The 72,089-nt window shown below is 39.6% G+C and overlaps 2 protein-coding genes across 2 annotated transcripts; both read right to left on the bottom strand.

Annotated features, from left to right (window-relative positions):
* Positions 1-37,276: 37,276 nt before the first annotated feature.
* Positions 37,277-38,209, bottom strand: LOC145998292 (uncharacterized). Its single transcript, XM_083134695.1, has one exon. It carries the CDS (start codon positions 38,207-38,209, stop codon positions 37,277-37,279), a length of 933 nt encoding a protein of 310 aa, XP_082990821.1.
* A 5,922-nt stretch (positions 38,210-44,131) lies between these two features.
* On the bottom strand, positions 44,132-50,226 carry LOC145998291 (uncharacterized). The gene is made up of 2 exons (XM_083134694.1): positions 48,537-50,226; positions 44,132-46,371 (listed from the first exon to the last, which is right to left on the bottom strand). The coding sequence occupies exons 1-2, from the start codon at positions 50,224-50,226 to the stop codon at positions 44,132-44,134; spliced, it is 3,930 nt and encodes a 1,309-aa protein (XP_082990820.1).
* Positions 50,227-72,089: the final 21,863 nt, after the last annotated feature.

Raw genomic sequence — 72,089 nt, 5'->3', positions numbered from 1 at the left:
GTTCATCTGGAGCTTCTCTTTGTTTATCTTCCGGTGACGTAGCTGCACAATTCACAGTCAACGACGAAGCAAGACAACAATAAGCATTTTCTGCTTGCATCCGGCAATTGAAGTTCGAAATAACTTATATCAGACCCGAGTATTTCTGGAGTTTCCTGTTTGGTGTTTTATAACTCAGGATGAAGTCTATGTGTTTATCTGCTTCTTGGTAAGTTTTGTTTCGTACTCTCGTGTGTTATGTTAAAACTATGGCTGAGCCTATACCACTCTGAAGCGATACCGATGCCGATACTCTTATCGATTTCCACCGATACCTAAATTTGAAAATTGTTCAAAATTATGATCAACGTTGGTGTGTACACACGAAATCGAATGAAACGCCCCCCCTTACGGTTATGCAACCTGGAATTTTATATCATCTAGTTTCGCCTGGTAGAGTAGTTCCCGAGAAGAACAGTGTTTCCAAACCTATAACCGTAGTGTTTCCAACCCCGTATTGGATTGGATTGATTTAGTGTTTTAAGTCCACTTTATGCACAGTAAGGCTAATCGGGACTGGACCTACAGTTTAAAGTGGGATCCGAACCACTTTGTGCCTCCACCGGGACCCCTTGATTACAAGGCGACGACGCTACCACTGCGCCATCCAAGCCTGTATTGCTTCGTAGAAGACGAAACCTTCACGTAAACTTCTTCATTCGTGATTTACATTTGGTTTACAGACTCACATTACAGGATACTCTTTTCCTGTATTGCATGTTTTCTGGAGAATTTATTTTTCCTTCTGTGGAGAAAATTCTGTTATTATTTTTCATCTTATTTTTCGCAGCTTCTCTACCATTTATTGGCTAATCGCAACAATGAGGATGAATGATGACTCGATGAAATTGATAAAAGGACAGTCATAAAGGAACCATGGGGAGCTAGATTCATATTTTTATTATTACTAATATCTTTCTCTTTTTTTACTTTACTTTTGGCTAGTCGCAACGATGAGGATTAGTGTATGATAACATTCATGAAGGAACACTCATAAACAATCATACCCAGGTCGGGACTCGAACCCGGGAATTTCGGCAGCGAGATCAAAAGCCGACGGCTTACCACGCTCGGGCACAGCGGCGGCCAATTATTATTAGTGATATTGTCTCAAGTAGTGTATTTTTCCACCATATTCTTTCACACAATCATGAAACGGATGAAAATTAAAATGTTAAAATACCTGCCTACGTTTTTTTTTTAGCTTGCAATATAAAGCCCTACTGCACGAAGCCAAATTGTGGGAATACGAAACAGAACCCTGGGCCTCCCCCATGGCGCAGTGGTAGCGTCATTGCCTTGTAATTAAGGGGTCCCGGGTTCGATAACCGGTGGAGGCACAAGTGGTTCGGATCCCACTTTAAACTGTAGGTCCAGTCCCGATTAGCCTTACTGTGCATAAAGTGGACTTAAAACACCAACTCAACCAACTCAACCAACCAACCAACGAAACAGAACCAAGTTAACATATCTTGACCGTGGAAAGTGTTAATACAAAATCTAGAAAAGAGCCAGTTAACAGTTGCCTGATTGCTTTCCATTTGTTGTATGGCAAGAATTGTCTGAAATGTGTGTGTAGTGGCAGACAAAAGAGAATACAAAGATCGAATAGAGAGGCAACACTGTCATTGTTCTGCACTGCACAGACCACGCGTCTCGTCGAGTGGGCGGGGCACTGTGGGTGCGAGCGAGCTGCTGTTGCTTCTGCAAAAAGAACACTCACAAACAACTGAATAACGCTCCGCTTAAAATCTAGTCAATCGAGAAAGGATTTGTTGAGGAAGTGAATTGAAATATAAACGCCAGAATTTGGTCTAAGCCTATAATGGTTACTAGCAATAAGAGCTGATCAATTTTTACATGTGGAATTCCGTAATGAAAGAGGCAACAGGCCGCACTCCACACCTTTAGTCTGGTAACACTAATAAATCATCTCATTATATGCGTTCGGTTATGCTGATAGTCATGTTTAATATATTACCTTCAAACATAAACAATATCATGGACTCACTCAGAGGCAGAATTCAATTTTACGCTTTACTTTCCTGAAGATATTGTAGCAATATAATCATTCCGCTCTATTTTCGTATTCTCAATTGAACTCGCACTATTTTTTCCAGAAGTTGAGCCCCCCTCCCTCCCACCTTAAAAATTCTTGGGTGAGAGGCTACAAACTATACTAAAACTGAATTACAGACAATACTTTACGACTCAAAGTGACGTGACCTAGAACGTAGTGAAAAATCACTGGTGCAAAATTCAACGTAATGATGATAAAATGAAGGTAGGAAAATGGATGTGCTAGAAAGTTTTACATACATACACACAGTTAGCTCCGTGTAGAAGATATTTCTTCACATTTTTCTCACCTTGGCTTCCTTGAATTCACGAAACTGTAAAGTCATGAACGCGTTAACCCCCTATAATCACGGAGTCCCAGGTTCGATTCCTGGTGGAGACACAACTGCCTAGTGGTTCGGATCCCACTTTCAACTGTAGGTTCCACTTCGGGTAGCCTTTTTGAGCATGAAATGGAATTAATACAAAATTGGAACACGGTAACCCATCACAACACACGCGCAGAGAGCGTTGAACGTAATGACTGACAACTAGACAACTACATCGAACTTTCAGCGAAGCTGAAATAAGGTCTATTTGGCATGCCAAATAGTGTGAATTTTCAGTCTCGTGGTGCCTTCTATACGAAGTGCACGCAATTCAAATGTGAGGGTGAGTCGAGCTATGTTTCATTCAATAAGACTTCACTTCACATTTTGCTCTATAGCTGTCGATTTCGAATGGGCATCTAAGACTGGTTGCTTAGCGGACCGGATTTGGAAAAAGTCACGGACTGTCATAGTTCCAATCACACTACAGACATAGCAAAAATTGTTCGTCTGAAGATGAGAGAAGAGGTGATCTCTTGATATGTCTCGAAATATATAGATATAATATATAGTCAATCAAAAAGAAAAACAATGGATAATGTCCAATTAAGTCGAAACGCTGTTTGAACCGGTGCTCATTCACAGAGCAGAAGAGTTATTTTGACAAAATCCTGTTTCCCTGCTGGCTGCTTCGGGGAGAAGGGCTTTGTAAAGTTGCCGCTTCTTGCCCAAGCGGTAGACCTAATTCGTTGTTTGGCCACGAGTTCCTTCGTAGGTAAACGCGGCAACAGAGGATCACTGCCATAAAGGTGGTTCACGCGCCGGCTGAAAGAGCGACGGGAAATTAAAAAAAACATTGTCACTAACTTCAGACAGACATCTAAACCTTTCCTTAGGTTTCGAAGCTGATCCGAAGGGACAACAAATACCAAAAAAACGACATGAATTAAATGATCGATTGGTCCGTCCTTCTGTTGATGGATGGCAATCCATATTAACAATAATAATCGTAAGCTTATCATTAAAGAGTCAAGAATCAAAGCTAATACGCATCTATTGATCAGAAATTACTAGAGTGTTAAAGTTGTTTTTGTACCTTTTGTTATTTTAAGTCGCTCTTCTGCCACTTTCGGCTAATGAGGATGAGTGACGATTAGATTAAATTGACACCATGATACCAATACTGAAGCCGTGACTCGAACCCGGAAATTTCGTGGTATCGGAAGTGGACCATTTAACGCGCTTGGCCACCAAAGAGAACCTTCTCTGCGGCCAAGCGCGGTTAGTGATGGTCTAACGATCCAGACACCGAATGTTCCGGGTTCGAGTCCCGCCCGGACGTTTGTCAATTTCTTAATCGTCAGAAATCCCTTCACAATCTAAGACATAACACTTTATCAAAACTTCATTCCCCTCCCCTCCACCTCAAATTTAATACTCAATCTTCCCACAAAATTTCCATGCCAATTTTAAACTTCCTGTTGATATTGCTCCCTCCAAAAAAAGCAATCTAAGACGTAATAGTAATACACAAGAGTTGGGATTTTCTGCCCCCCAAAATAATTATCAATCCCACTAATTTCATTAATCGCCCACCATAATTTCCCTATCAATCTAAGGCCTAATATGTAAGAGTTGGATATCGCCCCCCCCCCCCCCCAATATTACTTATTACCCGTAACAATTCCCCTGGCAATCTACAAATTACTATTTGTATAATAGCAATGGCTAATTGATAACGTAATTAAACTTGTTCCCTGTTTACTCAGTCAAATTTCCATCACAGTCTGCGCCATAATGCCCCTCCCCCTGGGCACCACTGATTTAGAACTGTGACAACGTGATAGGTGTAATGTAACTAATAGTTAAGTGTTAGGAATGGGTGCATGTGTGCTGCGCATTTGAATTTCATGTGAATCATATCTGTCAATAATGTGAATATTAATATTATAGAATATAATATAATGGTGCAGGTGTGTGAAAAAGTAACCATGAGCACCAAGGTATCAATAAGAAAGAATTGGAAACATAAGTTGCATATGGAGATGTGTGTAATTAGTTTTGTTCTGGGATGTAGCAAAGAACATCGGTTAAACCGTGCGGGGTTTCAATAATTTTAATATCAAGAAGTGTTCTTTTATGGAGTTATCAAGTAAAATAAATACCTCTAAAATCTCCTATTTTATGTGTGGAGAAGAGCTTGAAAGAATAAATTTTATTAAGGACCTAGGCATTATTATGGATCGTAATATGATGTTTAACAAACATGTGTCATACATGGTAAACAATGCATTTAGATCATTAGGTTTTCTTATAAGAAATACGAGGAATCTAACTAATGTAGACAGTATTTCTCTCTTGTATAATGCATTAGTTAGAAGTAAGCTTGAATATGGTTCTAATGTTTGGTTTACATATTATAAATCCCAGGAGTTGGTAATTCAAAGAATTCAAAAACTATTTTTAAGATATTTGTATTACAAAAAGTATAATGTACCATCATACTATAATAACTTATCATACAATGACCTACTTAATGAGTTTAATTATGAAAGTCTTATTAATAGAAGGGAAATAACACAACAAATATTTCTGTACAAAACAATGACTGGCATCATAGATAACCCTACTTTTCTCCAAAAGATATGTTTCAATGGAAAGAAATGTGGCTTAAGGCTGCGGCAATTGATGTCTTATGATATTCCTAAAACAGAAAGATTCAAGAATTCGCCATTATTTAGAATGTCCTTTGCATACAACAAAATATCTATATTGCAGTCTAATCTTGATTTTAGTATCTCAATCAATGAGTACAAAAAATATTAAGACAAGTGTTTATAACATAAATTATATTGGGTGAAGCGCTTCTAAATTGCTAATTGAGTGTTATTGAGTGTTATATGATTCTATAGTATAGTTTAGTAATTTATATTACATTATATTTGCGTATGTGTTCTACCTGTCTTATGTCTCACTGTATTATATTATGTGTTTCTCTTGTTTATGTATTTCTATTTTTATTTGTATTTTTATTGGCTACCTTCTGTAAAAGGAGAAAATTTCTCTGTTGAAGGAAATAAATAAATAAATAAATAAATACTGTGTCCACCCGCGGTTGGATTCAAGCACTGCATCTAGTCGACGAGGCAAGGATTTCACGAGCAGATGTTTGGTCTTCTCCTTAAACTCTCCCAAACATCAAACACGTGAAAATGTTTTCGATTGGGAGACTTCACTGGCCAATCTACTCTTGAAATTCCTGGGTGCTGATTAAACCAGGTGGTGTTCGCTTTCGATGTATGGACGCAGCTGTTGTCTTGATCGAAAGTCACGTGCGAAACCTCATCTTCAAGGTGTCTCTCTCGCACGCTGGGAAGCGTGTGGTTTTCCAGCACTGCGATGTATTCCTGCGAATTCATTCTCGAGGACACTTCCACCAATCCACTTACTCCAGACGAACTGATCCATCCCCACACCGCCACGGATATCCTGCCACTCTTAGCATGGGTAGAAATGTTCTGGGGGCCGTAGCGAGTGTTGTTGCGCCTCCAAACATAAACCTGACCATTTTCGTCAGACGAAAATACTTTTTTGTCGCTCAAAATTACGTTCTGCCAAAATTCTTGAGGAGCTGGTAAATATTGTAAAGAAAACTGAATAGTGCTTCCTGATGGAAATGCATCATTGCTTCTTTCTTTGCCGCTCGACGGTGCCGAACTGTTGCAGCATGGCACTCCAGTTTCAACTCTTGGCGAATCTTCGTTGTAGCCATGAAGGGATTGCCCTCGCTCATCTCAATGATGCCTGCATCTTCTTCCCTGGTTGCCTTCCTCGGGTCTTCACTTCATTCCTTGGTCCCCTTTTTCCTCGTAACACCGAATCCAACGCCTGACGCATGAATCGTCCACACCAAGGGTCGTAGCAATCTGTAGTGCAGCAGATCCGCCGCACAAGAACATGCGGACTATCTTCTCTCTTGTAAATTCCGAAAGTAAGGCATGATGAAATGATATCGTAAAGGATCATTCGGACCGAAGGGACATGCTGCACGTGGCACATGTCTCTTGAAAACACCTTATCATTGGTGCATGTAGAGTTTCACGCCCATTCCGGTGCAGAAAGTTTCATTTTATTGGTTCCGTTGCAATTGGCATGCTCAAGGAATAGATACGAGTAAAACTGCTGCAGGATCTCGAACGAAGCACCCACCTGGGCCAGAATTAAAGCCAAAGCGTGGTGGCAAAAGGCAACCGTGAAGTTACTGCATCTGAGATTTACGTCAAGCACGGCCTGCGTGGTGTGTGCAAAGAAACTCACGCTTGCTTTAGGAAATAAGGATACTATTGAATCAATGCAATATAAAAGAGTATATACCGTAAAATATACATTATTATTGACTCATGCATTCCCTGAAAAAAATGCATTGTTTTCTCGCATATTTCTGCCCGCAATGAATATAAATGTATAATCTATTAAATTAAGCAGGTGCATGCAGATTTAAAAATATTGATAAGATAATTCAATTGAATTGAATTGAATTGTTGTTTTTTTAAGTCCACTTTGTGCACAGAAAGGCTAATTGGGACTGGACCTACAGTTTATAGTGGGTTCCGAACCACTATGTTCCTCCACCGGGTATCGAACCCGGGCCCCTTGATTAAAGGTGACGACTCTACGATTTCGCTATAGGGGAGGCCCTAGTCCTCTTACGGAGATAATTCGTTCGGAGCAATAGAAATGCCCTATCAAAACAATTGGGGAATATTATTTTCAATGTGGATATTCTTCGGAAAATATGTTTCTAACAACAGTTTAGCTAAATAGTGGGGACTTGGGGTGAGAGAGAGGGACGGAGTTGGAAGAGAGAGAGAGAGAGAGAGGAAAAGCACACAATTTTCTGTTCAGTGCGAACCTTTGGGATTGCTTCTTCCTAGCGCACCAAAAACACAATACGTATAACCCAAATACAACCCAAACCTTCAATGGCAAAATTGTGAGTCAATCACTCAACTGGAATAAAAAGTACGGATTTAAATCTAGGCCAGAAGATAGTTATTGCGCTACCATGTGCCAAAAAAATCCACTTTGCCCGCGAGAATTGTCATGCCTGAGTGATATGTAGTTTACGTTAGTTGTGAGAGTTGCTTCAATTCCATTGCCTGCCAAGTATAATGATAGCGCTGAAAGAATAAAATACAGAAATGTGCATGTTTGGCGAGCTATGAGAAAAGCAGATCCTTGTGTTTTCTTTTCAAAATTTACTAATTTTATGTCAACTTTTACATATAGCCAATGGCGACAGAGGATGAATGATGCTTCAGGGAAATTGATGAAGATTGAAGAAACAACGAAAAAGAAAAACTCATTATCAGAGGCTAGGACCCAAGAACCCTGGCTACGCAGCATGTTATGATATTTAAGTATATCACGGATTGCTGCTAAATCCATTCCTAGATATTTGTAACAGGGAGTCGTAACGTAACGAAATGGAACGGTATTTTCAATTACGGTTTCCGTTACGTTACAACCAGAAACAGAATAACTTTTTTCGTGAACAGAAACGTTACCTCAGGTATATGAACATTACGTTACAGGTGTGCATAACGGTACCGAACCATAACTGATCTGTAAATCAGTAGGTCGTTAGGTGACGCTTTAACGTTACATCCATTGCCGGCAACCAGTAACGTTACAGGGTAAGAAACAAGTTCGTCACGATTGACTAGTAACTTTAGTGTGTGTGAAAAGTGATAGTAACGTTACAATTAACCAGTAACTTAATTGAGGTCACGACTGTAAAAACGTTACACTCTTTGCTTCAAAGCAACAACGTTATTTATAGCTGGTATCATACAGACGTTCAGATGTGCAATAACGTGTCCGATGCCGTGTTCCGGATAGATTAACATAGGTCTCTCGTATAACTGTGCTCGTTACTTTTGTAACGTTACAGTTCTTTCCCTTCACAAAAGTCTGTTTCAAAAAAGTGATACACATATCCGTTACGAATAGCAAATACCGTTATCGAAGGCGTTTTCGAAGAAGCCTCACAATTATGATCGGCAGCATACTAACATTACAGCATTTTGACATTTTGAAAGTCATTAAATTATAATACGTATTTTCGTTTTGGATGTCAGTGAAAAAATGAAATTGTAAAACAAAACGTTTGAAAACATCCGTAAACAAGATTCAGCGTGACAGAAGTTCTGGTTATTGGAATTTACTGATTAACTATGTATTTATCACAAATATATTTATTTTCTGCATACTAAATCACTTTACGTGGATTTGTTCTAATTTTATTATGTATGCAAGATGAATTTTAACATGTGCGTTCACTTTATACGATAGAAAACAAACGTTTGTTGTAAGAAAACGTTTATGTATATCTTTCTCTCTCTCTCTCTCTCTCTCTCTCTCTCTCTCTCTCTCTCTTTCAGTTTACATGTGTTACATCAATTAAAAAATACAGTATGTTTGGCGATGAGAATGATTCATGCTTAGATTAAATTGCTGAAGGACGAAACATAAAGGACCAATCAAGGAATCATCTGTGCTACGCGTTCATCCACGTAAGCGAGAGGCAAGCTTTTTCCTATCGGAAGACGAAAAATAATTATTTGCTGCACGACCTTGATAAGGCGAACTGAACCACAAGGAAAGAAACCTGTGCAGACCCGCAACTCCTGTGCACTGTACTACCTCGTGGAGGGGAGGGGGAGAGTTGACCGTTCTTCCTTATGGGCCGAGCTGAAGAGTAGAAGAGCTGTGCGGGGACTTTTCGTCCAAGGTTTTTTCCCTTGTGTTCGCTCGTAGCAGCAGCAGCACCACGCAAAATCGGAAAATGTGAATCCTCAAACTTTGTACACGTGACCTTCGGTCACGAAGCAGCCGAGTAGACAACGCCCTGGGGCGATATGAAAGGCACTTTTAGCAAGTAGAAACTACGTAGAAACGAAACGTTAGATGGAATTGTTGTACGAAACAAACGAAACCGCGTTTGTGCAACTGGTTTGTGGCTAGACAGGGCCATTGGACTCTCAAGAAGGCAAGAATTGAATGGGAAGTGATTCTCAAAACTAAGCGAATAAAAGGACAGTATATTTTATCATTTACAAGGGCCCTCATCCGCTTACAATTTTGAAAATTACTTTCAGTAATTCTTGTCTTCTTGGACAGGAGGTTCATTAAACTTTTTGGTGTAGAAACAGACAGAGCGCCCACCTACCACGTTTGAAAGAAGAGCATAGGCAGACATGAAAATAATTTTCAAGTACGTAAGGACGACAGTCGACGTGAACATTGAGCAACGTGTGACTGAGAAATACAATCGTAACAAAGGACAGGATTCTTCAAGAAACAGTAATTTCATAAAACTTCCTATCATTAACTCAGTTCATCCTTTTATCCTCTTTTGTTTGTTATACTTTTGTATTATTCTTGTTTTATATAGCTTTTCTGCCACTTGTAGATAATCGCGACGATGAGGATGAATGATGATCATATTAAATCTATGAAGGGATGCTTACAAAAAAAAAAAAACAGCCATGCCCAGGTGTCTACTCGAACTTGGAATGTTTGGTACCGAGTGTATGAGTTGACCACTCAACGACTTCGGTCTTCGAGGCTACGGTTTCAGTTGCAACATGCAGTATAATTACGTTTCAACTACTACTACTTATAAAGCCCCCTTGACACATGAGATACTACAAATAATTTCAGGCATACCCTCGAATTTTGATTGCCTGGCACTTTTTTAAACTAAGTAATGAAGTCACGTTTATATTCATATTAGGCCTACGACTAGCTCGAACTAAAAACGCTTGTGAAATACTGTGTATATGTTATCCTTCTGAAGTGAGAAACTTCATATTCTGCTAAGAAAATATGCATGAAAAATTATATTTGTAGGTACTACTTGAAGAATTCAAATTATTATGATGGAATTTCAACTTACGTATACTCTGCATATAATGTGTTATCGGAGAGGAGTTTTTGTCTCGCAGTCAATTTATTTTTAGTTGAGGAACTCGAGAGTAAGTTGGAAATATTTAATGACCCACGTTGTGGTGTGCTGTTCGATTAATCAGAATTGGAGTGAGAGAAATCTGTAGTTAAGGTCATTCAACACGTCAATTTGTAACTGTGAATGCAAGTTTTCTTTGATTTAGCGGGAAATCAGTTTGCTATTGTTGTAAGTAATAAATTGAAACATATATATTTTCTGCTCGAGTAGGAATCCACAGCCCTTATCCAATCAATCACTTTCTGTGTTTGAAACTTCTGTCTAGGAAAGCTACACACAATTTGCTTTTAATAACAGAAGCTTCAAAATAACCTATCCATTCTTGTCTTGCAAGTAATGTTTGATTTGATTTGTTATATTTAACTTTGGTTTTCTGCCACTTTTGGCTAATTGCGAAGACGAGGATGGGTGATGCAATGACAAAATTGATGAAAGGACATCACGAAGAAAATAATGAAAACAATACACAGGCTGGGATCTGAACTCGGGACCTGTGGTGTCGCATTGTTCATGAAATAAAAACATAACATGTATAGTGGCTCAAATTAGTAATCGAATATGTAGCATTTTGCTGCATTTCTTCACAATATTTCGAAATTAACAACATGTACATAAATATAAACGATAGTGAAATATTTATAGGCATTTATTAAAGCTATATTCCCTGTTACATTTTTTTCTTTTTTAATTTTGGGTGCGTCAGCACTTAGGCTATTTTGCAACCGCCACGTTATACGGGGTCCAGCCCCTTACCATAACAAATAACGTAACTGTAATATCGAATAACTGAAATATTAAAATATTCTGACTTAGGTTAAAAGCTGAGGCTCTAAAGGGGCACTCAGCACACATGACAAAAAACAGAACACACAGAATTATACTGGCCATAGGGTCAGTCGCCAGAGCCTCGTTAGTCTGCAAAGAGCAGTCCAGGGTGTACTACGTGGAATGAAGTTGACGATTGGGTGTACTACGTGGAAGGTCACCCCTTACACCCCTGTTACGGTTTCAAATCTGAGAATAGTTATTTAGGTTTTGGTGTGAAAGAAGAGATCACTTTAATATTCAGACAAATCGTGAAAGCCTTCTGTTTCTGTTAAGCTACGTTTCCATTCAGACAAGTTCCAGACTCATGACGTGCAACATGTGCCGGCGCATGTTGCGCGTCATTTAGTGTACTCGTACTGCTTCCAATTCAAAACTACTTCTTCAAAATACGTCCGCAACAACACTGGAGTGCAGGATCGCAGTGTAGCGTTGTGCAGTGCTTTAGAGTAGTCAGTGTTCCTTCTCTTGTATTGTAATAATTTGGTGGTGATTTAACTTGGGTAAAGATGAACAATAAAGCTATGGCGGGTTTTGTGGTTATGGCAGGCGCGTATCATGAATTTCTAAAAAAAGAGGCGAAAACAACCTAGATGGTGGATTAGAAGTTTTCTAGCAAAAAATTAACTCGTTGATGAGAGACTTACGTCTTCAAAGTGGATACGAAAACTTTGTAAGAATGACTGCAAGTGATTTTGCATTGTTATTAAATCTTGTTGGACCACAGATTGTAGTCGCGTCGTCTGTTTCTACTCTAGTTCGTATGCCCCAGGAACTTGCTGCAGGCTGTTTCCATTGTCCGCCGCGCACGTTGTGCGTCTTAATCGTTTGGGGCAATTTTGTCCCCGGCACTTGCGCCGCGGCATGTTGCAGACAGTTTCCATTTCAACAAATGCTTGGCACATGCAGCGTCGCATGCCGCGTGTCATGTTGCGCGGTGAAATTTGTGGTAATAGAAACGAGACTTTACATAGTTCTTTTATCGGTCAACTACAGTGCGGGGAAGAAACAATTCATGCTATTTCCTAACTACGTCTGTTACCAGTAGCTCCATTGCCCCTGACTGAAGTACGAGAAAAATGGGTAACAAAAACAAAAATACAACATTTGACGAACTGCAGCTATTTATTTTTACCTAACCAAAGGGTGCAGGTACAGGGAAATTAAAAATGTTAAGTACATGTAAGAGTACCGTGGGTGACGCAATAAAACAAAATGAAAAGGAAAATGAGGTATCTCAGAAAATTCAACCAAGAGAAATAGGAGAACGAAATGAACGAGCTTCAGTATGAAAAATAAAGACCCTTTCCTCACCCCCATCCCCTTCCCAAACCAAGGGCTCCGAAAGCAGCTGTGCAACTTGGAGCAGGCACTGGGACTGCTGTACGTTCAGTAGCGTTTGGTCCGAAAGCGAAATTCCTAGAAAAATGCCACAGTTCGTCCGCGACGGTTTAATGAGTTGCATTTCGCCCGAGCCTGGCTGATGATGAGTCATACCTTGACTAACCGGTGGCAGCGGTGGAATTAGTGACTAGGATACCTCAGTTAACAACTTTTAAAACTACATTGCATAGACAGCGGAGTGTAGCGCAGGAGTGCAGACTCAGTCAAATCGTCGAGAGAGGGGTCCCGGGTTCGATACCCGGTGGAGGCACAAGTGGTTCGGATCCCACTTTAAATTGTAGGTCCAGTCCCGATTAGCCTTACTGTGCATAAAGGGGACTTAAAACAACAAATAAAATCGTTGAGAGGAAGTGAACTTGGATCCAGAAATTTTAGTCATGGCAGTCAACACTACTACTTCTAAGCAGCTCCCATAAGTGACTGAGGTTAGAATTAAAGTTTGTCTTGTTTTAAGTTCACTTGTATGCACAGATAGGCTAATTGGGAGTGGGCCTACAGTTTAAAGTGGAATTCGAATCACAGGAATCGAACCCGGCTAGAATGCAAGTGTTTTCTCATACTCACATGGGAAGTTGTTTATGTTATTGTTTCACATAATTTGTAGGTAGTCACACGTGGTCTGAGAAACAGAAGAGTCACACATAGCCTACGCATAATTCTCTCGAGGCAGTTTGTTGCAAGAACTTTGCTTGCAGGCCACGGACAATAACTTTCATGGGTAAAAAAGTGTCCCATCATAAGGTAGAGAGCATCCTGCTTAGAGCAATGTATGCGCTCCAAACGTTGGACGCTGACGCCGATATAACCTGGCTCGCAAGCCGAGAACACTGTTCGAATCTCCACAGGCATATAACAAAAATGCATCATACCCAAATGACACATCTGGCGTAATACCTAACGTGCCAAATTTTGGAAAATAGGGGCTGATAGCGTGTGTGAGAACCAGAGCGACTTAACTCTAATTTATCAAATTAATAGGAGAGGAAATAATGTATTCTTAGGAATATGACTCTTAAACGTGACTCCGCCTTACAGATAAGAATTAGAAGTGGAAAATGTCGATTTTCTCCAAATACTCTTCAGAGGATTTTTTTTTTAACGAAACTGAAAACAGAATTTTTGTAGTTACGTTCCTCTGATTCCCGTAGGACGATAGGTGAAATACATTTCATGAGCGATGTTTCAAAGAAGTTGTGTTAAGATGTCAAACATGTAGCCGACAGCCATGTTGTATGAAGAAAGCATATAGGATAAGCTCCAATCACACTTAATCTAGGCTCACAACAAAGATAGCGGCTGAGTGACCTAGCGTAATGAAAGGTAAAGAAAACAGTCAATCATTGGAAGAAACAATTAGTTTCATGTTTAAGATCATTCTATCAATTAATGCAGTTGCTTATAAAAATAAAAAATGGTCCAAAATGCTTCAAAGTAATTGAAAATATGAGGCATTGCGGATACGAAGGGCGAACTCAACAAAGTGCATTGTGATGGAAATGCGTTTCAAGTTGCCAGGCACAGTGCAAACTCCATAAAATCTTTGAAAATCACGCATGAAACATTCCGATCTACAGTTACCAAGTTTTTGTGGAGCTCGAATTGTGCCTGACAACTTGAAACGCATTTCCCTCACAATGCACTTTGTTGGGTTCGCCCTTCGTATCCGCAGTGCTTCATATCGTCTCTAGGAAAAACCCAGAAAATTAATACGCCCATTCAAATTTAAAACCTTTATTTGCATACTAAATAGAAAGAATTTTCACCAGATACTTGAAATTAGTTTGAGAAAATCTAAAATAAGAGGAATTCCTATCCCTGTTCTCGTGTTGATATTTCCTGGCAAATACTCTGTAAGAGGCTGTCGCGGTATATTGCCGCTCTATACATTGAAGAATCAATGCTTTATACTCCGAAATCGATACTAAAGGTTCATGGACGTCTGCAGGATTTTTTCCAAAGAGGGGCAAGCAAGGTAGTTTTTCCGGGGGGAGGGAGGCAAACAAGGTGCATAACAGTGCTGTCTCCTCAAAAAACATTGCTTTAATTTGAAGTTATCATATTCATCTTATTTGAAAATAAGATCCTTAGGAAAATATTTGGACCTAAAAGGGATGAGGAGATAATTAGAATAATTAAATCAAGAAGACTTAGGTGGGCAGGCCATGTGGCACGAATGGGAGAGGAAAGAGGAGTTTATAGGATTCTTGTTGGGAAACCTGATGGTAAGAGATCTTTAGGAAGGTTAAGACGAAGATGGAGGGACAACGTTGAGATAGACCTAAAGGAAATCGGTAGGGATGGAAAAGAGTATATAGATCTTGCTCAGGATAGGGACAGATGGAAGGCCTGTGTTCTGCAGCCATGAACCTTCGGGTTTAAGAAGGCTAGAGAGTTAGTTAGTTAGCTAGTTATGTTCATGCAATAATTAACATATATTATTGCAGCTGAAATGGAATTGTGTGAGATATATATATAATTTTTGGTTGACTTTCATTTTCCAGGTGGGTCGTGCACCCCCCCCCCCCTTGCCTCTCTTTCGGACTTCCATGCAAAGGTTCTATTTTTATTTCGCGTCTACCACTTTCGGTTAATCGCGATGATAAAGGATGTGATAGGTGATGGAAGTGGTATAAAGACAATGACCCAACCCATCCATATTTTCTAGTCCAGGCTCTAATCCGACATCTCCCGGGTTCGAATCCCGGTTGGGCTTGGTTGTTTGTGAATGTCCATTCATCAATTTCATCATTTCATCACTCATCCCCATCTTCGCAAATTAGCCTAGAGGCACAAAACGCGAAGTAAAATAAACTAAATCAATCAATCTAATCCGACATTAGACTTCGCAGTTTATTACGCTAACCAATTTGCCACGGGATCGGCTTCTTCGTGTTTGTCTGCTTATGAAATGATTAATTAGTTATTCAAACTATATAGGTAGGAAAGCTATATAAAATAACGAAACAGAAAAATAAATCCACTTGACGTCTTGTAGTACTATCATTAACCTACAATTTCATGTTCACAAATCCACACAGAAAACTTCTTGTGGCATTAGTTTTACGGAATGGCCTTGGGGAATAAACATCGCCCATTTCCTGGTTCAGCTCGAAACAATTCAGGTGCCTTATCGAAGCTGCTCTTGAGCACGCAGGGTTTCTAACCTACTTCGCCGTAATTCAGTTGTTGTATCTTGATTAATATGCTGTATTGTAGAGTCAACCGCAGATTAAATAGGAGAAAAAAGATTTTCCCGACGGAAAATAAGTTGGTAATGCTGCAAACACCGAGGCATTCTTGATAAGACGCTTGAGGAGCGTCGAGCAAACTTTCCTGAAAAAGCACAACCCCAGTATCGAAGGTCATGCTACACGTGGATTGGCAACTTTCGGGAGCATGCTGTCTGTCTACACAATTCTACCCAAATACCTCTTTGAAAATGAATCTTCTGTCCGCATTTTATTTTTCAAATGTACTTCTGACATTGTAATCATTTTGCAATTATTTTTATTTGTTCTTATTTTGCTTCGCTTTTATGTGACTTTTATAATTAATCGAAACTATGAAGATGGATGATAATTAGATTAAATTAATGAAGAGACACCTAAAAAAGATATTTACAGACCAGGACTCGAACCCGGAACCTAAAGCGGATAGATTGTGGGGAAAACCGTCAATAACTCCCGCCACGAACTTACTTATAATTTTTGTAATTTCTCACGAGTATATTTTGTTCTGTTCATGCATAATACCTGCTTTCGGAAACTTAATTTATAAGTGACACACTTATAGGGACAAGCCACGTATTGTTTGAATGGAGGGACACATCTCGTTCATATACTACTAGATACAATCATGGACTATACTTGAAATGGCCTCCCCGATGGCGCAGTGGTAGCGTCATCGCCTTGTAATGAAGGGGTCCCGGGTTCGATACCCGGTGGAGGCACAAGTGATTGGGATTTCACTTTAAACTGTAGGTCCAGTCCTGATTAGCCTAACTGTGCATAAAGTGGACTCAAATCAATCAATCATATATGATGGAAGTTAAGAAAAAGATAAAAATTTTAGAAGAGATACTGTGAACAAGTCGAATTGGAGAGAGATTGTATTTTGTCTTTTGTCTTTGTTAAATGTATTTCATGTAGTTTATATAACATGAAGTTATAAGTTAAATAAATGTTGTTTTGTTCGTTAACGTTTGGCCTAATTGAAGATTATTACAATATACTTGAAATGTGACGTGCTAAACACTACTTTCGGAGATCAGTTGGACATGGCAATTTTGATATACAAGTTGCATTTTCTCTACTTAGATTCATTATGTCCAAATTTTATCCTAATAGATAATCTCCCAACAACGCAAAATGTTTTAATTGACTCGAATTCACAATGACTCATATACAGTGTGTTTATAAATGAACGGTGGGGTTTCAAAAATTAATAATACATCTATATATTACCTTGCACGGGCAAAACGTACGCCGTAAGCAGCAGCAACTGTCCAAGTTTATATAACTTTATTTATATTTGTATAAAGATAGAAATCAAGAGGGGGCAATTGCTCCTCTGTGCCTCCTTGCAGGTGCTCTTGACCGTCTGGAAGAAATAGTGCACGACAGACGTGAAAACTAAATCCATCTTCAGTATCCTTTTGTCTTGCTACTCTTAGATTCTGCAACCTTTCTTTCTATAGTTCAATGTTTGCCCCCTAACCCCCTAGAATTGATTTCCGTACAAGTTTGAGAGCTAATCTCCCCTGCACCCTGTGGTTGCGCCACTGCACCTTCTTCCGCCGTTGTTGCTTTGTGAACTTTCATCTGCTTGAAAATACTTAATTTTCTTCAAGAGCATAATATCGTTTAATAACCGGTGATAAGATTCCTCAACCCTAAATTTCTGGATTAAAGTATAATAATATAGGAGCATGGAAATCTGAAAGGGGGCGAGGATGGCCACATCTCCCCTTTAGAAAACGAATGTCAGCTAAAAGTATATATTTCACGCGTATAATTTGATCCCAGTCATAGTAATGTACATTAATTATTATAATGGGAATGCAGGAATGCGATAATTTCGAATTCAAGTGGTGTTTCTTGAGGGGGCAACACTATTATCTGGTTAATATGCCCCATGGAAAAATACCTTGCTTGTCCCTGCGTCGAAAATATCGGCAGACGTCAATGATTAGGGGGTGGGGCATGTGCCCCCCCCCTTTGCACCCCGTGCGCACGTCTATGACTACTCATTTCTACACTAGTTGGAAGCTGTATTCAATTTCGAGCCAAAAATGTAATTTTCAAATCAGGATTGTTAAACGTCCACGAACCCATAAATTCTAATGGGTTCTATTGGGTTCCGCAACAAGACCGGAACCTTCTTTATCGCACAGTTTTAATTCGGTCCAAGTTGCGTATTCTTTCATTTCAATATGGAAACAGTCTTTAAATTGATCCGGAAAGAAGGTCCCTGTGCCGTATTTCAATTGATCCGGAGAAAAGGTTCCTGGAACGAATTGAAATATTTTAAACATAAAAAGGCTCTTTACGGTCCAGATCCATTTATGCTTGCTAATATTCCCTGCTGAACCGGAATTGAATTGATTTAAAATTCCTGATCCTTTATCAACCCTGGTTGAAATTCATTTTTTTACAAACAACCATATTTTTAACGGCTATTACACATTAATCCCATACGATATACTGAAAGGTAAGAGACTTGGGCTATTCCTTTTTCTTCCTTGATGTTAAATAGATTATATTCGTCACGCGCCTATAACGTTACTACCTAACATTTGTGAATTGTTCTTTCCTTGTAACGTTAACATCTAACATACTGAATTTATTTACGTTCCTTATGCAGATGGTATGTACCCAACTGTTTTTCCGTTCCGTTCCGCTACAGTGGTTTACATTTTGTTACATTCCTATGTAACGTTAATTGACCATATTGCCTTTCACCTCATTCCGTTACGGAGGATTGCATTCATTACGTTCCTATGTACCGTTATTTACTACCATGTTGCATTTCGTTACTACGGTCCTTGTAACGCTAGTATATACCATATTGCATTTCGTTACTACGGTCCTTGTAACGGTAGTATATACCATATTGCATATTACGTTATGTTCCAATGTGCTCATTTCGTTCCGTTCCTTTATAACGTTAATATCTACCATAATACATTTTGTTACGTTCCTTGTAACGTCACTCTATAAGATATTGCATTTCGTTACGTTACATGGGTACCAGCAGTTGAACCATACTCTTCCTCATACAAAATGGAACGTACCGTGTAACGCAAATTGGGTACGTTACGACTCCCTGATTTGTAATGAATGAACCCCCGCCCCCGCTACGAGAAAAAGAAAGACTATAGGATGTGAAACATTCACAATGTAATTGCATTGCTTTACATCGCTCTTGGCTGTATTCCAAATGTAGTAAGAGATCAACGATAAGTTAGATTTTTTATTGTGCCAAGGTATAAGTGTATTTGAGCGCAAGGGCTACCTATTTCATCATTTATAAAGAGTTATATTCGTCGTTACACTAGCACCAGGCACAAATGCATCAATTTCTATTTCGGTTATTTTACATCACTCTTCTGCCTCTTGAGTTAATCGCGATAATACGGATGAATTATCAATTTATAAAATTGTGACGGGACAAACTCAGTGATACATTCATGCCTGAGCAGAGTTCAAATCTGGAACATATGACCTCGCTTCGCTAGAAAGGCTGGCAGAAATGTATCGGAAAAGTGTAGGAGCACCAAGAACCGGTTTCACCCAGCACAGACAATGAAATCATTTACAGCGACTCGCTGTGGCAGTGTTGCTCGTCACCCCCTCCCCCTCACTCGCAGATAGCATAGCCTTCTCAGCACCCACATGCTGATGGAAGAGTGGAACCACAAGCAAAACAACCTGCGCAGACCCACGACTCCTGTGCACCGTACTCCCGCGAGGAGGGGCAGGGGAGAGTGGACCATGCTTCTTTATGGCCCGAACTGAAGGGAAGAAGGGAGATCTGCGCGGGTACTTTTCGTCCCAAGGATTTTTTTCGTTGTGGTCGATCTATACTTTTCGTTTCAGGCATATTCCGACTGGAAGGTTTCTGGCATCCCTCCGCCCCCCCCCCCCCCTTCCCACCATGGTTAATAAATGAGATCCTTGCACTTTCAAAACCCTTATCGCAAGAAAAAGCTGGCATCAATTTTACACCACCATACAATAAGATTTACACGGGAAACATTTCCTAACATATTTTCTTGATTCGGACTAAGGGCAAATTAAAAATAGTCAAAGAATTAAATTACTGAAAATATGGAAAAGCGCGATACCGAAATCTGTAATGAGTGCGAAGGGAAAATCGAGAAAAGGAAAAAAAAATAAGTATAAAAGTATTCGAATAACCAGATTAAGAGAGAAAGTTATCACGGCTCGAACAATGCAAATGAAAAAAAAAACGGGAATACGAATTGAAATATACGACAATCGGAAGTAGGCTGAAGGAAGCAAATTTTAATAAACGTGGAAAGAAAACAAAATGAAAGGAGCGCTGGTTCGATTCGTGACGGAAGCTCATATTTGTTGTTCGAATCCCACTCTACACTGTATGTCCAGATGCATTTACACTTAAAACAAACTTCGTGGAACTTTTTCCAAATCAGATGTCGCCAAAAATTTAAAAACAAAAAGAATAACTCTGAAGGAAAAAATCCGAAAGCGTTATTGCAAAATGAAAAAAAAAAATCTTCACATATTCGTTCGGAAGTGGTAAAAGAATAATAAAAAACTCAAGCATAAATGTTAATAACACTTGTTATTATTACCAGAGACATTCTCAAAATAAACTTCTTGTCCGTTAAAATCAAATCAAGAGGAAAGCAAGATCTCCACCCGGTCGCGTGAATCTGTGGCTAGATTCAAGAGTTGGAAACACTACGCTTCTCGAGAGCTGCTATTCCTGGCCAAACTAGATGATATAAAATTCCGGGTTGCATAACCGTAAGGGGGGGGGGCGTTTTATTCGATTTCGAGTGTACCTAAGTATTCGACTCCATGCATGAGTATACCAAGAAATCTCCTTTAAAATATTAAAAAATTTCATCAAAATCTTGATGATTTTTCCTGATTTTCTGTTTTAAGTCCGGTTTATGCACAGTAAAGAATGTTAAAATAGATGTTACGCAATCACAAAATCCAGGTTTTCGTGCAAAATTAGTGCAAAATATGAAGAAAATTTGAACTTTTCATAATTTCCAGAATTATTAGACTCAGGTTCGCGCACCATTCTTGCGGACCACGTGAGACGTGAAAGACCAAGATGCCGGAAATGTATCGGCTGGTATCGGTAAGTAGATTTTAACCGATACTTTCCGATACCGATGTATCGGTATCGATTCAGCACTAGTTAAATCACTGGAAAATTATTTGAATAGCTTCAGAAAATATGAAACATATTTTTGTGAATTTCGATGCTAGTAAATTGGCCATGGAAAATATGACTAGGGGAGCAAAGTGGGGGTAAATATTTGGGAGGGTGGAATTGCATTTAATATGTCCCTAAAGGGCATGCAAAAATACGTATGTGGGCTACAAGAGCTTTATTTATCCACATTTACTTGTTTTCTGGGACGGTGGTAAAGTGACCGATTTGGTCTATCCATGGTTGCGAGGCAGCTCGAATTTTAAGGGACAGTTCCTTATTTAAGGTTCACGCCAGTGCATCTGTTTGGAATATCATAGCAAATTTTCCATTCCATTCGAAAAAGCCGCTATGATATTCCAAAATCTGAAATATTACGTATGCTTGGAATTTCTTTTCTAGGGCATTCTCGTGAATCTTCCCTAGATTTTCTCAATAGTTTCGTGGCTACGTAAACCAATTAAACCATTGATGATATCTAGACAACATTGAAAGCAAACCACAAGAAGATTCACATGAATGTTCTAATGAATTCCAAGCATATGAATTTTTTTCAGATTTTGGAATATCATAGCGATTTTTGGAAAGGAGTGAAAAATCCAAAGATACAGCCGAGCCTTAAGTAATATACTATGTCAGTCGCCCCGTGACAATCTTTTCCGGGACGTCAATTGTCCCGTTTTTAAAAATTACCTTTTCCCCGGCTGTAGCGATGTTTCTGAAAGCCTAAATCAAGTTTCCTATCACCGGTGCTGGTGCATTATGGGACAGATACTAATTCCAGCTCCGCTTTCCTTCTTGTTCCTGACCGTAGCAAGCATGGTGGCTGGGTGATGATGTAAGTTCTGTTCAACATATTTCAAGATGAGTGGTAAATGTAGAGTCTTGTGATGCAACAAGGGCCTCTCCGATGGTAGCGTCGTCGCCTTGTAATCACGGGGTCGCGGGTTCGATACCTGGTGGATTCACATAATGGTTAGGATCCCACTTTAAATTGTGGGCCCAGTCCCGATTAGCCTTGCTGTGCATAAAGTTGACTTAAAACACCAAATCAACCAATATTGTGATACAACAAGCCTAACTGACTGTATATCTCAGAAGCCATCGTTGAGCAAAAAGATTTTCATCTGTGGTTGAAGTGTAGTGTAATAAATATAAAGCAGGTTACAAATACTGCAACAATGGTACATGGCAGTCGCAGCGGTGTAGTATAGCATGCTCGAGGAATGTAGCACAATAATAACATCACATATCAAATGCGAAGGTGAGCAGAAATGTCTATTATGGCTATTTTTGCAATTTCGTCCCTTATTTTCAGATTATGATTGCGAATTTCTTCCTTATTTTCCAAATATGATTGGAATTTTGTCCCTTATTTTGCGATTTCGTCATGTATTTCAAATTATGATTGCGATGTTGTCCCTTATTTTCATCTTCACCACCTGGCAACGCTGAGTGTTGCCACTGCTTGCTATAGATGTCTAAAAATTTTAGCCTCCAAGAAAGTTTAAACTGTGAACACTCTACTCGTCCATTTATTAAATCCTTGGACTCTTTTCTAGAGTTTATGCCTAGCTTCTCTTGAATTCAATTATTATATCAATTTTATTTAAGGATTCGTCCAGTTTTCCTTTGGAGATTCGTATGACACGTGCAGAGACGCAGTTGCTAACCCGAAGGGAGATCCTGTCTGCTACAACGGAGGAAAAACTTTTGAAAACCTTAAAACTCTCGAAGAGTTGTAGAGAGACAGGTAAGACATTTCAAAACATTGTCTTGTAATAATTTTCATTTCTGAAAGATATATGATTTAAATAACCACAGAGAAAGTACATATTAAAGTGGAAATAAAAATAAGGATAAGAAAAATATTCTACATTACGCTAGAACCATGTTCTGATACGTTTCCTGAGTATTACCTGAATTCAAACACAACACAACAACGTTCGAAAAGGGAAGTTGATAAGAAAACCGTCATTTCCGTTAATTCGTTTCGTCTAGGGTTTGATGAAATATCACAATAGAATAGAATAGAATGGTCTTTATTTAAGCAGGCGTGTTTCGGCCTCATGGGCCGTTCTTACAACCAACCCTTGTCAAGTACAACCAACCCTTGTCAATTACAACCAACCCTTGTCAATGCTATCCCTCATTAACAATTATTCGTCTTCTGCCTATTTATCAACATCTGGCCGTCCCCGATGGAGCAGTGGTAGCATCGTCGCCTTGTAATCAAGGAGTCCCGGGTTCTATACCTGGTGGAGGCACATAGTGGTTCGGATCCCACTCTAAACTGTAGGTCCACTCCCGATTAGCCTTACTGTGCATAAAGTGGATTTAAAATACCAAATCAATCAATCAAGTTAATATGCATACACCTTAGACTCTCAATATGTTACATGCTGTGGCCAATTCAGCACTAATTTCGAATTCCGTATGTACTATACACCGTAGGGGCAATTGCAAGGAATCAACACTATATTAAATTTATATTTGACAACTGTCAATACAACTTTTAACAACAGCAAAAATGAGAAATCAAATACAGAAGGGAGAATATTAGGCATGTGTACAGTACTTCAGAAAGAAGTGTGTGACTTAATATAGTAGCCTACTCGTATAGCACAATCTGCTCGCGACACGTTTTGACAAATAATGACTACGGTGCATTAAAATTTGACTTTTTTTTCGAAATCGATTAATAGCAAAATTACGTTGTCTTTCTTGCTCAAAAAGACCTATCTACACACCTAGATATCTTGTCTCTTAGGTTCGCCTCAACGGCTTGGGACTTTTTGGAATACGCAATTCCACAATTCCACTTTAAAGCGATTCGTAGGCGATTTCTCGAGCATGGTTGTGGAGGAAAACCGGCACGTAAAAAAAATGATATTATTTTCGAAACATCTCCAGCTGTAATGCATTTGCAACTTGAGAGCGAGTCATAACTCTCCAACCCTCCAATCAACAAGCGATACGCTGATGTCATCTCAAATCCGCACCTATTGCTAATCCTCCTACTTGCGTTGTACACTGTTGGTAGACTCGCTAGCTGGACTTATGACGTCAGCTATAAATCTCCATGTGTCTTGGAGTTGGTTCACTCAAATTGCACGTGTTCTCATCTCAAATTCTCGAAAATAAGTGCCAATTTAAGCAAAAACTGTATTTTGCACTCTCCGCAATTCAAATTTTGCCAAACTCTAGTGTCTAGGAATATCCAGGCACCTTGTGCTCAGAGCAGGAATACTCTCAATGAGAAAATGCCTCTCTTTGTCGCGTATCACAGAACTGAAGGGAGATTTCAGAACGAAGCGACATGTGGCAGGCAACTAGCGACAAGAGGGTGTCCACACCGAAGAGACAAGCGATAAGTGACACGGGTCCCTTCAGTCTACAAGCAAACATTTGCCGCGCATGTCCGAGCAACATGCAAGCGACATGCGACACATGTCGCTTCGATTCGAAAGGTTGCACTCATTAATGAGAGTTCGCTACGTGTCGCTTGTCGCCTGCAGTGTGTCGCTTCAGTCTGGCTTCCTAAGAGCGCTCTCTTTGAGTCATCTTCGTTGTTTTGAGTTATGTTAGGTTATGTTTTGAGTTTGCGAGTAGAGATGACCGGGGTTGGTCGTGACTGTTCCGTGGAAACTATTGGTGATGTTCGTTTGTTGTTGACAGTGGTGGTTCATTAGCGCATGCATTTCTTCTCTATTGTTTGCCAGTTGTGTGCATCTCCCAGAGAAGAGTTGATGGGTGTTTTTCTTCTTCTCTGGTTTTAACCTAATTTTTGTGGTAAATATTATTTCTCCTCTACAGTTTTCAATATAGCCATAAAGAGAGCAGTAATATATCCTAAGAATTCTATTATTTATAGTCAGTATGTGAGAGGTTTCGATTCAAGTACAATTAAACTTGAAGTTGAGATTGAAGGGTTAGAAGTGAAGAAGTACATATAGGACTGGTTGTGACAATAGTATAAGGGGTAGGTTGTGACAAGTGTTAGAAGTGAAAAAGTATATATGGCGGGTTTGATATGACGAAAGTAAGGGATAGGTTGTGAGAAGGGTTAGAAGTAAAAAAGTACATATGGGGCTAATTAACACGAAAATAAGGGGTAGGTTGTGACAAGGGTTAGAAGCGAAAAAGTACATATGGGGCTAGTTGTGACAAAAGTAATGAGTATGTTGTGACAGCTGTCAAACTACAGATATTTATGTGAAAACGGAAAAGTACTAAAAATGGCCAAAGTTCAGATAATGATGATGATTGTTTTTGATTTGTGTGTACGGAACCATTTTCCAGTTCTAAATATCGAAAGAAGTGGGTCCAGTGCCTTTAGTGTATACAGTGGTTACGTGATGTTTGTTCTGAGGGAAAACCTGTTTATATCCGTCAAAATTGTGACTCGGATGATGATACATAAAGCATGTTGAATTTCGCAATTCATTATCTCATTGTATTATTATGATGTTAACGATTATTACATTTTTATATTAATCTACACCCACACCATATTTTTCCTCACGTGGCGTTAGAGATATCACTTAATTAATAATTAAAAAATTACATGGCGAGGCAACTTTCTTATCCTAACGGTGTAATTAATGATGCATCTAAGCATTAAAATTATTTTTATTACTGCACAGTGATGATACACAATTTGTCTATACTATGTAATTCAGAAGTGCTAGATACTGTTACAACTTGCCCCCGGTTTGTCACAACCAACTCCACACCGGGGCATGTTGTGACAAAACACTTCTCCTTTTCTTTTTGCAAATACTGTCCTTATGCTGTAACTTGAACAAATCTTAAAAGAAATGTTGGCAATAGCTAAATGTATACACTTGCATTTAAGACGAAAAAAATTGAAAATATAGAAAATATTAAGCAAAAGAAAAAAATATCCAAATTTTGCCACAACGAACCCCGGTCTCCTCTAGTGTTTAGTTGTTTGTGATATATTATTTCCTTTTAAAATATTTACACTTTACACTTCATACGTTCAGTCTATACTAGACCCTCTTAGATAGACGTTACTCAAATCAAATTTCACTGGTATAAGAAACGATAAAAAAAGAAAATTATTGCAAAAAGGGGGGACTTTATACGTAAAAGAAACACATAAATACAATTACACCACAAAACTTGAAAATCTTGATATCGCTAATCATGCATGCACTGACAGATAATAAAAACAATACATGCCAATTTGCATACATACTTTCATTCACGTTCAATCTTCGAAAGTTTTTGTACTTTAAGGTCACTTCAACTTGACTCACGTGTAAGCCAATCGGGGTAACAAATGCAGTGGAATCTCAACTACGGGAAAATGCCTTCATGAAAATCGAACCCGGTACCCATTGACTACAAAGTAGTAACATTAAACACCTCGTTATCGACAGTATAATAATTTATTTTATAAAGAATGAACTAATGAGCCTGTCTCTTTCGTAAACGCATACATGTCTTCATCTCTCTGTGCCGTGTCTAGAATAAGATGTAAATATGACGTCGATAACACAGACTCCTATGTTATACATATGTATAAACCTATAGTAGAGCATTGGAACATGCAATAAAAAACTTTGAAATAGAAATATCTTAAAGATAGGCAATGATTGTATGCACGATAAATATACTTTTACAACAGTTGGATGGCTGCGAAAACTGGCGGGTTTAGTCACTGACGTACGCAATGGGGGTTCTAATCCCTCCAGAAATTTTGACAAAATTCAAAATTTTCAAAATAACTATGGAAAAATCAAATACTTTAATGTAAATCTCCAATAAAATAACCCCGATTACCATTCTTGTCTTTTGAACAAATTTTTGGTTGGTTGTGAATGTTTGATTATTTCATCAGTCATCGTAAAAGCGCTAAGCGCTAAGTAAAATAAACTAAAACCATCAATCAATCAATTTTGAACAACTTTTAAAACGAAGGTTGAAAATAAAATATTTTGTAGTGTATCCCTCCCGCCCCTATCCAGAACCCAGCCACGTGAACGTGATACCCACGTTTAAAATTCCAACCCCCTCCTAAAGAAATCCTGCATATGTTATTGCACATGATTTCTCCAGTCAACCCTTTACAATTTATGCAAGAACTATTTATTTAAAAATGTAATTTCCTCATTTCAGAAGAAAAGAACATAACAGAAGGAGTTTGCGAAAGCAGTCCAGACTTCGATCCCTGTCTAGTAAAGAATTTAATTTACAAAGAGGTATGCGGCAGTGACAATGGCACCTACAACAATACATGGCACGTACAATGTTTCGAAATCAAGAATGGAATTAGTAAGTTGGCCCTTTCTATTAATTTTCTGTACAACCTTGTATGTTTAGTTCATTTTCTTGCAAGTAGTAGATAAAAGGAACACTTTTTCTTTGTGTGTGAAATATTTTGAAAAATATTATTCAACAAACAGCACACAAGAATATATTCACACGAAGACTCAAGAACATCCACTAGATGGCAATCAAGGCATGGATAATGTAGAGTCCCTGCATGTATGACTGTGGCAGGGCGGGGCCTCCTAAATACTACGGGCCTATACCTGCGATGCTAAAAAGGCTGATGACGTCAAAAGATTGGTCCTATGTTTTGGTAAAATATATAGGCAAGATTTGAATGAACTAGTATTCCGAAAAAGAATCCCTGTAAGTTTATTTATTATCGAGTAAAAATAATAATTATCAACGCAAATTTAAAATGATTATATTGAGCTATGACCACGGTAACTTGTGAAGCCAAATATTCACCAGATTTCTCGAATAGAAAAAAAAATATTATTCAAATTACACACGCGAATTGTGCTTAAAAGCTTATTTAATACGAAATTCCAATCTTATAAACACTTTCCTCTTCCCGTTGGTGAAATTTTAGAAAATTTGCTTGCATTCTGAACTCGGACTCGTAACTTGTTATTACAGAGCAATTGAATATATTTGAACATTTAGAATGCTTTACGAATTGAGAGTAAGCTTGAAATGTAGAATAAAAATTTATTGGGAGTAAGGTTCAAATGTAGGATAAAATTTTATCTATATCATTTTTTGCCTTAATTTGAAAAATAAAAGATTATCCAGAACGGAAAAAGTTATATATTAATTTTATCAATATTATTTATGTACTTTCTAATGCTACCTACGTAAAATTTGAAATGTATTTGGAAGTTATAGCAAGATTATGAATTAATACGAAAAAATAATTCTGAATAAATACAAAAGAAAGATTCTGTCAAACTAAATATTAAATATTAAGCTTTTATAGTGCGTTGTGTTAAATATTGTAAATGCATAATACAGGACTAATCGTCTGATGTCACTGAAGCTGGTGTGAGGCCCGTAGTATCTCGGAGGCCAAGGGCAGGGACACTAACGTAATGCTTCTACGTTCGTTGTTGTTGTTTTTTTAAATTCAAAAAATCAAATTCAAGTTTTTACTAAGATAAAAAAGTATATTTCACTTCTTGTCAACCAAAATACTTATGTGTGGAATTCCAATTATTTCTTTGAAATTATAAAGTCTTAAAATTCAGCCTAACAAGTTTTTACAATAATAAATGATAATTCATCAAATTTCACTTTTGCTCAACTCCACCAAAAGCTAAAACCAAAAGAAAACAAAACATACATCATAATCTACATGGTAACAAGTTTTATAACATGTATATTCTGCAGGTAAGTCACTATTCTCTGACGTCACCAGAAATAGGTTGAAACATGGAACAAACAAAAATAGGGATTACAAGTTACAGTGATTACAAAATAACAATTAATAATTTTACAACCGGAAATGACGTGCCCTCAGGGGATTGTTGAAGTAAGAAGGAAGTTTATGCTATCTATAATACAGAGCATTGTAAAAGAGTAAATATATTCAATTGGACCTTGGATATAATTTCCTTTGGCAAGCGAAGGAAATTCTTTCCTTGATCATTGCACAAGTAGCAACACTTAATCCCATCCCTAAGATGTAAAATGCTGCCTTGACGTGGTGCAAAGAGAGGCTATGCACCTCTTCATCCACACCAGATGAAGTAGATGTTGAAGTAGATATATATATTTTTTGACACCACCTTTCAACTAAGCCTGATTCAATCAGATTTCGAATTATTACATAGAAATGTTCAAAGAATGGCGAATCTTTTGAAACAACCGTAGAAGCCATCAAGAGCCCGATCTGTTCTTTTGTAAAGTGCATAAGAGGTAAACCACCTACAGATTTATGTTCCTAGATTGCATTTCGTGCGAAGCGTAAATTAATAAAAGTCACTCCATTCTTCTTATATGCTACAGACTGTACAATTTCCTCCACGCTATGAGCTTCTTTATGATACTTAGAGTAAATAGTTTGTATTCTAGAGTCTTCAAATGACTTTAAAAGATTTATGAAAAGAGGATTTCCAACTAGTGGCAAACCAGAGCTAACTATGTCATCAAGTGAATCCATGTCTGCATAATATCCTGGAATTAACATATAACGTGTTAAGGAGCTCTGATATAAGGTGCTCGTCATCAAGAAAAATGCAACAGATAGGAGATATATGGCTCTTCTAGGTCTAAGCGAGGGGTCCTTGAAAATTGAATTTTGTAATGAGAGCGAAATTATATAGAAGAAACTCGTGCTGAAGTTAGGAATGGCATTTATGTTAGTAAGAAAAAGAACGAAACGTTCAGAAAACAAGATGAAGATGAACGTTGCAGAAACTGATAGCCACAAGTACAGATTGAAAGGAAGGAAAATGCACAACCACTGAGGAAGTTGCTCTGCTTTAGGAACCAAGAACACAAAGTAATCATAATAAAATATAGGTAGAAAAGCAACATCCAAAATAATTTCAGGGCCGAGAATAACAAGTAGAGGAGATATGTCTGAATAAGACTCTATTACCTCACCTACTGTGCCACCCCATGTACCATTAGGATACTTTATGTTTACATATCTGGTTGCATTCTTCTGCCCAACTACAGGAGTAAAATTCATCTTTTCACAAAAAGTTGCAAAAATATTGAAGTACGTATACTTGTTTATATTTCCATCACTTTGGAATAAGCGTGGAAAATTACTTATTCGTAGTAGGTACCCGTTAACATTCTTCGTTCTTTGCTTCAAGGATGCAGAGTGTTCTATATTTGTACTTGAAATTATTTCCAGTGACTCTTGTGTTTCCTTCACTGCTTTTTCCTCGGTGAATGGATTGTACGAAAACATCACAGTACATGCAGTTGGCCTTTTCTCTGTACAATTTTGTCTTTTAACCAGTATTTCCACATCGAGTATCTTTTCTTTCCACATCATATCGAATATTGTCATTAGGTGTGTTTGATTTAGGGTTTCGCTTTTAATAATTATGAACTTTCCTCTAGTATTCCAATGTAGTAATTGTTTCGCTTCTACAACAATGTAGGAAATTAACTCAACATTGTCTGTGGTAATGAGATAACAGACGCTCTTGGCAGTAATACAAGAATTATTGTTGTTAGCAGTATGTAGCACTCCAAACTTCACATTATTTATTCTAATGGGTAAAAGGTCTCTCACTGTGTCTTCAACATTTTCAAAGATGTCGTGTGGACTTTCTGAATGTACTATGATGGAAACGTGTTTGTTAGTTTTCATTCGGTTCGTGCATAGATGGGCAGCATGTAAACCAGCTGAGTAGATTTCAGAGATTTCAGACGACCCAATCAGGTGCCCAGGTGAAAGGCATAGGCAGTAGATGGGTACAAGAAGTACCACAAACCACTGGTGAATGAAGAATTTCATTGAGCGTTTTGTGTTCCAATGAAGTCCTTGCCTGCTTGGAAGCAGATATTTAATTCTGAAAAAGAATTAGATATATTTAGATATGTACTGTACCTACCAAAACTGGATAATTTTACTTCGTATTTAAGATATAAAAGGCAAATATAAATTAATTTGAGAAACTATTAATCTCATTAGTTACATAGCCTGGCGTTAAGATTTTGGTTAAGAAGCAGTAGCTATGAAGCATTTGTTGTTCAATAAGTGATGAAGAAGGTATCTCTGCTCTCAAACATCTGAAGTTAGATTTTGCAAATTTCTTCAGTAGTGAACCAGAATTTGCCTGCGAACAATCGTCAATTAACACTGTAGATATTTTTAAACATCCCACCCACAACCCAGCTTGTAATCAAATTTGGTGAGAAGTAGAATCATGATCATTATAAAAAGCGAATATGTTCAAATATCACAATACAATTACGAGGGTGGAAAATAAAATATTGAAACATGTGTCGCAAAATCTAAAAAAAAGTTTTCTGCTATGTAAATGTGGATAAAATGTACAAGTACAGGTTGAGTCTAACTTTGTAATATTGGGTGCCCCACTTAAAAGTGGTACGACTCACTGACTGCTTTTCATACTAGTTGAATTGTTTTTTCATATGTAAATACAGCAGAGTTTCAAGACATGTTTCATCATATAATTACATTTTCACATCTTATGTTAGGTTAGGTATACTTACTGTGTAAAACTGTCTGGTTTATAACAAATGCTGAAAGTGCCATCCACCAGCATCCAGGCATCGCTGCGCTCGCAGTACAATGTTCTGAGAAACACGTCGTAATTCTTCAGGAGAGATGTTATTTATCTAGTTTGTGATGTTCTCTTTCAGTTGGTCTATCGTATGAGGGTTATTAGCGTACACTTTTCCTTTCAGAGCTCCCCATAAATAAAAATCACAAGATGTTAAGTCCGGCGATCGCGGAGGCCAAAGGTTTTTGCTGACAAGCCTGTTTTCGGGAAACACTTCACTTATACGGGTCATACTCTGGTTGGAGGTGTGGGCAGTGGCACCATCTTGTTGAAAGACGCCGTGTCTTTTTTCATTTTCTGTTAACTGTGCATAGAACGAGTCAAATATCTGCAGATATCTTTCGCTGTTGATAGTCTCTTCAAAAAAATTGGTCCGATAATGCGTGTTCCCGACACTGCACACCAAACGCCTATCTTCTCTGGGTGAAGAGGTTCCTCATGCACGACGTGTGGGTTATCCTGTGACCAAAATCTACAATTCTGTGAGTTGATGTAACCAGAAAGATGAAACCAAGCTTCATCTGTCATGAAGAAGATCATAGGATCCAAGTAACCATCAGCAATCGAAGATAACATCCAGTTGCAATAAGTAACTCGTTTAGCTTTGTCTGTTTCTTTGAATTCATGCACTACGGTCACACGGAATGGTCGGAAATAGAGCTCTTTTAGTACATGATGGCATGTTGTGCGGGATACACCAACTTGTTGCGATAATCTTCGTATCGATTTCTTGGTGCTTCTCAATATGTTACTGCGAATTCTGTCCATTACCACCGGGGTCTTCACTGTGGGACGCTTCTTCTTCAAAACATTACTAACGGATCCTGTAGTCCTCCATTTGTTATACATCTTTTGAATTGCATTGGTTGTGGGAGGCTTCATACCGACGTATTTCGGCACAAACATTTCTTTAGTCTCTTTAATGGACCCTGTCTTTATGTAAAATTCAACAATATCTATCCGGTGTTCAATTGCAAACTGCACCATTTCTCCGCAAACCTTTGCACAACAATCTCCGCAAACAATCGCTTTGAAACTGTCGAACGCAACTCAACAATTACGTGTGACTTCAAGTAATGCGATATTTCAGTGTAGGCAACTACATTAATCTGATTCCACACATTTATTTGTGAACGCCAGAATGAATGTTAGGCGTACCACTTTTAAGTAGGACACCCAGTATTATCTAAGTGGATAACAAATTGCAGGATCTAAAAACGTCTCTTCAATAAGTCAAATGTTTATACGATTCCCATTCGGTGGAAACCTCCAAAATTTAAAAAAAAGACACTTAACCGTCGAAATACCAAGCAAAACAACATCCACGCAATACCAATGGGGTACATTTTGAACCCCAATGATTTTTTCTTTGTTTCGCGTATAAAAATGACGGTTTTTAAAATAACATACACAGAGTATTTTTATAATGTATTTCCCAAGTTACAGGTATAAATAATATGTAATAAACACCGTCATTTAAATTCATGTTCTATACGTAGCTTTCATGATTTTGAATGATACAATAGAAACAAACTGAGAGAGTATACAACACATTAAATGAAAATGTAGTTGACAAACAAATTTTCTAATGCCCAAAGCACTGCATTTACTTTCATTATTAGAATATAAATGGGGTACATTTTAGACCCCCAGACACAAAAAACTCTTTTTCATACCAAATTTTTCGAGAAAAGTCACCTTTTACTGTTTGTCATTTACATTAAACCAAAAAAATCCCAGTTTCGATACAGCTACAAATATATGCGTGGGGTCCAAAATGTACCTCTTTGATATTCCGAGTAGTGCTTTGTGCACCACGCATTTTATTAAATATTTTACGTTATAATATCACTGAAGATAAAAATAAAATCATTTTATAAAATGTACTATATTCTTAAGACATCAATTGTTATTCTCACATTCCTCTTAGTAGTAATTGTTTTCTAGTGTCGAAGCTACTAGCGTCTGAAATTCAGTTGGAGTTTGAGCGCCAGACCTGAACAGGCATGTTACTAACATGTAAATATTCTGTGAAGTATTTTAGGAATATTAAATGAAATGCATTAAATTATTTGAGATAACCGCTATTTGTTGACAACTCTTGCATAACTAATCTTATTTCACATTGTCAATACGTGTGAACCACCAAACACATACGTGTATATAGTTTCACACTTTCGGGCAAATGTGTGTATGTTTCATGTTCTTTTTGTTAAGTATTTAGTTTATATTATTTTCACCAAGTGCTACTGTACTAACCATTTTCATTGTGGAAAAATTAAATGTCTTTTTTCGGAAACAATAATTAAAATTAATTACCATTTTGTAGCATATTCTTGTTTTTGTATGCATTACCCAGAGCATTTCACCAACTCCTGTTTGTGAAATATTTTTATGTCAGAATCATTAAAAGACAAGCCTTATATTATATATAACCCGTGGCTCCCTTGAGAGGCCAAGACCTAACTACCGACTGCCGGCCTCATTCTCACATGCCTCAGCAGCAGAGGTGAATGATGTGTGGTCAGCACGACGAACCCCCAGTCGTTGTTGTAGGTTTTCATGGCCGGGTTATGATACTCATTCGTAGCTCCCCAATTTCCTCACCATGGTGGGTGGCCACCGGTCCCATACACAGACCGAAATCTCAGGAGAAAAGCTGTTACGGAGACCCGAATCACAGCGCATCCGTTGCCCGAGCCGAAAGCTTGAAGCCTTATGGTGAGGGACAGAAGCTTTGAATTGGTGTTGATTTATCTCGTCTCATAAACTTCTTGTATAAAATTGATTAATACAGTCTGCCTGCAGAAACTCAAGTGCAGGACACAAATGCCCATGTCACTTCGGCCAACACTTAACTGAGGTTGAAGAAGGAAGACCTTACAACATTCTAATGATTAATAAAGTTTCTTTTCTGCTTTATGGTGAGGCCAACAAGGAAAATATTAAATATTTGTATCTATGTAATTTTCATGTGTCTGACAGACCTTTATGTGGCAGGAAGGTTACAGTATGGTGCGGTGTATTCTCGCAAGTCATACCCAGTCTATATGTTTTCCAAGATGAAATTGTTTAGGCATTTGAAGAGCATTCTTTTCAAAACTTATGCTTATCTATCTTAACATGCTCTAACTCTCGAAGATATGTAATATTCTCAATATATACATAGTCTCGTTTCCAGCTGTGTTCTGAATTCCATTTAATATCTCGAATCCTTTCAACCCTTCTCTGTCTAATACGAAGTCAAAATTTCCTCAGCTAAATAGCAGAAATATGATATTAAAATATCCTACTTACACCAAGTTACCTTGTTTACACCGTGTACAATAGTTCGTAGTTCAATATTCTTAGTCAAGTCCTGCCTTATTGTTGTGTTACTATGGGAACTCTGTATTACACACACACACACACACACATGCATTGTGCAATGAGACACGTTCATATTAAATTCATTATGTTTGTCAAATTCTATGTTACAAACAACATATCGTGCAATGAAAACGATCAGGTTACAAAACATTTGACCATTTTTAAAAGGCAAATATGTTTCTATCTTTTAAATAATTAATTTTAGCCTTTTGTAAGAACGTCACGCACCCAAAAGTTTCCTGTACATATTTCGACATTATCCATATCAGGTGCCAGACACACACACGTGTGACTGTCTACTGATATAATGTATTGATCTATAAAATAATTTAAATACTAATCCAAAAAGACAAATAAGGTGGACTCTTCTTAATTCGAATATTTTTCGTGCACCCTTGGAGTTTGAATTAAAAAGAGTATAGTGTATTTCAGTTTGCCCATATCACGACTGGATTACTCACGATGTAGCACATCAGAAAACATCAAAGTTTGGAATGAGATCTCCAATATGATGCTTTGTAAATTCCGTCAGAATTTATAGTTTCGCAGTCAACCTAAACAATATGTACACTAGTGTAAAACAATTGAATGATATCTGAAATATTGACATAAGGCAATAATTTATTGGTCTCAGAACTGATTTGGCAAGGAACCGTATAGTTTGTAGAACGAGCGTTGTTACGAAATTTATTGAAACAAGCTAAAGAAAGCTTATCGATAATTTTGTACTGTCCATCGGTACAGACCGCATTTTCATTTCTTTCAATTCTAAATTTCTTCTGATTGTACAACTTGATTTTCGAGTCGAGTTTCGTGTGACGTCATTGAATGCGATGCCGCCATGTTCGGGTGACTACTTGTAACTGTTATGTTCGCAGAACTTTGTTTTAGTGTAAATTTCACAGCTGTTTGAATTGTGTGTGAGATGTTGTCGGGAACATTGAGCATAATCGAAAACACTGTTTAGCCGTCTGGAAATACTTCTTCATGTGCACAAACTCTTAGCGCAGAAAGTGCCATTTATGGACCGACAGTGATGAGTGAAGAGGTCAGGCAATGGTGCAGAGAGTTTCGCGAAGGGCGTTCAAATGTCCATGACGATGAACGTAGCGGAAGGCCTAGTGTCCTGACGGACGATCTGGTGGAACTCGTTAATGAGAAAGTGCGTTCCAATCGCCGGTTCATAGTACCTGAACTCGCCAAAGAGTTTCCAGAAGTGTATGCGAAAACAGTGCATCGAATTGTGACTGACAACCTGGGGTATCACAAACTGTGTGCGAGGTGGGTACCAAATATGCTGACTGACGCTCACAAAGAGCAAAGAAGGACAGCTGCACGTGATTTTTTGGCCCGCTGGGGGGAGGATGGGGATGACATCTTTTTGCACATAGTGACGGGGGATGAAACGTGGATATCGTATGCCACTGGGGAGTCGAAGCAGCAATGGCGGCATTTTGGTTGTCCTAAAGCGAAGAAATTCTAACAAACACCACCAGTTCACAAAATCCTGGCAACTGTGTTTTGGGACCAAAAGGGTGTGATTTTTTTTGTGGAATTCTTGGAACCAGGACGAACAATTACAACAGAGGTGTATTGCGAAACACTGAATAATCTGCGACGTGCCATCCGAAATCGACGGAGAGGATTGCTACACTCTGGATTTTTTTCTGATCCATGACAACGCCCGCCCACACACAGCTGCTCGTACTGTTGAGACAATTGAAATATTTCGATGGGAACTATTCAATCATCCCCCTTACAGCCCTGTCTGTAGATTCCTTCCAGGTTGCACCATGAAAGAAAACTAGCATCTCTGAGGATGACGCCATATTGAATACCTTACCATAGGGCTGGAACAACGGATACAGCAACAAATTTGCATATCATACATGTCCTTTATTTCATTTGGCATTATACAGTAATTAAATACGTTTGCACACTGAGTAAGATACACAAAAGCCCACATCCGATAGGCTAGCTGAAAAATGTTCTTCCCGCTGCCGCGAGCCGACATGCACCATGCCGCTGTGTTAGTATATCACGCTCCCAGAATTCCGCGTTCTTGCAAGAAGCTCCCAGCGGGAGTAAAATAAAAACAAATGACGAGCGGAAAGCAATACTATACACAATCTTCACATTCTTCCCCCCCTTGGAATGCGCAGCATCCAAACTAAATCATTAAAGTGCAATTGATCTTCCCATCTGGAAGAGGTACAATCTTACTGAGAGCCAGTTCGGTAGACTCCATCCTTGGTGCGAACCACGGCTACACGAACTAAATTGTCTTTCCCTGGAAACACTTCTTCTATAATGCCCATTTTCCAGTATAATGGGGGTAGGTCGTCTTCTTTCAGAAGCACAAGTAGTCCTGGTTGAAGGTTGGGCTGCGTGGTTGTCCACTTCTGACGCTGCTGCATACCATGAAGATAATCTCGGGACCAGTTTCTCCAAATCCTTTGTTGAAACTGTTGAACTCGTTGCCACCTAGAAAGTCTATTTTCCTTGAGTTCAGTTATGTCTGGTTGAGGAAAGGAAGTTCGTGGGCCACCAATAAGAAAGTGCCCTGTAGTGAGGTAATTACATTTTTTATGAGAGTCAGGTAAGGGTGTAAGAGGTCGAGAGTTTAAGCAAGCTTCGATTTGGCACAAAAGAGTTGACAGCTCTTCGTATGTCAGTACAGCATTCTTGGTGACTGTACGAAGATGGTACTTCATGGATTTTATGGCGCTTTCCCAGACACCACCGAATGATGGGCTACGTGGAGGTGAATTTTTCCACTGAAAGTTTTCTTGTGCTGCATACCTTTGAATGTCTTCACTGAATCCTTGCGATTGAAATAGCAATTGAAGTTTCTGAAGTTCATTCTTCGCTCCTTGAAATGTTGTGGCATTATCGGTGATAATGGTGGAACACTTGCCTCGCCTTGCTGTAAAGCGTCCCAATGCTGTTATGAAAGCTTCAGAAGTAAGGTCTGTTACTAGCTCAAGATGTATTGCTCTCGTGGTTAGGCACGTAAAAAGAGCGATGTAGCATTTCTTTGTGATTTTACTCCTGATTGACCCTACTTTGATGACGTATGGTCCGGCATTGTCTATGCCCACATGATTAAATGCCTTGCTAGGTGTAACTCTGATGGATGGGAGCTGTCCCATTAGCTGATGTGCTGCGGATGCCTTCAAACGATAACAAGTTAAACACTGATGAATGATTTGCTTAATAACTTGTCGTATTCTAGGTATCCAGTACCTTTCTCGAATGGATGAGATTAACAATTTGACACGTTCTTTGTAATTATTTACGCGTCGTATTTTTTTTACTTTTAATATTAACTTAATAATACTCAGCGGTGAACGATGAGACTCGGTGAAGTACACAGACTCCGATCAGGTACAGGGATAGCGTTAGGCAAAGACAATATTCACAGCACAGAGAAATAAAACCACATTACTGCAGTATGTATAAACTGAAAGGTTTTATTCTTTATTTATTGCAATTATAATGCAAATACTTGAGACGAAGGCGATGATTTCGCTTTGTCGATGAATTGACTCAATTAAAAGGCATAAACTCAATGCGTGGCTATCGGCAAGCCTATGATCACATAGACCTAGCTTGCGCCCCGAACTACCACACCAAGAGATATGCAATGATAACTGAGCCAATATTTGCTCTTTAGCCTTTTATTTCCAAATTAATCCTTAGGCTAAATTTAATATTTGAATTAGAATGGTTGCAGTATTGTGCATATAGCATATCATCAATGCATGGCTATCGGCGTACCTATGACATATCTTCTACTGGTGACGTCACATAAAAATATGGATCATATCAAATTGGGGTGCTGCGTGCATTAATCGTTCATGCTCTGATGCAATTAGTAGACGAGCGAAGTGACTTTTTGGATGCAAAATGATTTGATGCTTGCTGGTGAATTCCAAGTTGCTATTTTCTAGCCTACCTCCGACACGAAGAATTCCCTGATTATCCAGAAAGGGATGTAAGTCCTTGAGGATACTTTTGTTGGATACTTGCCCTTTGGCAGTGAGATCATAAATCTCTCGATGAAAGAACGAAATTTGTGTCATAACGACGAACGTTTGAGTGGCATCTTCAATGTCAATTGAAGTAAGTGGATCGCATTGTTTGTTACTTGCATTTTTACAATTGCGAATGAATCTTTGACAGAGCGCTACAATCCTTAACACTTTGAAAAATGTAGAAAAATCTGTTATTATTGCCTCTGATTGCAGATGAGACACCAGAGTGGCTACAGGAAGCTTTCGTTGTTCAGGAACATCTTTGTTGTTAAGACTTGTGTCAGATGATGATGATGGCCAGCACGTTTCATTTTCTTGCAACCACGCAGGACCATGAAACCATAGCGAATGATGATGAAGATCTTGAGGTTTAACTCCACGGGAGATTAAATCCGCTGGATTATCCTTGGACGAAACATGTCTGCATTTATAAGTTTGAGTAAATTTTTGAATTTGCGCTACTCTGTTGGATACAAAAGGCTTCCATCTGCTTGCTGGCGATCTGAGCCATGCCAGAACTATTTGTGAATCTGTCCACAAATAAACATTGTCAATATTAAGTCTCAAAATTGGGAGAGTCTTGTTGAGTAATTTGGCCAATAAGACTGAAGTGCACAGTTCCAATCTAGGAAGAGTGGTTTTCTTGATCGGGGCGACCCGTGATTTTGAGCACAGTAAGTGCACTTTGGTGTAACCTTCTTCGTTTGCTGAACGAACATACAAGCAACTGCCATAATTTTTCTCCGATGCATCGGAAAAGCCATGGATTTGTATATTCTTGACACAACCAGGTGTTAGGATGAAACGTGGTATTTGAATTTCACTGATGACTGGTAGCTGAGAATGAAGATGAACCCATTCAACTTGCAGGCTTTCTGGAAGTGGATCATCCCAGTTTATGTTGTGAAGCCACAACTGTTGTAAAAAATACTTATACATTACAGTTACTGGTGAAAGTAGTCCAATTGGATCAAATATCTGGGCAATAAAACTGGCTACTTGAGGGTTGGTTGGTTTGTGTGACATCATGTTAACAGAATTGGCTCCAATGTTAATCATGAAAGTGTCTGCAGAGGGATTCCATGACACTCCTAGAGTTTTAACACCTTCGGTATGAAAATGAATTAGATTTTGAGTCTCTCCCAGTGATTCAGGAATAGCGTTGAGTACTTCAGTGCTGTTGGAGCACCACTTTCGTAAGATGAATCCTCCTCTTTTCAGAAGTTCTGATAGATCTTGATAAAGTTGTAACGCACCTTGCACGCTACTGCTTCCTCCAACGTAATCATCAACATAGAAATCACGCTGCAACACTTGAGATGCGTGTGGGAAGTTAACTGCTTCATCTTCGGCTAACTGCTTCAGACATCTGGTTGCTAAAAATGCACTTGATGCAAGCCCATACGAGACCGTATTCAATTGAAATACTGTTATGAGTTCCTGAGGAGAGTTTCTCCAGAGAATGCATTGCAGTAGCCTGGCATCTGGATGTATGTGTATCATTCTATACATTTTTGCTACATCAGAAACCAATGCCACCTTGTGAGTTCGAAATCTCAGAACAATGGAAAACAAATCTTCCTGTATGGTAGGTCCAACCATTTGTATGCTATTTATTGATTCACCGCTTGTTGATGGCGAACTCCCATCAAAGACAACACGTATTTTCATTGTACTGGAATCCTTGAAAACACAATGATGCGGAATGAAAAATTTTGTGCAGTCATTTGTTTGTACATCATTTAAATTTCCTATGGGCTCCATGTGTCCCAACTGGCAATATTCTTGCATAAATTCTGTATAATCAGCCTTTAATAGGGGTTGACGTTGAAGCCTCGTTTCTAATTGGTGAAATCGAGTTAATGCAGAGTGTGAGGAGTCACCTAACACTGTACGATCCTTAGATAATGGCAGCCTGACCGTATAACTGCAACTTTCATCTCGTGTTACATTTCGCTGAAAATGTTGCTCGCTAGCAATTTCTCCTGGTGATTGCAGTTTCGTATGATCTCCTCTATGATCCAAAACTGTTGGAGTTGCGAGCTGAGAGAATCTTCCTTTCTCGTGAAAAATGACCTAGTAATACTGTTGCTAGAAGATGTTGCTGGAATCTTCCCTGCAATAATCCATCCAAACTCTGTGTCTTGAAGAATGGGGAAATTTCCTGGTTTTGTTCTCTTTTCAGGCTTCATGACGGTAAAGAAAACCTCTGCACCAAGCAGAATCTGTATTTTGCCCGGCGAACAAAAGCTTGGGTCTGCTAAACGAATATCTGTTGGAATGTTCCATTCAGATACATCAAACTTTTCTGAAGGCATTAGTCCTGTAATGGTTGGCAACACTGAGCACGAAATACTTGTCGTAAAATTTGTATTATTAGATCTCAGACCGATCTCTACTGAATGACTCGATTCAGCTGACGAATTGTTGATTCCCTGAATGAGAACTCGATGCTTTACCTTTCTAAGACGATTACTTTGAACAACATCTTCAACAATGAAATTATTCTGACACGCCGCGTCCGAAAGAGCACGACAATTGACCCAATTGCCCGCTATATCTTGTACTTGAACAATTGCCGTAGCAAGTAACACCTGTGACGCGCTTTTCTGCTTAATTGAACAATAAGAAACCTGAGATGTATGATCTGAATGCTGTGAAGAATCGCTTGTATTCTTTACCATCGATGTGTTCACGTGACCCCCAGATGACATTTCACGCTGCTGGTTTACATTGGATGTACCTTCTTCTACATGAAGTAAAGTACTATGCTTCTGTTTACATCGCTTGCACACTCCATATTTACACTGTGCCGAAACGTGATTGTTGCTGCTAAGACAGTTAAAACATACGCGATTTTCACGTAAAAATTTATACTTTTGTGAAATAGAAGCTTTCTTAAAGGCTTCACACTAAAATAAGCGATGTTTGTTTGCTTTACAAAACATGCACAATGAAGAATCTGTTGTTACATATGACTTCGAAGATTGTTGACATTTAGCACTGTACTGTTTGTGCATATTTGTAGATTATTTTGTTGCTACCTTGTTACCTTCACTCGTAACTGGATTAATCCTTTCAAGAGCCTGGCATCTGTGCTCTAGAAAACTAAAGAGCTGATCTAATGTGCTAAATTCAGTATCATTACTTTCTAGTTCAAATGCTCTTCTCGTTGCAGGATCGAGATTTGAAACAAGATGCTGAACTAAATTTTTTCAGTTAACGACGTGTCGTCAACTATCATTTTGAGCGCTGAAATAGAGCTAACTGCAGTGTTTGTAAATGCACGAAGTTCCTGACAATTCTCCTTTACAACTGGATTGATATGTAAAATATCATTTACATGTGAGCCTGCAATCAATCTTTTGTTGTCGTATCGCTCATTGAGTTGCTCCCAAGCAATAGCGTAATTTGCTTCCGTCATTGGCAAATTTTGAATTAGATGTAAGGCCTCGCCTTTCAACGATACACGCAAATACTGAAACTTCTGAACATTTGAAATATCTACATTGTCGTGTAGAGTCCAGCGCAGATATTTCTGCCGTGCGATGCGAAACAACTAAAGAAGCAGTGTTGCTAATGGAGCAGATAGAAAAATCGCTGCAGTGCGCCGATCCACAGCTGTTACGTACAACAATAAAATTAGAGAATTCAGGTCTATCTAACGTTGAGTTTTAAACGTCATGCATTATACCAGGACTAGGATTAATATGTAGAGTGCGATACGCGGTGGTATTGTCCAATGTCCCCGACGCCATGCTCTCGCAAACAATCCTCATACGCCTGGTTACGATGCATCGAAGCCCAACACCTACATTGTCTACTGGGATGTCAACAACTTGTATGGTCATTCCATGTCGCAGTGTCTTCCCATCGGCGGCTACGAATGGATGAACGAAGAGGAACTCTCCTCCGAGGATTTTCTCAACTGGACCGAAAATAACGAATGGGGCTCTTTCTTGGAAGTGGATCTCGATTATCCCGAAACGCTTCACGAGAAACATCACGGATTGGCCCTGGCCCCCACCAAAGAGAAGCCACCTGGAGGATCGGAGCCAAAACTAATACTAAGCGTGGAGAACAAGAGGAATTATGTTCTCCACTACAGACTCCTCCAATTTTACGTGAGTCATGGGTTGCACCTGAAGAAAATACATAGAGGATTGAAGTTTGTACAGAGTAAGTGGCTGGAACCGTACATAGCCGAGAACACACAACGCAGAGCGCAATCAACATCCCCTGCAGACAAGGATCTGTACAAACTATTCAACAACGCCATCTACGCAAGACGATGGAGAACGTGCGCAATTACATCGACGCAACGTTGGTCACGGACGAAAAGAAATTCGAGAAGATTGTCGCGTCCCCCCACTTCAAAAACTTCACCCTTTTCGACGAGAATCTGATATTCGTCGAGAAGAACAAGAAGCAAGTGATGCTCAACAAACCGATTGCCATAGGTGCCACAGTCCTTGAACTCTCTAAATTGCACATGTACCAATCCTACTACGATCAGTTTCAAGCCTTTTATGGAGATAACATTGTGTTCGCGCCCGTCATCCAACAAGAAGACACTTTTCTTGTTTCGGCCGCTGTTTGTAGCATATCCAGGAAGGTATGGTGCTGTAGGTAGACTAATACACATAAATGAAACACTCAATTACATCGACATGATGTATTCGTCGCAAAGTATACATTATTTGCAGCCAACCTGCAATACAACTCTAGTACAGCGTCGCTTCTCTCCTCACACACTCTTCACTCTCTCACTTTCAGTAAGCACTAGTGTTCAGAGAATAACGTGGCGGCCATCTTGGCTCCAAAAGCATAAGGTACGGAACATACCGCCCACCTTGAAATGATTAATTTCAACACTTTACAAAATACACAATATAGAACACAGTTTTGATGAACAAATGTAAATTGAATGCAATTTTCCCAAAATTTCCTACTGAAAATGACAACACAAAACTAAAAAGAAATTGAACAAACTAATGATTGCCTTTTATGCATAAATTTGAAAGTTTAAGTTCTTTCTCATTGGTGTTCAACTTCACTCACTGGTAAAAGGGACAGCTTCACTGCTGGCCTCTTGTAGGTTCCTTCACTGGTTCTCACTGTTGCTGCTCTAACCAATTCATCTTCACCTGGATGAACGTTGATTACTCTGCCAAGTCTCCACTGTTGAGGTGCAAGTAAATCATCTCTGACCACAACCAAGTCATCGGCCTGTAGATTCCGTTGCTCCCTTCTCCACTTAGGACGTTGTTGTAACTGAGAAAGGTAGTCCCTACACCATCTGCGCCAGAAATGCTGTGTCAGCCCTTGCACGAGCTGCCACTTCGACAGTCTGTTCACTTTCATTGTAGCAAAGTCCCTATCTGGAGTAGCTATCAATGCATCTCCTATTAAGAAATGGCCTGGAGTAAGTGCCTGCATGTCGTTGGGATCACTGGATAGAACAGTTAACGGTCTGGAATTCAAACATGTTTCTATTTGTGTTAATACTGTATACAATTCCTCAAAGGTAAGTAGGGCATTCCCCACAACTCTTTTGAGGTGGTATTTAACTGATTTGACACCACTCTCCCACAACCCTCCTGCATGAGGATTACGAGGAACATTAAAATGCCACTGGATGCCTAAGCTGCTTAGAGCACTTGAAATAGTTTCATTGTGCTTTGGTTGTTTTGCCAATCTCATGAATTCCTTTAACTCTCTATTAGCGCCAACAAACGTTGTTCCACAATCACTGTAAATATTACTGGGTTTTCCACGACGAGATACAAATCTCCGAAGTGCAGCCAAAAACGTCTCTGTAGTACCACTGCTCACTATTTCTAAATGAACTGCTTTCGTTGCGAAACAAACAAATAAGGCAATATAACCCTTATAATGCTTACGAGAGCGTCCAACCATTTCCTTCAACAGTATGGGCCCTGCATAATCCACACCACAGTTTATAAATGGACGAGAAGGATTGATCCTAGATTCTGGTAAGCTACCCATTAATTGTTCCCCAGCTTGTGTACAAAAGCGATGACAAGTTACACATTTCTTCACAATGTTACGCACTGTATCTCGCCCTCTCAGTATCCAGAATGTTCGTTGCAATGAGGACAACACTAACTGAGGACCAGCATGAAGATTAAGTAAATGTTCATTTTTAATTAATAAGTGAGTCAATTTGTGCTTTGCAGGTAGCAACATTGGATGTTTATGGTCCACTGTTATTCTTGCTTTGTGTAGCCTCCCTCCAACACGAATGACACCTGCCTCATCAACAAAAGGAGCCAAACACAATAACATGCTTTTTGTTGGCAGAGGAATTTTAGCTTGTAAACAATGTAATTCTGCTTTGAATTCAATTTTCTGAGCTTGTTTTACAAGAGAGGTCGTTGCTGTCACAAGCTCTTTAGTTGTCAATGCTCCTTGCCTTCTCGGATTCACTGACTGACGAGTATTGAATACAAATCGTTGGATCCATGCCATTATTCTCTGCATTTTAGATAAGCTTGAATATCTACTGATCAGATCCTTTTCTACTGTAATGTACATAACTGTAATGGCAATCTTCTTCTCTTCTTTTGTAACTTCTTCCAAAATTTCGTTGCTTGTCTCATGATGATCAAACGTTGCCAATGAAGTTGCTCGTAAGAACTCTGGTCCCGCCCACCATAACTCACACTGAGCTAAGGCTGAAGCACTGATACCTCTTGTAGCAAGATCTGCAGGATTTGATTTTCCCATGATGTGTGACCATTGTTCACGACGAAGACTCTCCTGCACTTCTGCCACTCGATTTGCTACAAATGTTTTCCACCTGCTTGGTGTTGAGGATAACCAAGCAAGCACAATGGTAGAATCAGTCCACACACATGCATCTTCCAATTTGTAGGATAGTGCATTGGAGATTACTACGAGCAATCTTGTCAATAAAACTTCCGCTGATAGTTCTAGCCTTGGTAGAGACATTTGCTTGATTGGAGCCACCTTAGTCTTTGCTCCTACCAACCTCACTTCAACATGACCATCGACATAAACTGAGCGAAGGTACACTACCGCACAGTATGCTTGTTGTGATGCATCAAAGAAACCCACTAATTGACAAGCAATAGCATTTGCAGATACAATAGCACGTTTGATTTGTAATTGTTGCAGTACAGGAAGTTCACTACAAAAATGTAGCCACAGTTCGCATGTTTCCACGGATAATGCCTCATCCCAGCCCAACTTTTCTTTCCACAATTCGTGAATAAGTATTTTTGCTTGTATGACTGTTGGGGATAAGAAACCAAGAGGATCAAACAACTTTGCAATGTCAGATAACAATAGTCTTTTCGTCAATGTGTGACGTTTTGGTGGTAAAGTCACAAGAAAAGTGAAGTGGTCAGCACCAGGATGCCACCTTAGACCTAACGTTTTCACAAGTTCACTGCAATGTATATCTAAAAGCACATTAGTTTCTCTTAACTCTACAGGTACTGCTTCCAACACTTGTGGCTCACTAGAGGACCATTTACGTAACTCAAAACCACCCTTTACTAGCAACTGTATCAATTGTGACTGCAATTCGATAGCTTCTTCCACATTGCTGGCACCAGATACCAAATCGTCAACATAAAAATCATTTAATAACACTGGGGCTGCTAATGGAAATGCATTCGCCCACACCCCCTATACGCCTTCATGGCGTGGTGCTATGCACAGGGGAACACTTTACCTTTTTATTCATTTCATCAATAGCCAATTGCTGAAGACACTTAGTTGCAAGATAAGGTGCACTGGAAGTCCCATACGTCACCGTGAGTAGCCTATAGTCCCTTATCAATTCTTTAGGATTGTCGCGCCACACTATTCGCTGAAAGTCTGTATCTGATGGATGAATCAATATTTGTCTATACATTTTGGAAATGTCTGCACACAAAGGAATTTGATGTTTCCTGAACCTGAGTAGCAATGGAGAGATATCACCTTGCAATTTTGGCCCAACTTGAAGCTTATCGTTGAGACTAATCCCTGTTGAAGTCACTGAACTGGCATCAAAAACTACACGAAGAGGTGTACTGGTGGAATTTGGATTGATTACAGCATGATGCGGTAAATAGAAACTATCACATGGCTTCTTTTTCACTTCACTTGCAGGAACAGGCTCCATATGTCCCAAGTCTAAATATTCATGCATGAATTCTGAGTACTTCTGATGAAAAACAGGAGACCTTGCAAACTTCCGTTCCATTTGCTGTAATCTCGCCATCGCTGTTTCACGAGAGTATCCTAAGGGAGGACTGTCTTCCTTGAATGGAAGGCTCACACTGAACTTATTGTTTTCTCGAACATGAGTCACCGAAAAGTGCTCTTCACATTGTATCTCCTCTACCTCCCAGAACTGGCGAAGTGCACTATCAAGACTACAAGATGCATGAAATGATGCTACTGCCCTTACCTTGGGAAAGTCCACATTGCCACAAAGAATCCAACCAAGAACAGTAGGGGAGACCGGGGTAATTAGAACAGGAAACAGCCTGTAGAAGTTCCACTGTAAATTACTCAGAAAGTTACTGATGGATTTTTTAAAAATTTCTACCAATTAAAAGGACATCTTTTGCATATTTTTTGAAAAAAATAATGACCATACCTGCCTTGCAAATACTTGTCCAAAAAAAAAAAATTGTCATGACACCATAAAATTGTTCCAATTACCCCATTTGGGGTTAATGGAACATAAGTTAGAAATTTCAACTGAATAGCTTTAGATTGCTGTTGGGGTAATACGAACATCATATATAAATGTCCCATTTACCCTGCAAATTTGAACACAATAGCTCTACTTCTTCTGGAGTTATCAATGCTTGTTTAAATAAAATCCCAAGTTAACGTCTTTTTTTCATAAAGTTCAATTTCCCAGCTGTGAAGCAAATATGTGTGAATGAAAATCAGTGTTCTATGATTTATTTGAAAGGTTACAGGCCATTCTACAATGTAGTAAAGAAAAAACTTCTAATAGTTACATGTACAATCTAGTATACCCAAGCGAAATCAAGCAAATTATGCAATGTTCTAATAACCCATTTGCAGAAATTTTTGGGGTAATAAGAACTTTGCTTATAAAAACCAGGCAAATTGCCCATAGACAACCAAACTCACATGAAATGATGTGTGCCCTTATGTTTTATTATAGGGGTGAAGACAATTTTGAAAGGGTTCTTTCATTCACATCCAGTATATGCAGAAGCAGAGAAACACCAAGCATGCGTCACATCATTTTTGCAGGTGTATAATAAATGTCAAATAAAACTTACTTTTGTGTAGTTATTCCAATAACAAATTTTCTGCATGTAGGTTTAGTGTAGGTACATAGATATGAAATGTTATTACACCAGTCTTTTCGTTTTAAATTATTCTACATTAACATGTTCCAATAACCCCATGTTCCAATTACCCCGGTCTCCCCTACGTAGTGCAGTAGGTGTTCCCTTTGGCCCAACACGTTTGCCACTTTGCATAAGGAAAGGAAACAAATCTGCTCCAAGTAAAATGTCCACCGGTTCCATCACATAAAACCTTGGATCTGCCAACTTCAGTCCTTGAATATGTGTCCACTTCCTGAAGTCTGGTAAAGGTTCCCTGGGAATGTTTCCTGTTATTTTAGGTAGTACGATTGCCCTTGTGGTGAATGTTTTCCTTCTGCTACTGGGTTGGAATTGTAGATTCACTACTGCACTGCCTACACCTACACCCGTTGCTGTAATCCCATTCACAGTGACGTCTGCCTTATGCTGACGTAAGCCTAACGTTTGCACACAGCGTGAGGTCACAAAGGAAGTCTCTGAGGCACAGTCCAGGAGCGCACGAACTGGTTGATAAACACCATCTCTTCCCAGCACATACACAACTGCAGTGGATAGCAACACTGGCTTTAGTCCCTTGTCTCCTTCTCCAGCTACATGAGAAGAAACTTCTTGGGGGGAAGTTGTTGTTTCACTTAAGTCATTCTGCTTATAATAGTGTAACAATGTATGATGCTTTTTATTGCAAACGCGGCACGCCCCTGAGTCACATACCGATGCCCTATGATGACTTTGAATGCAATTATAACACAAACCCTTTTCTCTAACAAATTTCATTCTGTCCATTACCGAAAGGCTTTTGAAGTCTTTGCACTTGTATAGCGCATGATGCAGTTTACATTTTTCACAGGTATCATCTGACACTGCATGATACACACCCTTGAACTGGGAGCTATTGTGAGTCGACTGCTTCAATCTCTGAGCACTGAGATTTGAAGCTGATAATGCACGAGAACGCTGATCAAGAAAGTCACTCACCTCCTGAAACGTAGGCAACTCGGTTGTCTTTAATGAAAGTTCCCATTGTTGTCTAGTATCACTGTCCATTTTTTCTGTCACATGAAATACTAGGATAGGATCCCAATGTTCTATGGGAATGTCCATCATTTTCAACACGCGAACACACTCGGTAGTTGTGTCTAACAGGCTACGTAAGGCTGCTGCGGATTCACGTTGCACTTTGGGTTGCCCGACTAAACGCTTGATTGTGTCCATAACAATTTCCCGTTTGTTTTGATAACGCGAATTTAGAATGTTCCACGCCTCTGCATAGTTATCATCAGTCACCGACATGGACTGGATAAGCAATGCAGGTTGCCCCTTTAACGAAGCTTTCAAATACTGTAGCTTTTGCGCACTGGATAACTGTTTGTTTTTGTCCACCGACGCGATAAACAAATCACGGAAAGAAAGCCACTCTTGTAATTGTCCCGTGAACACAGGCAGCGTGAGCTTCGGGAGACGCACTTCACTTGTTCGTGCTTCTGTCGATGACGTCACCGTAGCTTGAGTCTGTTGCTGCTGCAACGAACAAAGCCTGCACATGGTTGCATCCAAACGGTCTTGAATACAACCGATTTCACAGTCATAACTCTCAAAAGTTGCATCATCACACGCACTAGCCAGGTCTAATAATAACTGTTTACAATCGTCAGTTAATTGTTTGGCTTTGTTTACCGATAACGCGATCGTCACATTGTCCAGTAAACCCGCGTTCACTTTATTCTCAAGGCGAGTAACTTCTCGCTTGAGCACAGTCTTTGCTGCCGATATGGCTTCCATGTTTATTGAGTTGCGCACGGATTGTTGTTGTCCAAACTACAATGCACACACGAAACACTTCCTGGCACTACAAAAGGTGCACTGAAATTGGTTACACGTAGCAAACAGTATGTCAATGTATTTATTCACAGTTCACGAATGCACGCTAACACAAAAGTTCAACACAACGAATGCTGATCACAGGCAACATCCGGCACAAGGAGGACCATGTTCGCGCCCGTCATCCAACAAGAAGACACTTTTCTTGTTTCGGCCGCTGTTTGTAGCATATCCAGGAAGGTATGGTGCTGTAGGTAGACTAATACACATAAATGAAACACTCAATTACATTGACATGATGTATTCGTCGCAAAGTATACATTATTTGCAGCCAACCTGCAATACAACTCTAGTACAGCGTTGCTTCTCTCCTCACAGACTCTTCACTCTCTCACTTTCAGTAAGCACTAGTGTTCAGAGAATAACGTGGCGGCCATCTTGGCTCCAAAAGCATAAGGTACGGAACACATTGAAATATGTTACATTGACACGGATAGCTTCGTTTTTCTAATCTAAACACCCAACCTACAACATAATCTGAATTCGATGAAGCATCTTTTTGATTTTAGTAATTTACCATCAGGCCATCACTTGCATTCGACAGAAAATAAAATGACGATTGGAAAATACAAAGATGAAGTTGGCGGGAAGTACATCAGCGAATTTGCGGGCCTTCGTGCCAAAATGTACTGCGTCAAGATTGCAGATAAGAAAGAGATCAGGAAAGCAAAGGGGGTGGGAAAAACAAGCACTGGTAAATTCACCATGGAAGACTACAAAGAATGCCTGTTTCAAGGTAAAAGAAAACTCAGCACCGATCATCGCATTGCGAATACATTACACGAACTGTACACGACGCGCGTAACCAAGGTAGCATTGGATGCCAGAGACAACAAGTTACGTGTTCTTGATTGTCAGATCCACACAAGAGAGTGGGGCCACTGCAATGGAAGCGACAAATGTGACGTGTGTGCACTCCAACCGCATAGCCATGAAGTTCACTGTCTTCTTCCGTCTTGCCTTCTCCAAAAACATAGAGAGGTAAAGAGTAAAGGGCCTCAGGCGATGAAAAAGTGGAAGTCGTTACGCTCGCTCTAACGAGGCTCATTAAATTCAACTCTTACCTTTTTTTTTCTTTCATCATGATCTAATGACATAATTACATGTTCGAGTCTTTTGAATTGCATCGCTGCAGAGAAAACCTTCTCTTTTTTTATTCGATCTACAAGGGCACACCATAGAAATTTTTATTTTAAATAACTACCAAGGACAATGAATCTCTTTGGTTTCCGAAAGCAAACAAACATGGAAACTGTACACCGCACGACAGATCATGAATTTCTACCTTCCATGTTATCTAAACTCAACGGTCTACTGATTATTCACCTTAACAGCATTTGGACGAAATTCGATGAGGACGTGGGCAAGATTTTTTACGTCTTTAACAACAATTTAAATTTCTACGAGATTCCGATCGGCGGAAAATTTCGGATCACCGTGAATCCGGAGAACGCAGGCGAAATCAAAATTTCTACCGCCAAGAACATTTTTCGAATGAAGCACGACAAGATGCTTTCTAACATGGCGTACGATGTTTCAGCAGGCGATTATCTTTACGTTCAACTCCTCGGAGATTACGACAAACTCATTCCTCTCTTCGTAGAATTACGAATCACCTATCCTATTATAAATAACCATAATGCCTAACGACATTTTCGGCCACACCAAGCGTGTAGACCACGCAGAAGAGATTCTCATGCTCGACGTTCGAGTTAAAAAGTTGAGGAGCGATTTTATCGCTTTGCAGGAGACCTTAAAATTGTTTACAATCGGAAATCGCTACGCTACAAACGCAATGTCTCGATCCTATTCTGAAAATCGATTCCGAACTGAAAACGCTCATAAAAAATTATGTTGATGTACCTTCTTACGACAACGTTCAAAATATGCAGTTGAGTGTGGATTCGCTTCAAAATGATTTGACCAAATTACAGCAATTTCAATCGAAAGATTTGGAAAAATTGAAACTCGAAATCGAAGAACGAACTTCCGCAATTGAAAAGAATTTCTCTGAACTTCAAACCGTTGTGAATGATATCGATGTAGAACGCTTGCATGTCGTCGATTCTAAATTACAAGAAGAATTCACCAGCACGTTGGAAGAAATTAAATCGAAGTTACAGACTTTGGAAGATACCATGACAAACCTACCATCGTCAGACGAACAGCAGGTCATCACTAAAAGCGTTGCGAACATAAAAATTCAATTGGAGGCTTATCAAGATTTCGAACACATTCAAACCACCATCGCTACGCTTCAGGCGTCTTTGGAGTTGATCAACGAAGAAATTAAAAATATTCACGTTCAAGCAAGCGCGTTGACGAGTATTCAAGACACGTTAAGCACGGTTCAGCAGAAGATCGAATATTTAGAAAATTTGAACATGGAATCGAACCTTGCTCATTTTCATCATTACAGACGAGTGTGCCTTCGAAGGAAGATTTGGAAAAATTGAAAACGGCAGTGACGGCATTATCCGATTCGAGTGACATCAAAAGTTCATTGAGCGATCTCGAAAGTACGGTGGTCAATCTCCCCACCTCCAAAGAATTACACGCTTTGAAAAGGAACATATCTCGAATGCTGAAACGACTAGAAACGGAAACGGCAAACGTGGAACAGATTCGAGATGAAATTACCTCGCTGGTGTCGACGTTGCCCACTTCGCAGAGCGTCACGGATCTTCACACGCAGTTTACAGAGATGCGAAGCATCGTGAACGATCTTACCGAGAAAAGTTCGAAATTGAATCAAGTTGAGAACCTTCAGAACATTGTCGTCAACATCAGAGATCAAGTTGGAGTGCTGGAATCCACGCAGGAATCGACGCTGGCCTCTTTCGGTGCCAAGTTGCAAGAACTGAACGAAAACTACAAGCAGTTGAACGTGGAAGTGAAAATCAAACCGTCATTTTCTGCCATAACGGATACCATAGTCGAGCATTTGTTGCCCATTGAAAATAAACTTGGACACGTTCACAGTAATCTGCTCAGCGTCGATACTAAAATCGCCAAATTGTTCACCTTGCAAGCCATCGAAATCAACAGCGTACCCAATCAACAGAGAATCTCCACGTTCGTCGGATGTAACAAACTGTACATGTTACATCCTTATCATCCGTATTACAAGTTTCTCCTCGATGGCATGATTCACATAAACGAATTTTCGTACTGGTCTCACGGCAGAAAAGCTAGCGTTCCCACCATGACGTTGATATCGAATCGTGGTGTCCAGAAAGCAGGAAACATTCCTCTGGCACGTTGGAACGAAACGCACAACATATATGAAATACACGAAGACGAAGATCTTACTGTTTTCGACGTGAGTGCCGGTGATAAGCTGATCATTCAAAACTCAAGCGAGGTGCCACCCTCTTTGAATCCCATCACGCTCGTGCTTCTCTTCAAACGTAATCTCTAAAAATGTCTAGGCAGGTCATCGTCGAAGAATTGCATAAACCTGCACGCCGCAACTACGAACGTTTAGCGGTGGTAACCAAGGGCATCGATGACCTCTGGGAAAGTGACCTTGTGGAGATGAGCAGCGGCAATTTAAAAAATGTACATAAATTGAACAAGGGCAACAAGTACCTCCTCACCGTCATAGACACATTTTCGAAATTCGCATGGGCTCTATCTTTGAAAGCCAAAACAGGAGCATGCGTCACGGAAGCATTCAAATTAATTTTTCGCGAAAGCGGCAGACGACCTCGGTTTCTGCACACGGACAACGGGAAGGAATTCTACAATGCCACGTTCAGGAAGTTTATTCGGAAACACAACGTTCAACATTACTCGACCTTCAGTGACGTCAAAGCCAGCATCGTGGAAAGATTCAATCGCACTCTGAAATCGCGCATGTGGTCACGCTTTACGCTTCAGGGAAGCTACAAGTGGGTCACCATTCTTCCGGAACTCGTTATCGACTATAATTATACGGTACACAGAACGATAGGCATGAAGCCAGCTGACGTTACGAAGTCCGACGAGCAGCGTTTAATTTCTACCGTTTACTGCCCAAAGGACACACCCACGACAAAAAGACCTAAATACAAAATTGGAGACCAGGTGAGGATCAGTAAATTGAAGCGAACGTTCGACAAGTGTTTCACACGAAACTGGAGCACGGAACTTTTTACCGTGGTTCGAGTTTTACCCGGGAACCGTCACACGTATATAATAAAGGACAGTGGCGGTGAAATTTTATTGGGGCGCTTCTACGAGGAGGAACTCTCTAAAACTAAATACCCCGACACGTACCTTATCGAAAAAGTTTTGCGTAAGAGAGGTGACAAACTTTTGGTGAAATGGCTGGGACTTCCGGGAACAAGTTGGATCGACCCGAACGAAGTGATTCTCTGAGTACGTGGAATGTTGTGAAACGTTTACCTGATTCGGAAAGTCAAACGAAAAAAAGGAACGGCGAATTGCTCCCCGATAGCATACGGTGTCTGATTGTAGGACCTTCAGGGTGCGGAAAGACGACACTGCTCATTGATAATTTTATCCTCGCACCCAATTGGTTAGACTGGGAAAACAGACACCGCTACGTATTTTCGAAAAGTCTCGAACAAGCAAAATACCAGCAACTTATGAAACTGTACGAGGGACTGGACATTGCAACTTTCGCATCTGAAATCATTCCACTGGACGATTGTCTCGAGAATTCCGTTGTGGTGTTCGACGACATGATCCTGGAAAATCAAAACGAGATTGGTAATTTTTTCACTCGAGGTCGTCACAAAGGATTAGATTGTTTCCACCTGGCACAAACTTTTTCCAAGGTTCCGAAACAACTACTACGTGATAATGCTAATTTTATTTGCTTGTTTCGACAAGACCGCACCAATTTAAAACACGCACATGATGATTACGTAGGGGCTGACATGAATTACAATCTATTTTCTAAATTCTGCTCCCACTGTTGGAACCAAGGTGATTTCGGATTCGTGACCATTGACATGACTCGAAAAGCAAACCATGGAAAGTATAGGAATAAAATAAACGTTTATCTAGACGTCTCAAAGGCTAAGAAGAGGACAATTTCAGATTTGCAACAAGAAGAAAATACAAAAAACATCAACGGTCGAGAACCTAAACAGTCAAAAAAAAAATAAAAAAAAAACGTTCTTTTTTTTCAAACGTCTCAAGCATATATAAAATAACCATTATAACAAAAAAAGTGAGTGTTAGAAAAGTTGAGAGTCTCAAGCGGGTGACGGTAAGAAAACTACGAGAACCGAACGTATAGGCTGAGAATTCGACGTTTCAGAAACGTTCCGACGTATATAGAACAATGTCAAAACGTCAATTTCAAGAAGAGGACAATCTCAAGTTGCGTGAATATCTAGTGAAGCGATTCAAGGGTTGGAAATCCAAGAATCGTGGTTTGTACGAAGAGAAGAAACGTCAAGATCAACCTGTGATCGATGCCATCAGCGGTCTAGGTAAAGAAATTAAAAGTGTCACGGAACAAAATAAAAATTTGATCAACGAGCACTTGCAGCTAAAAGTTACACTGTACCCACGCCCATTTCAAGCATTCCCTCCACGCCGTTCGAACTGAAGGAAGTACCGGCACGACGTCAAGCCATAGGTAGCACGTCGTCGTCTTCGGATAAGATCGAGTTGGGACCTTGGGCACAAAACTATCTGAGCACGGGGAAGTTCGACAAGGATGAAGTGTTCGGATTGTATCCGAGCATGGAAACCAACGAAGGCGTCGTGTGGAAGATTGGAAAATCGAAAGTCACCTTCGAAGGCAACGACATTAAAATTAATTTAGACGATAAAAATAGTTGGACCAGGTATCCGGGTACGGTGCGACTGTGAGAACTCGTTGCCAAAAAATATCCGAAAGATTACACCGACGAAGATTACCAGAGTTACAGGGAAATTCTAATAATGACGGATGCCATGTACCAGAACAACGATGTCACGCAGAATAGGGTGAAATCGAGTAGCGGTGAGAAGTACAGGAATCTCATCAAACCGATATAGAACGAGGTGAAGAGTGGAAGCGGCGTCAAACGCTACAACACGTTACCCAAAGAATTCGTTTGGGTGGACGACGTGAGAAAACTCATCGACAGATTGTTAGTGATAGCCGGTGAAGAGAATGCAGGCAATCGTAATTTCTACAACGAGAAGGTTTTCATCGTGGACATGATCAGCACCAAACGTTCCAACTTCATCGTGAACGACGACAAAGGTATCGGCTACCTGATCAAAATTATCAACACGCTGCCTCCGAGATTCTGGAACGTGGCCGAAGGAAAGTCACTCGTGAACGACATCATCAACAAGTTACCTTTCGAGATGCATTTACCTGGCTACCAATACTGCGGACCGGGTACCAAACTCGAGAAAAGATTGGAGAGAGGAGACAAGGGTGTGAATCCGTTGGATGCGGCATGCAAAGATCACGACATCGCTTACAACACGCACACCGATCTGGATGCACGTCACGAAGCAGACAAGAAATTGGGACATGCCGCTATCGAAAGATTCGTCAGCAGAGACGCATACTTGGGTGAAAGAGTTGCAGCACTGGGCACCACCATCACCATGAACACGAAACAAAAATTTGGATGGGGTGTATAAATAAATAACATACAGTAAAAAAAATAATAACAACATGTCTTGTATAACAGACTTACCGCCCGAACTGCTATGTAAAATATTCAAACACACTTTAAACGGAGATTGCGAGGATGTTGAGAAACTTGTAATCATAGCAAGAACAACACCGGAATTTCGTATCCCTTGTGAAATGGTTTTCAAGGATCATCTTCGGGAGATCAGTGGAATGAGGTGCGGTGATCTCGACACTCTTCTTTCGGCTGCAGGGGAAAAATTAAACGACAGGATGGACGAACTTCACGAGGCGAGGCAGGGGAGAAGACGATACACGGATGATTGGTGCAAGTCTAAACAGGAGACCGAAGATATCATCACACACATAATCGCGTTTTCCAAAGCACAAACTTTCTTCCTCTAACACACACACTGTGAAAAAAAATAATAATGTACATGTAAAAAAGAATGTATGTGTCAAAAAAATATGAGACAAAAAAATGTACATGTCAAAAGAAAACTTGATATATAAATAACACACATCGTGAAAGAAAAAAATTCTTCGGTATATAAATAACACATTGTGAAAAATTAAAATTCTCTAACACACACACCCTGAATTTCTCTTCGATATGACTGAAAAAATAAGTGACCTCCAAGCATTAAAACAAATGCTAAATTTGTCAGTCAAGTATATAAAAATTCAGGAATTGGAAATCGACAAACCTTACACGATAACTTCCGGTTCAATTGTTTCTACCCAGTATGGTCCCAAGGTGCGTCTGTTGCTCAACGGACAATACAGTCTATTTTTACCAGATCGATACGCTAACATGTTATCCGACGAGAAGCTATCTATTTTAATCGAGAACAAAACTCGAATCGTGTAGAAGGGAACAAAGGAACTTCTTGGTAAGAAAACAAAGTACGTAATAGAATTTGTGTAACGGCTGCGGAGTATATAAAATAACATACCTTGAAAAAAAAATTACACGAGAGGGAAACAAAAAAAATCTCAGAACATATATATATAAATAACATACCGTGAAAACAACATGAAGCCCAAGGGTGTCGTGTACCAGATACCATATTCGAATCTGAAAACGCTGGGTGCCCTCGATGGGTTACTCACCAAGAAACAACGCGAGAAGAAACGTTCTTGCTTGTCCAAAGGACATGGAATGAAATTGCTGCTCAGCACTCCACAGTTGAGACGGTTGCAGCGTTCGCGGAAACAGCCAAAGATCGGAGGTTTCATATTCAGCATCCCGGCCATCCTGGCAGCATTGGGGGCCGTTGGAAGTTTGGCTGGGAGTAGCGCCGCCATCGCAAAAACCGTCATCGACTCGAAGAAGAACAAGGCGGAATTGGAATAACAGAAACGTCACAATCTGGCCATGGAGAAGAAGGGGGAGGGGGTCATGAGGAAGTTTAAAAAAAAGAAACAGCACTCACCAACCGAGACATTGAATCTCTGATCAAACCATTACAAATCTAACACTTCAGGGGAGTTTTCATGTCCGACTCGTTACCTTCAACCGTTAAAAATAGAGAATGTGGAGTAGTCAACTTGGACAGTCAAGAAAATCCAGGCACGCATTGGATATGTTACCACAAAAATGCAAATAACAATAAAGCATTCGTTTTCGATTTAGTTCATTATCTGAAAACGAACAATCCTATATACAACGACGAACGCATTCAAAATTTCGGAGACGTGAACTGCGGTCATCTCTGTCTCTCCATGCTCGCGTTTCTTTCTAAAATAAATAAGCCATCGGTGGAAGATTTCCAGAAAGCATTGTGGAACCTAAAAGCATCACGATGGGCGTGTTCCATCTCACGAGCGAATCTTCGATCTTGAAACTCACGCTGCACGACGACATCGTCTATCCTAAATCCATAGCTTTACGTGCATTCTACAGCATGTACCTCATACCTAACGTCACGCAGCACAACAACAAAATTAGCGTCGGAAGCGAACATATCGTCGTCACGCCAGGTCAATACAATCTTTCTACTTTGCAAGCTCAATTACCCAAAGGCACGTACCTTTCTCAAAATTCGGTCACGCACAGAGTGGAAATCGTGTCCGCAACGGAGACCGTGGACCTGGGCACCATAGGAGAACTTTTAGGTTTCGAGAACAACACCAAACTCGAAGCTGGCATCAAGCACACGGGAGGAAACATTCCTAAATTCTTGGCCATCGAAACTTTGAATGTACACTGTAACGTAGCGGAAGGAATGATCACGAAATCCGACGGATTAGGAAGTCACAAGCAGACGGGAATCATAGCCACGTTCAAACCCAGTTCCGAATTCATGGAACCGATCATCTACACACCCTCTTCGCCGATCTATTTTCCAGTATGTCGCAACCGCATAGACAACATAGAGTTGGTGGTCACGAACGAGAAAGGAGACGTGGTGGATTTTGCAGGTGCCACGACGACGGCAGTCCTGGAGATCAACGTATAATAAATAACCATACATCATGGAACAAATCGAAAGTTACGAATTGCAATCTTTCCCTCCCAACCGTCGCACGTTCGCAAATTTGAACGAAGCGAACCGGGAGATCGAATACGACGTGGACGTAGGCGATGGGTTCGTTCATCCTCACAGAGCGGACCTTTACCTTCAATTCGACGTGGTGAAGAAAGAAAGCGGAGACGCGTTCCCCGCAGCAGCAAATTTGATACTCGTGGACAACTTCGTGCCTCACCTGTTCTCGCAGGTGGAGGTGAGGAAAAACAACACCGTTATCGACAGAATCGATTATCCAGGCATCAAGTCAACGGCAGTGGGAACATTGAAATTATCCAAAACGGACGTAGCATACTATCAAGCTGGGGGTTCGAAGCTGGAACCAAAATATCGACGAGAAGTCACACGGTGCTCTTTCCCATGCGTCTGCTTCCGGGATTCTTCTCGGACTACAAGGAGATCATGTGGAAGGGAGGACTGAGAATCACATTTCGAAGAGCGGCCAACGACAACGACGCACTGATGCGATACAGCAACTTGAACGCAGACGGTATCACGCCGCTGCCCAACACTTTACCCGAAGCAGCCAAATGCGTTATCCGGAGCATGGAGTTGAGAATGCCGATCGTGGAATACGAGACGAATTACGCCCTCAAGTACAAAGCGGAGATCTTGAAAAGTCCACAGGTGGCGATTCAGTTTCACGGTTACCAGTGCGTGCAGAAAATAGCGTCAGGAAGTCACATGGAATTCGACGTGACGACGCAGTTCAAGAACATACAGTTCGACATGCCAGATTTCGTCATTGTACTCTTTCAGACCGGGAGGGACAAGAATCAGGAAAAAGATTCCAGCAAATTCGACGACTGCAAGATCAAAAATGTTTATCTCAAGAATGGCAGGAACGAAGTGTTCCCGCGCGAGAATTACAACCTCGACATGACCAAAGATGATTACCTAAAACTTTACGAAGCGTACTCTGCTTACAAGCGCGTGACCGAGGGAAACGTCGACATGTACTACACTCCCAGCGAATTCAAAACCCACAGGCCGATGTTCGTCATCAACAGGACGAAGCGGAAGCAGGTGGTGGTCAACGATCGCACCAACATCAAGGTCGTCTGCGAGTTCCACGACGCGCTGCCCGAGGATACCGTGTGCAGCGTCATCCTGGTCGCAGAGAAGTCCTTCATCCATGACGTGAGGAACGAGAGGGTCACAGAGCAGTTTTAACAAGTTTAACATTTTTTCTTGCACAACGTAGATAAGAAGTTGCACAATCAGTTACAATAAGAATTTGTACTAGCACAATCAGTTACAATGATAATATGCACAATACGAATTTCACCAGTTTGCACTATCAGTTACAATATCTTTTTCATCCTATCAGTTACAATGTCTTTTTTTTACCAGGTTTTGCACTATCAGTTACAATCAGAATTTGCACAAAATTTGTCGTATTTTTTCACATGAGAAAATTAACAATGAAATTCTTTTTTTTTACTTTATCGTTTCAGATGCTGTCGAACATCAAAACACATACACATACACACTAGAAAAAAAGCATGCAATTTTTTTGTTTGTAACACATTCTCCATCTTCATCAAGAAAATATTATAATAAACATAATTTTTATCTATCTCACAATAAACTCTATATCAAAATAAAAAAATACAACATCAAATAACACCAGAGTCGTTAGTACACGTTGCATGCATTACGGAGGTCCTCTGTAGAGTTTCATGGAAGTTTGAAAAAAAAACACGTGAAACTCTACAGAGGTGTGGTTATCTAACCGCAGCCGTTAGAACCTTTACTTTTTTGGTTGGGCACCACGCACCCTGGCGGGGTTAGGGGCCAGGAATCCTAAAAAAAATATTATTTGTTTGTTTGCTTGAAAAAAAACACGTCACAATACAGAAATAATGAGAGGCGCGCGCGCGCGTGTGTGTGGCAGAAATATCACATCGTTCCGAGGTTTACAAAGGTCACGATATATAAACATGGCCGGACTTAGAAAATTACGATAAGGCGCATTCATCCTTCAAGGATGAGAAAGTGCATTTACTCATCACTGCTTTTCTTCGCTGTGAAACATCGTCAGCCCAATAAATGAGGCGCGGAACGTGGAGAGAAAGCGAGTTTTTGAGGTTTTGGTGCGATTTTCTTAGAGGTCAAAAAATCAGGGTTGGGGTAGAAGGCACATTTACTGTACTACTCATGTATGCGTGCAAACTAAAAACACTGTTTGTTCCGTAACACTGTCACAATTAGCACTGTCACAACTGATGATCACTGACCTGAACGAAACAAACTTTCACTATATCCGGACTATAAATGTCTGTAGATTCCTTCCAGGTTGCACCATGAAAGAAAACTAGCATCTCTGGGGATGACGTTATATTGAATACCTTACCATAGGGCTGGAACAACGGCAACAAATTTACATATCATACATGTCCTTTAATTCACTTGGCATTATACAGTAATTAAATACGTTTGCACACTGAATAAGATACACAAAAGCCCACATCCGATAGGCTAGCTGAAAAATGTTCTTCCCGCTGCCGCGAGCCGACATGCACCATGCCGCTGTGGTAGTATATCCAAGACCATCTTGAGGTTCAGGCCACAGCGCTCAGTCAAAACGTCATCATCTGGAGGCGATCATCTTAACGCTGTAAACTCCTTGTCGTAATTTTACCGTAGATAATTAAGGTATATTTATTTCTCTTACGAAGTTAAATTTTGACATTTACCCTCCCGACGAATATAGTTAAAAGAAAAATGTATAATATTGAATATTTACACCAAAATTTTCATTCAGGAAGTCACTATGGCCACCACAAAAAATCCTACCATAGCACAAAAAAAGAGTTGAAAACCGTTAGAAACTTCCTGGCGGAAAAATTTAAACATTGTATATCTTTGAAAAATATCGCAAATATGGGTCAGCTACAGTAAAACTCGTAACCGCTTTTGTATGAACTTTTGTATGTAAAATCAATTGATTAAATAAAACAAAAAACATGTTAGGTTGACCGTAAACTTTCCAAGTTACCTAATCAATTAAATTGTCTTTAAGTTTACCCAAAATTAATCAACCAGATAATGCAGATATTCTGTGTAGCTATACAATCTCAATACAAAACTTTAATATCTATATTCTTGCAGCAAAAGCGAAAGAAATTGGTACAAGGGCAATGTTACATTTCTGTGATAAAGACTAAACCTAAATCATTTGTCACATTGTAATTTCGATCCTATTGACTTTATTGAACGAAAGATAATAAACAAATTGAATCTTTTTCATTGTCGTTAGTGAGATCTGTGACAATAACTTAAGAGTTTCATTGAAGAAAAAAGCAGATTAATATTTCCATTTTAACGTTCACTTGGGAAATAAACATTTGGAATATTTCCTTACACTGTTTTTTACATTCTGTTAAAAAAAATAGTGAAGAATGTTAATAAATTATGAAACAATAAACATTATCACTGATTTAATAATCAAAGTTACGAACATTGAAGCTTCACAAAGACAAGAAATAAAAAGCAGTTCATATGAAACAGTTTTATAAATTTAATACATTTGTAGTTCATATTAACTTAGCTAGGTAACAAAATGCTTTCTGTGTGAAAACATTTCTATTTGAAACATAAGTAATATATTCTTGGATAGTTTTACACACGAATATTTAATCGAAGTTCTTGTTACACATCGCACCTTTGTATTTGAATGTACAACATATCTTCCATTAGCCTCCGATTAGCATAAAGAAGCATAAAGCGGGATAAAATAAGAATAAATGTAGACATGTATCAACTTTGCCCCGTTGTATAGCTTTCTTTCATTAAGCACATTTTGAAACTGAAAATTTGTGTAAATAATATGAATAATTTATCGAAGCTTGCATAAAATTTACACTCAGAAATTGCTTTGGTAGACGTAATATTAACCAACGTTTGTAATTCAGGGTAAATTATTTGATATTTCTAAAAAAATGTTGACATGTTGTCCACATTTACGAGTATATTTGATGCCTATTCCGGACACATGAAATGTTTACATCATGAACTATTACTCTTATTTATTTTTTAGTATAAAACATTTGTTACTTAACTTGTATCTTTTCGCAGAGACTGAATCACATGGAATTGCCCTAAAAATTTCTCATTTCTAACAACATCTTGAAGAAATGTGAACGTTACTCTTACCTTTTTCATTGTAATTGCCTCTACAATTGAGTACACAAGACTTATACACCATACCTCTTCCACATTTAAGCATACTTACACGTCATGTAAACTCGATTACAGGTCTTAAATTTGCATTACAATTCCATATTCACTAAAAAGGTCCAACATTGTTTCCGAAGAAGCAAATCAAACATGGCGGCTATCTCGCCTCCAGTTGATGACGCTTAGTCACGTGACCGGAGCAAGCCATGAGGCTTTCAGATTGAGAAGGTAATGGTATATCACGCTCCCAGAATTCCGCGTTCTTGCAAGAAGCTCCCAGCGGGAGTAAAATAAAAACAAATGACGAGCGGAAAGCAATACTATATACAATCTTGAACAAGCCCCGACCTTGCCATCAGCGATTTCTTTCTTTTTCTTCACCTGAAAAAGTTGCTTGCATCGAAACGTTTCAACGACAGTGAAGTGCTATAGAGATCAGTTCTGGACTGGCTGCACTCTCAGGCGGCAGATTTGTAATCAGAGGGTATACGGAAGCTTGTGTCGCGCTATCAGAAATGTCTAGAGGTTAATGGTGACTACGTCGAAAAATAGTCAAGGCATATGGGTAAGTCTTTTAAAAGAGACCCCGTGGAAAATGCGCTCCTTGCATGTAGGCCACCCTGGTACACCGAAGAGAAGAGCGGGTTAGAGAACAGTCCAGGATATGTCATGTCATGTCATGTTGTCGAATATGCTTGGCACCGATATCCTGGACTGTTCTCTAACCCGCTCTTCTCCTCGGTGTACCAGGGTTGCCTACATGCAAGGAGCGCATTTTCCACGGGGCCTCTTTTAAAAGACTCACCCGGTACTTGTTTATCATTTACAATAAATTTCTTCTCCTTTCATTTTCTTGTTTTTTAAAAAAATATCGGCCCTTTTTTTTACATGAAAATAAAATGTGTGTCACCAGCCAAGGGTTTATCCAGAAACCTTAATCTGTTGGATGTAAGCTTGTTATGGGGAGGGGGAAAGGGTAAATTGAGGGTCAAGATAGCCATAAATGTACCCTTTGGTGGTTGCTCGAGGTATGCTTTGGGTTGTAAAGGGCGGTTAGGTCACTGATACAAAATTAGTTACTTAAAAATATTATCAAAAATAATATCATAAATATAAAGATTAATATTTTTTTAAATTCCCGGTGGGAACGTGTTCTTCTATATTTTCCACAGGGCGGTAGGGCAAGTTTCGGGAGGGGCAGGTGCCCCATGCTCCCTCCAGCTACGAGCCTATTTAGGAGAATCCACCATTGTAAATAGTTGTAATATTGAGAAACTACGTTTCCCGGGCGTATAACAATTATAGGTACTGCGTACGCAGTGAGGGGCTCATGAGGTTACAGCCCATATCGAGATTTTGAGATAATATAAATTCTCAAATGAAAGCAGTAAAGATCTGGGGTAAAGGCAATGGAGGTACATTCCCCCTTTAAATGATCCCCGATTACCTATTTGTCTTGGAACAACTTTTAAAATGAAAGTTACAAATTGTAATTACGAAATATATTATAGTATATCCCGCCCTTACCTTGATCCCAGCCATGTGATATCCACTTATACAGTTCCAACCCCTTTCGAAAGAAAATTGTGCGTACGATATACCGCTCGCATTATCAGCTGACGGTTGGGGAACAACGAATAAGCAATCAGTTGAATTCTCTTCGACTGACATCGGTCATTTTCGAGTCACAAGGCACCGAGAGTTCTTGGCGGGACGAAACAAATGAGCGTCCAATACACAGCATGTTGCCAAACATACTGTAAAACGGGGGGGGGGGAGAGAGAGAGTTCATCAGTGCCGTTACTGTATAATGGTTGTACAATAGTATACAAAGCAGTAGCGTACGCAGGATTTTATCAAGGGGGAGTTATTTCTAAAACTTTCTCCAAATTCACATTACCATTGTTTTATTATACTTTAATTAAATAATAATACTCATAATTAATTAATAATACTTATTAATACGGCTCCGCGCGCACTACGGTCCATATAATTAATTAGCTGATTTACTACAAATAATACTACTAATACCACTACTACTATTTAGTAGAGATCTACATAAATATAGTATTTATGAAAGCAACAGAACGATATTACTTTCTAGCTATTCGATTTTTATCAAATTCTAGGAGCATTTTTTTTTTTGTTTCTTTGTTACGAAATAATTGTCTGATCAACGAGGTGAGACATTGTAAGTGTGAAGAAAATCCATAAAAACAAGAAAATATATTAAAATAAATTGAAATAATCAAAGTATGGAACTCATCCAAGGAGCTGCGGTGGCCTGGTCGGTACAGCGTCTGACAATCACGCGGGAGATACGGATTCGATTCCCGGAATTGGTTGGAATTATTTCGGCTTCTTCCACGCATAAATGTCCCCGATAATTCACATTTGGATTGTCTCCCTGTTCTTACCAACAAAACATTTTTCAATAGTTAAGCTTATTGTTGTTTGAGTAATTGTGTAGTCAACAAGGTGAAATATTTTAAAGAGAGACATTCAAACGTGCCGCGGTAAACAATTGAAGGCGGACTGATGACTGTATTTTTGTCCACCTAACCTTTGTCTATATATTAGCCGCTTACAATGAACCAAGAACTTTCTTTAGTTCACACCAAAATATACATGTTCATTGAACACTAACGTACGTAAAGGGGCACCTGATGGGGTTACGGCCCTACGTAAATTTTGAGAAAATCAGAATTTTCAAATAAATATCCGTTAAGAACTTTTAAAAATCAAAATGTACAAATGCGAAACCTCTTTTAAAGTGAGTCCCGATTACCATTTTTGTCTTTGAATACAATTTTAATAGACTAAAAAGCTCTAAAAATACGAAATATTTTATTATGCATCCTGCCCTCCAAAACGAAGTCACGTGTTATCCACATTTACTATTCCAGCCCCTCCCGAAAAAAACCCTGCGTACACCAGTGTATTGAACATTGTTGAAACTGAGATACAAAATAACTTTTTATTGATTGAGTGATTGATTTGGTGTTTTAAGTCCACTTTATGCACAGTAAGGCTAATCGAGACTGGACCTACAGTTTAAAGTGGGATATGAACCACTATGTGCCTCCACCGGGTATCGAACACGGGACCCCTTGATTACAAGGCAATGACGCTACCACTGCGCATCGGGGAGACGTTGCCCTCATATTTTATTTTCAAGGTATTCGCTCTGAAAGACGCGTGTGTTTGGAATGCTGTGCTTTTCTCCGTGCTGCATGGAAATAATAATTCAAATTATTATTATTATTATTATTATTTGTAGTAGTAGTAGTAATAGTAATAGTATTGTCCCAGGTAAATTGTGATAAATTGGCCATTTAAATTCTTTTTCCACAGCATTTTTCATAATATTTCACAAGCTCAAGGGGGTTTAAACCCCGTAACCCCCCTTGTGTACGCCACTGATACAAAGCATATACAATTAGTACACAAAAACCAAAAGCTGTACAAACAAGAAAATAAAAAACAACTTACAACAACAGACATACTCTTGACAACGTTGTAACGGGAGAGCGATGTTACCCCTACAGCTTTTACTTCGCGCCGGTTGGGCCCGCGATGCGTATAGTGTTTACAGGTCGTAAGCTTAGTGTAGCAGCTGTAATCTCAGTTTAACCCTTAAAGAATTTCCACAACGTGGGAGGTGAGAGACATATGTTTGTATCATTCATTGTGCAACTTGGAAGGGAGGAAAATAAAACTTAAAATATAGGATTGGTTTGCATTCAAATTATCCATTGTGAGATATAGGAGGAAAAAACAATCTTAAAATATGAACGGAAAGGAACAACAAAATAAAGGATATATGCGTGACATGTTCCGAATGCTCAGAACTTGATAACAGAGAAAAGGACAGCATTTTGCTTAGGTAACGTCATCACATTTGAATTGCTCTGAGCGCGTTTCTCAGTGTTGTCAACTATTGTTGAGTAATATCTCTAGGAGGAGGAGACAAAAATCCTGAAGACTACTGCAAATTATTTTAAAAGAAAAGGTCGTCAGTTTGCAACATCAATTCAATCACATATTATCCCCCTAAATACGGTGAGTCAAAAGTCATGTTACATAGGTATTTATAGGAGATCGTCAATGTGTACACCTTGAACATTAATGCATTTGTGCACACGACGTTTCCCATTCTCCAGAACCTTTTGCAGAACGTCCGGAATAATCGTGTCTGCGCACTGCACAATGCGTTCCTTCAGATGCTGGATCTTCTGAACCTTAACTGAGTAGACAAGCGCCTTTAAATGACCCCAAAGGAAAAAAAATTCATTGGTGACAGGTCTGGAGGCCGCGGTGGCCACTCAGGAAAATCACCTCCACACTTTCGTCTGTTGTCACATCTTCCTTCACTCACAGTCAGAAACTTCCCATGTAACCTGACTTTTGACTCACCATGCATTGTGCTGAAAGTTAGTCCCTTAGGTTCGGTCATAAAATTTATTATCGTATTGAAAACAAGACTGAAGTGTCAGCTCAATAGAACTAGCCAGCACCTTAGTAACCTGCGGAACGCTGCTGGAACGTCGTTTCCAAGATGGCACCCCCAATAGAGACAGTAGAATAAGAATAATGCGAACGCGATCCATGCGGAACTGCTCAGTGTGTATGGCCCCATCCTATGACAGTGTGGTAAAGTGGCGCATGCGCTTTCAATGCGGAAGCACACGGCGTCGCCACCTCCAAAAAAGGGGAAGATGCAGAAGTCATCGAGAAAGTTGATTCTGAGCATTTTCTGGGACTGCAAGGGCGTGCACCACACTGATTACGCTCGGAAGGGTCAAACGATCACAGGAAGGTACTACCAGGATCTTCTTATCAATTACTGGAGGTCGTCAAATCAAAGCGCCGAGGAAAACTCTCCAGGGATGTTCGTCTGCTCCATGAAAACGTACCAGCTCATTCCGCGCAGCAGACGGTGACACACACAGCTGCGTTGGGTTTCGAAATTTTGCTCCACCCGCCGTATTCACACAACTTAGTGACCAGTGACTTCTATCTCTTCCCTCGCATGATGAGACCGTTGCGTGGAAGGCGTTTCCAGGACGACGACGAGGTGATTGATGAGGTGGAGCAGTTCTTCGGCAGCCAAAGTGGGTTCTTCTACAACCAGGGCCTCCACCGGCTCATCCACCGCTGGGAGAAGTGCATCGCTTTGTGACGTGCATATGTAGAGAAGGACTAACCCCACCCCAGGCGTTCATCACACCAGCTTAATTTAATGTTTAATGCTTTTGACTATACATCTAATTCTAATTCTAATAATTTGATTAGAGAGGGCACCTTCTATCGTCTCCCCAACTGAATCAAAAAATATAGAACAAGGATACCTGAATGTTTTGAATTTGAACTATCGTTCCTATGCCGGCATGTGGTGGCATCAATACCACTTGTACAGTCGCGGACACTTCTAGGTTGTAAACAATCCCATTGACTTTCAATGAATTTGTTACAACCCAGAAGTGTCCGTGACTGTACATGTTTCTTTCCAAGCTCAGTAGATCCACTTCCTCGACAAAAGCCCCGTCTAGTTCGCTGCACTTACGCGTCTAGTTGTTTACACGGTGCAACGCCGACTCGTCTACTTCGTTGATGTGGTGTCAATAGCGTATTTTGTGTCTGCATCGTTTGCACTACGTTCTGGAGCGGTGTAGTGTATGGTGTATGATCACGTGGTGCGTGCTAACTCATCAAATTAAGGTTTAAAGTGGCAGACAGGCATGTTTTTAATCTTCCGAACTTTTAACACCGCTACTTGGTTGAAAGTCATTTCCTTGCAGCAGCCTGACACCGGGATATACCTGAACTACACCTAGTGTCAAACAGTGCAGCGAACTGGACGGACCCAATGAGAATGACTTATTTCTAGTTCGATTACCCCACTCGATATGAATGCAGGATTCCACCCAAAACACAGAAGTCTCCCCGCGCACTTAGAAATGACGAATGGCAATAAAGCGTAGATGCTCTAAATTTAGGATGCAATGAAGCGTTAGACCAGTGGTTTCCAACTTAAAAAGGTCCGAGGGCCAAATTATATCCAGCAGTTAACAGGCGGGCCGCATTTTTTTTGGGGGGGGATTAAAAATTACAAAAATTGTATTGAGTTTATTGAGCAAATTTTCACACCGATAGTACCCCTGGGGGCATTGGTGCATGTACATTACAAAAGACATGTTGACATCGCACATATATATATCTATACATCAATTTGGCAATTTTTTTTTATAATAATATAACATAATATAATAGTAAAACGCATGACCTAAATTTCTAAAATGAGGCAATAAAGCAATGGAATTACAAATCAAAATTGTATAATTGCAATTAATTTCACAAAAACCCAATACTTATGGGTGAATTGAAAGAAATTAAAGAGATACCATACAAATAAGAATCCTTCATACTAAGTGTTCAATGTGAAAATTGAGACCGATGTGCTTCTTTTATTAAAGTTGTATTTGAAAGTCTCAGAAGGTGAAGCAGTGAAGAATCTGCCAGTCTGCTTCTGTAGCGGTTCTTGACTAACTTCATTGATGGCCGTGTGCACGAACGAAGATCAAATTTTAAACTCGGATCGGGAAAGGATCACTGGAAAATTCCATTGCACGAAGACGGTTCAACACTTGATCGCGATCTAGGAACATCAAAACGAGTTTATCTTCTGAACGGCCATTCGCCACCGTTTTGGTGGCCCATCCTGGTTCACGATACTGACGCTTCGACTGCAGGCAGTTGTTTTTTAATATAAAAAGAGCGGAAAGTGATATCGAGGGCGTGCAAACGCTAGAGATGTTGGATGTACAATGCTGATAATTCGAGAGTTGTGTAAAGTAAACTAAAAACTGCCAAAATAATAAAATAATAATTTGTGGTTCTGTGGTACAAAGTCAAAATGTTTCTAAATACTGTACTTTCTATCCCAGAACACAAAACAAGTGCAAGGTAAATTAGAACAGAGCAATGTTACGATATTGCTAGATGGTGTTGCTACACGACATGACAATATAAATATATAAGAATTAAGAAATGAAAAATTCAAATACTTACCACAATACAGTAATAATAATAATAAAAAATATCTTTATTGAGCAGGCGAGTTTCAGCGTACGCTGTTCTCTCGCGAATGCATTTCGTAAGGCATTGAAGTCCCGTAGAAGAAGGTTCCATGCTTTCTCCTTATCCTTTTGCCTCACATATTTTCGATGGCGGCCATCTTGGAGATGATGTGATCAGCATCACGCTGCGGCCGCCTTAGCACCTCCCGCCGATACTATTTCTTTTGAGGCTGGGTGGGCCTACTAAGTACGCCGCCATTAGGAAACCGAACCTCATCATCAGCGCTGTCAGTGCTTATGGTAAGAATTGATGAATTTCTTCAAAGGGTATTCTGTGCTTACATTTTATCAGTAACAAAGGAATGAGTCTGTTTGTTTCCCCCCACAACAACATCGGGACTTTCTGTCTTAACCTCCATTCGTTCCCGACTTATATCGCTCGGACTATACTCTGTCCCAGGAGTGTGTGGAGGAGCGTCGCGCTGAACGGCAGAGAAGGAGAGAAAGCGAGTGAGCGGAGCAAAGCAGTGCACGCTGTTGCAAACGACTGGTACACTCTGTCCCGGGAATCTCTGGAGCAGGCGAACAAAAACAAGTTCTCTGCGCAAGTAGTGACGTAAATAAAATTTTCAAAGTTCTTCCAAGTAATAAGAGGGTTGGTGCATAAGTCATGGCAACTATTTTTTTCCCGCCAGCATTCAGGACCGGCACGAATATACGAAATATACAAATGTAGGGTGACCAGACACATACAAGTAAAAAATAGGACAGAGCATGGTTAAAGAGGAGGACAAGGTCATAAAAAAGAGGACACCGTAAAAATGGCAAATTCATTTGCCATTACTCATAATTTAATCAATATAAAAACTACCAACACTTTACTCACAGATAATTATGATGATTTTCTCAGTAATTTCCTCTTACCTTACCTTATCCTAATCTATTATTTAACACATGACAATCACAACAAAGAATATCTATAATTTGATGCACAGAATTTTACTCTTTTTACAATTCTTGGATGTTAGAATGCAATATCGCAACAAATGAATGCAAATGTAACAAGTAAGCTTCGCTTTTACATATTTCCAAAAAAACGAATTTAAAGTTTAGGTAGTTTAGATTTGGCCAAAAAAAATAATTTTAATGCCACGAACATTTCTAGCACTCTTTCAACAGCAGGGGAAAGTGACAGCCACCTTACACTTTACCTCATATTCGTTTCTTCCATTCTTGAAAAGCTGGATATTTTCATGCATGATCATTGATGAATTTACACTCTCGCTTCGTTATTTCATAAAAGTAAATATGACTTAATAATCAAAATTCTCATTACGCGTTTCTGTATAGCCTATGTATGACTCGGGAATGAACTGG

This window comes from Lepisma saccharinum, chromosome 14 (genome assembly GCF_977018435.1).
Source record: "Lepisma saccharinum chromosome 14, izLepSacc3.1, whole genome shotgun sequence".
NCBI classification, from domain to species: domain Eukaryota; kingdom Metazoa; phylum Arthropoda; class Insecta; order Zygentoma; family Lepismatidae; genus Lepisma; species Lepisma saccharinum.
Note: the sequence above shows the minus strand (reverse complement) of the source record. Positions and strands in the feature narration are given on the sequence as shown.

What these genes read in the sequence shown, in the direction of transcription:
- LOC145998292 (XM_083134695.1), bottom strand. Translation starts at nt 38,209, where the DNA reads ATGGGACAGCTCCCATCCATCAGAGTTACACCTAGCAAGGCATTTAAT.
- LOC145998291 (XM_083134694.1), bottom strand. Translation starts at nt 50,226, where the DNA reads ATGGAAGCCATATCGGCAGCAAAGACTGTGCTCAAGCGAGAAGTTACT. An exon ending in ACTACGTAGGGGAGACCGGG is followed by an intron (nt 46,372 to 48,536) that starts GTAATTGGAACA and finishes TATCCCCAACAG; the next exon opens with TCATACAAGCAAAAATACTT.